At 40.1% G+C, this 72,089-nt stretch overlaps 2 protein-coding genes across 2 annotated transcripts; both read right to left on the bottom strand.

The window, feature by feature from the left end:
* Window positions 1–1,396: 1,396 nt before the first annotated feature.
* On the bottom strand, window positions 1,397–4,425 carry LOC112458213 (glycylpeptide N-tetradecanoyltransferase 1). Its single transcript, XM_025021691.1, has 7 exons — window positions 4,291–4,425; window positions 3,495–3,727; window positions 3,093–3,420; window positions 2,852–3,022; window positions 2,592–2,772; window positions 2,251–2,514; window positions 1,397–2,174 (listed from the first exon to the last, which is right to left on the bottom strand). The coding sequence occupies exons 1-7, from the start codon at window positions 4,365–4,367 to the stop codon at window positions 2,016–2,018; spliced, it is 1,413 nt and encodes a 470-aa protein (XP_024877459.1). The 5' UTR covers window positions 4,368–4,425; the 3' UTR covers window positions 1,397–2,015.
* Window positions 4,426–11,496: 7,071 nt separating this feature from the next.
* Window positions 11,497–31,543, bottom strand: LOC112458214. The gene is made up of 6 exons (XM_025021693.1): window positions 30,454–31,543; window positions 15,508–15,669; window positions 14,804–14,844; window positions 14,271–14,369; window positions 12,191–12,265; window positions 11,497–12,026 (listed from the first exon to the last, which is right to left on the bottom strand). The coding sequence occupies exons 2-6, from the start codon at window positions 15,656–15,658 to the stop codon at window positions 11,817–11,819; spliced, it is 576 nt and encodes a 191-aa protein (XP_024877461.1). The 5' UTR covers window positions 15,659–15,669; window positions 30,454–31,543; the 3' UTR covers window positions 11,497–11,816.
* Window positions 31,544–72,089: the final 40,546 nt, after the last annotated feature.

Here is a 72,089-nt window from a genome sequence, read left to right on the forward strand (position 1 = left end):
ATTATTTAGCATTTTGATATTATTTATGCAACACTCGGCTAAAAAAAATATTGACGTAGATATGACAATTTTGTCAGACCATGTATCTTGTTATTATTGGTTTCCTCGTAAGAAAACCACGTCACGTTTGCAGGTATTACAGCAAGCCCTCATTTATTGTATCCCTGACTCAGTTTTTCTGGCCATCGTTTAGCCCCGTTGCATTAACTAAGGGCCGTCGTTTATATCAGTTAATTAGTTTCACTAGGAATTTGAATATATTTAGATGCAAATTTTTCGCTGCTAGAAAACACGGCTGTAAACAAGCAATAGTTATATTCGGCCCATATCTACCGATCGCTAGCGATATCGTTCGATCGACCGTGTTTGTAGAATATGTTCGTTCAAGGTGGAACGGCATCGCTCGGTGTCCTCCTGCCTGCTCAACGTCATTGATCGATCGTTTGAACATACGACGGGTCTACAAATTTATCGAAGGTCCGTCATTATTCGGACGTCGCCTTCCTATCTAAAAGCGAAATGTAAATTTTAACCGGTTAATCGCTACGGGTACATCACTAGGTTTTCTCTCTTATCTTCAGAAAGACCTTGCGCGCCGGCCGTGAGTTAGGCTGTAACACGATGGTTTACTCACGATGCTCACGATAATATAATAAAAAGGATACTGTTGCGCAATCTTTGTGTCTTGAGACATATAAAATGTAAAAATAAATCTTTTATCGATTATTCTACTATAGCTATTTTTCTACTAAAAACAGAAAATTTATAACGTGTGACGTAATTATTCTACGAATGTAACTTCGCGAGATAAAACTTTATTCTTTTATTGGGATCGACTGGTGTAATTTTCTGAGGAAAAAGAACTTATATACATACATACATACATTTATATACATATATGTATGTATACAATGTACAGATAGTATATATTCCCTGTTCTTTTTATCAGAACTATTAATTTCTTAAAACGAGGTTAAAGAAGTACATATATTTGATACCTGCAATCAAATGGGTGTTTTTCTTTTTGATATTGCTCGAAACTGGTTTTTTTTACATGTGTGTTTCATGTCTCACATATCTAATCGAGACTAGGAAAAAGAATCCTGGGTTATATAACTCTGAAGTGAGTTCTACAGCCGCTATATATAGGGAGCTTTCCAGCAAGTGACACAAGCCGACACAAACGTCGTTCTATCTTTCTTTTTTGGCAATGTGAGTAACAAAGACAAAACGATACCTGTGTCGACTTGTGTCGCTTGCTGGAAAGCTCCCATAGGTTGCTAATAATAAAATTAACAGCGTGAAAAATCCTGAATACATATAACCAATTTTTTATGGATATGGATGCGTGAACGTAATCGGGACAAGATAAGACATTAAAAATTCATCAATATTCATCATTTTCAATAAATGTCATTTTATTTTTAACTTGTCTGTCACTCACACTCCGGCATACGTTGTCGTCTAATTAGCCGAAAAGGTGTAAAGGAAAAACGGATAAAGAGTTATCTGGCGTCTAAAGGCTTACATGATTGAAAATCGAAAATCCTCAGATGATTACGGAATGGCTTCCCGTATAATTGCTATTAATTATGCATAATGCTTATCTACATTTGTTCGAGTTACGCAGATACGTATATACACGTGCGCTGTACAATGCACAATTTATCCCGATCGTGTATAATCCAATCTAGAATCTTCAGAGGCGCCAATGACAAAAACAAGAGCGATTTTCGAGGGATTATCCATTCTGAATTATCCATCTCGTAGGATCGGTTGCCGATCCTTCAAGAAAACTCAGAATCCTTTCGACCGCTATAAATATGTTTACGTAGTCCTATTGGTAAGAAAGATTACGGTTGCCCTTATCTCCATCTAACAACGCTGACTTTATTGCGTTGCTATATGTCCCCTGTTTGCTCATACTTAATCGCTATTTCTCAATCTCTTGCGAGATCATACATGCAAAAGATCTTCTTTCTTTTTTTTATACAGCGATTCTCTGAGCTAGAAGTCTACTGAAGCACAAGACCGATTTTGCCGGGTGTCATACTGGGACAACGCCAATTGTATAGATAATATTGAAGATTGCCATCGCCAATCCCGAATTTGAGGGGCTCTAAAAACTCCTTGTTGTCCATGAGATCCAAGGCATTAAACACATCAAAACCCAACTACAAATAAAGACCATTCTGTGTCACATTCGGTTCTTGTTCGAGAAGGCTGTACATATAGGAAATAAAAACTTACGTCACGCGCTGATATTAAGGCATCCATCATTAGTTCGAGCCACGGAGTTGTGGTGGATACATTGTAGAAACTATACGCGGCCTTGAGGGTTTTGTGTGTCTGATGATGCATAATGGAGCTCGGCAATGTATAATAACTCACCATATCGGTGATTTTCCCTTCCTTCTCCACAACGAAGCTATTAATAATGCCAGTTTGCGGCAGAAACCAATGTTCAAACTCTTCGACTGAGAATACCGGAGCGAGATCAAACTTCTCTAGATACTGTAAGACAAATATGAATATATAGAAGATGGATGTTAAAATGATCAAATGTGTCAAAAAGTTCTGTTTACACTTACTTCCGTCAATATCTTATGCGCTTGTGGTATATCCGTGTAAACCAGCTTTCTGAAACCTGGTACTTTTGTTGTCTCTGGCAGTTTATATAGCTTTAAAGTCCTCTGCATCGTCATGTTGCGAGTAAGATGAGAGAACTTGATGTCAATTAATTTCTTTGGATTTAATGATCGATGCCAGTACCTAATACGTACATATCGATTAATTTACAGTTAATCAAGCGCAATAGATTCTCGCAATAGATATATTTTTCTATATTGACCTGCATGTCGCGATAGGTTTTGGTAAAACGACTCCGGCAGTGTACACAGCTTGAAAGATACCCTTCAGATTTACTCTCCTCGTAATTTCGCGTATCAATACAGGTGCTACTCTCTTTGATCTTAGCTTCTTATGCACGCACAGAAAATTGATTTCCACCATCTTTTGAGAGCTGAAAATATTTTTAAAACATATTACGAAATGGAGCACGTACGCAAGCACACTTTGTGCAAGATACTTACTGACTGTAGACACGTAGAGTAGCTGGAATAGCAGAAATAAAACCGACTAGACGTCCGCTCTTGCTTACTCGCACCCCACAATGCCATTCTTTGCACCAGCCAGGAGGTTGCAGCGCCCATTTCAAAAAGTTAGGAGGATAATCAAATCTGAACATTGCGTCATCGTCTTCGACGTAGTTCTCTGAGAGTAATGTGTACAGTTCCGATAAGACCAGAGGATCATCTAAGTTCAAAGTATCCCACTGAAAATCTGCAGGTAGCGAATACGGCTCCGCCCTAATAGATGTCTTATCGGGTTCGATTGGCTCGTTACGTACAATTTTCTCATCTGGAAACCAGTAACATGAGTTTAGAGAAAAAATAACAATAACGTAAAATTTTCTATATGCCTTGATAGTTTACCCATTTTTGGTACAGGCTGCGTACTCCAAAATTGATAAGGCTTTTGCATCGCTTCCTCCTGAGTTTTGGCAGGTTTCTGTTGCATATTAAAGACCTCCATTGCCATCTGGATATCTTTTATAGAGATATTGCACGCGCTAGGCATCTCCTGTTCTTCTTTATTGTTGTTATGATTTTCACTAGCTGCGTGTGCCGCCTCTTTCTTTTTTTTCCGAGCTTCTCTCTTCTTGGAGCTGTGATAAAATAACAAGTTTCTTAATGCAAAGCAAATAACTTTCATAGTTAAAAAATACGTTTAATAACATTAGACATTCAAAATTCAATTAATTGTATATAATCAATATATCAAAACCTACATATATAATAAGCAATGAAAGATATGTGTATAAAACAGAGGAAAATACATAAAATTCGTTTATTTGCACGTGTACAAAAGAAGCGACAATTAAAAAGCGCAAGGCTACGGCTCTCTGTTGTATTGATTAGATATCTGTCGACAAATTACATCAGAATGATGATTACAAGCCACTGACGGGAGCGAGCAGCGAGATGCGGAGAGATCGCTCCGAACTGAATCCAAATCATAATCAACTCGGGACGACCGCGTTTTGTCGTGAATCGCGATCGGAAAATCGTCTGGAAATATTCGCTGAGAATTACGTGGCACGATTCAATAATTCGTAAAACGAATATAGGTTAAGATGGGGCGGCGAAATGCGAGGCGAGCTTCGTTACGATCGCGCCGCAAACGGAGTCGCGAGTCCCGAGCGGAACGAGGCGTTCGTCCGTGGCGTACCTCTTGTTCCGTGCATCCTTCTCGTGGGCCTCATCCTTCTTGGTTTCTCGCTCCGCGGCCTGACTCTTCTCCTCCATTTTAATATAGATTTTCGTCGCGACTCGCGCGTACACTGCGTACAGTGACGCTGCTGGAAAATATAGCCAGATGGAGGGACCATTTCCACGATTTACGCACGCGCGATGATGCACGTATTAGCAGACAGCAGACACTGTGTCGCTGAGACGCATTGCACATGTGTTGGGCGTTATCTGTATCAGAGAGAAGAATTCTTATTCTTTCTGTCTGTATATACCCTGAGACCCTGAGAAAGGCCAATTTCGGCCTTTTTCGCACCTACCGCCAGTACATCCATTTTCGAAATTGCATATTAGATATTTAACATATAATATAAATATATAAAATAATAAATAAGTATCTATATATAATATCTATATGTTTAATTCATATCAGGATCATAAAGGAAAAATTGACTGCTGTGTGAGGCAAGCGTATGGCATTTATTGTTAAAATGAGAAAAATGCATAAACGCGAAAGTAAAAACGAGACGTGTAGTGACGCCGCGGCGCTTTTGAAGTTGCCGCGCGGCGCGCGGAAACGCGGGAAGCGCCTCCGCCATATTGATGACGTATAACCTTCTCCTTCCATGTCCATTTCCAGAAGGCGGCTGACACGGAACGGATCGGCTCCGGAACGAGCGACGTCGCGACTCATTTAATTGGTAAGTATAACACATATTAATCTTGCATGCATTATATTCACTGCGGTATCTATCGCGTAACATAGATTTAGCGCTCGGGTATTGATATTTCTTAAAAATACGTATTCCGCGATACTTGTCCGGCCGAAGGTGCGTCGCACGAGCAATCGCGAAAGTGACGATCGTATTTTCGAGTGTCGTGCCGCAAATATCGCGGATATTTGCCAATAATATTAATACGCTATTCGCTAGAATGCAAAAGAACAATTGGAGTAATAAGCGAGTTAGTAAATATTTGATTTCTCAAAGTTCGGAAAAATCATGATCGCGAACTTAAGTTGGCTACGGAACGCGTAGCGACGCCGCGGCGCTTTTGACGCGTGAAGTTGCCGCGCGGAAACGAAGCGCCTCCGCCATATTGATGACGTACTCCCTTCCCTTTCATTTCCGAGAGGTCAATTTTATCATGATTTAAAATTTTATAAAAGTTTAGCCTTGTAAATATCTTTTTTGGAAAATGTATAATTATTTAAATAAATATTTAATTAAATGATAAATAAGAAGTTTGATATGCGTAACAATTATTTAATATTAAATCATATATTTATATTTTATATGCTTCAGAAGAAAACGACGCAGAAAGTGTCGCATCGAGAGAGCTGACAACCCGAGAGGATAGCTTGAGAGGAAGAGAAGGCCTGGGAGAGGCATCGGGCACCAGCGGAACAACTTTGCGGTAAATATTGTTTTTTATTTTGTATAAAAATAATGTTTTTTTGTTTATTCTCGAGTCGTTTCATTGCCGTGATTTAGAAATAATAGAAGAAAAGTAGTAATTTAATATTTTATAAAAATTGATTTTTGTAAAGACTGTTTTCAGAAAATGTATAAATATTTTAAATAAATATTTAATTGAATAATGACAAAACTTTCAATGCGCATGAGAATTATGTTTTAAAACATTAGATTTTTTGAACACTGTTTTAATATGAATTTTGTATTTGTTTGTTACAGAATCAACGTAGCTAGGTGGCAGATATAATTTCGCTGTTGCGCATCGGATCGGTGAGTCAGTGAGAAACTTTTTTATTGAGGTAGCGAATCTACGAATAAATCAAATATAGAGCAAAAATATATCTCGATACATGTCGAATTACAATAATTTATAATATGAAATTATTACATTTCGTAGATCCGTTGCCTTAAAATGGATGGGCTAAAACTGATTAGGGCAGATATTTAATCTTGGTAATATTATTTGTTTATTGATTATTATGCGATTGTGCTTGAGGAAATACTCGCACATTTCGCACGCACCGAGCTCGCAAAGAGCTCATTAATTATCGACCGTTTATTGAATTATGTTGACGAACCGCGCCGCGTTCAATTTAAATAATCTATATAAATAATTTTTAAATAAATGTTAAATTTTAAATAAAATATATAACGACATATTTTATTGAATTAGAATTTTATTTTGCGGAAAAATGGCAGGAACTAGTTATACTCCTAATAAATTAAATTTTCGAAATTTTGTTTCCACATATGTAAAAAACAGCACAGAACTTTTTTAATTTTTTCTTTCACAGTATAATTGCAACGCTCCAAATCTTCGTTTTTATTATTGAAAATGAAAATCAATCAGACATGTAATTTTTTATCAAGTGCACAGTTACACCTATATGCTATGGTACTTTTACGCGTAGATCAATTCTATAACTCACAATTAGAATAATAAATAGAGAGAGAAATACAAAGAAACAAAAAGTAAAATAATACTATTGCAAATAAAGTAATTATTTCAAAAATGTAACATTTTTATTCAGATTTTTTAATAAAATTATTTTTATATATTATTCTTCTTGAACAAAAAGATAAAAATAAATAAGTTGTGTTAAGTGTTACAAAAATAAAAAAATATCCATATCAATAGATAGGGAAAAATTTTGAATTAGTTAGGATATGTGTATTTATACCCAACTATTCCTTTTCATTTATTTTTCCAAGATTAAATATTATATAAATCGATGCAAGAAAGTAATATATAAATATGTAATGAGTTAAAAGGGTAAAAAATATTTTGATTTTGTTATGTAATTTATTTTATTGAAAACGTGATAATGGTTATTAATTACTAAAATTTATTTCAACAAAGCATCGATTTCACCCTAATTTTTTGTAGCCTATCCATCTATTTTTGATTGAGACGCGCACCAAATTGATGTTTTATCGGTATGAAATATCGGCGAAAATAAATGTGGCTACATAGTACCAATTATGAAAATGGATGTATACTGGCGCTAGTGTACAGGGGTTTTCGACGGTCCCATGAAAAAGACCGGGATGGCCTCGATCTCAGGCTTCTCTCTGTCTGAACCCTCGTATATAAAGTTAGTTATCTGACTTTCGATCAAAAGCATTTAAGAATTATAGTTAACATATTTTGCATGTGAAGGAACATGAAGATTTATTGTGCTCTCTGCCTTTCACTCTTCTCGTAAGAAAAACTGTCAGATTCACGTATTATTTCCCAAAAGTTGTATTGATCATGAAGGAATATCTCATATCTAATCTTTATTTATCTGATTAAAATGCAATTTAGTGAATATCGATCGTATTGAAATTGTCAGCTTTCGAATCCTGTAATAGTTGTTAATGGTTGGTAATGTAGTGTCCGCCATATCGCGCGTCGGTTACGACGTACGCCGAACGCGAGTAGCGACTTATTGCGCTGCTTGCGCATGCGCGTCATACTTCATACTTCGCGAGGTTCGCGCCGGGACAAGTCGTTGTGAAATGTGAGGTAGTAAATATCGCATTATTCGCGATTTTTGCTCGGCGAAAATGCATCTCGCGTGCTAATCGGCATCGAGAGCGTTGCGCACGACGCCGGGCGTCATTGTGACGTGTACGCCGGCTCGGGCGATCTTGATCAACCGCGTTTTCGCGATCGCAAGTCCGTCGTTCGTTCGCTCCTGATTCTCGTCGGCTACGCCATATTGCCATCTCTTTCTATCACAAGGCGATCGGAGCAAGATCGATTACGCGATGATCACGGATCACGGCATGCCAGCAAAGTGCGTTGAATACAGCGAGTGGAAACGGCTGATCGCGTCGTGGCGACTTATTAAGGTAATTCAGAGGATATTTGGGCTTCTACGAAACCGAGGCCTTAGGAGCAGGTCTATCCACGTGTACGAGCATTGGCTCGCAAGTCCGGCTCGGCTCGGTTTCTACTCCGTTCGTGGGTGGGATGTCACGACTGTCACGAGCCGGATTCGGCTTGGGTCAGACGACCCAAGTTCGCACATTTTCCTTTCGTGTGTGGTGGAAAAACGTGTTCGAGTCCGGCTCGCGAATCAAGCTCGCCGAGCTGGACTTGCGACCCAAACTCGTATGTGGACAGACCCCCTTGGACTCGCCGAATAAATCTACCGGATAAAAATCGTATGCATAAATATTACATCGATAATATGTGACAGTTCCATTAAATGACTTTCGTGCAATCGTAGGGTTTAGTCATCAACTCTTTACAGATTAATTATGTGAATGAGTTAATCGAAATGTGTAATAATTGGCAGTGAGCGCGATATTCCAGTTTATTGCGATCACTGCTTAATTGATTTGATTAGAAACGCGAATTAGTATAATGTTTTTATAAAACTATGTGCATCAGTCAATCGAAACGTGTGCTAGAAATTGATATGAAGATTTAATATACAGCATGTATGTAGTTAACAGCTCTAATTAGTACGTGAGCATCACGTTTATAAAATTATATGTGCATATATTAATCGAGATACGCGGTAGTAATTGGCAGTGATTTGCAATATTCCGCGTTAGCCACGATCACTGTTTAATTGTTCTGTCACTAAAAGTACGAAATAACTGTAGCTGAACGAAATAACCATAGTCATTATGTTTAATAAATAATATATGCACAAGTTAATTCGCAATACCTACCACAGTAATAATTAATAATGATCGTGATATTCTGTATGTATTTTTTGTAGGTCAATGCAAAAAGCAGTTAATGTTGCAATCGTTACTCTGTGATATTACATGCATGAATTAATTGAGAGACGCAGTAGTGATTGATAACTTTAATATTGTGTAGTGCTGATACATACATACATACTACGTATGCAGTCGTGCAATTAATGTTGCAGTCATTATTTCTATAACATTACATGCATGAATTAATTCACAGATGCAGTAGTAATTGGTAATCTTAATAATACGTGTTAATACAATATATGTGTATAGTCAACAGCTAATGCTGTGGTTGTTACGTCTATATATGCATGAATTAATCGAAATGCACAGAGGTAATTGGAAGTGATCGAGATATTCCGTATTAGCCACGATCACTGTTTAATTGTTCTATAGATTAGAAATACAAAATAGTCAGAGTTGTAATAGTAAAAGTTGTAATTATATAGACTTGTAACATTTATAAGAGGATGCATGAATTAATTTAAATGTTTGATAATAATTAGTAATAATACTATGCAGTTAATGCAATAATTGCAACGTCTATCACATATTATATTTCAATTTTAATTAGATTTTAAATTAATTAGAATAAAAATGCATATAACCGATAGATATTTACTGCGCCTGAATGAAAAATTTGCCACTGAGATAAATAATATTAATCAACTTTATATGTTTATGACTTTTTATTTACTCAAGATTTCATGCTAAGTGAACTTGCCATAAAGTTCCAATCTATACATACATATCGTATCGCGCGATTTCGCGGAAAACGGTCACCGCAAAATTTTTTCACGCTGTTTACACTATAAAAATATATTTTGCGTGCAAATTGGTTTTTCGGAAGTAACGCATTCTCATTGCGATTTGCAGTGTTCCCGCATAATTCACCCTTGCGAGGCATGCCGGATAACAGTGAGTGGATAAACGACCAATCCGCCATGGCGAATCAATTAAGGTGAGTAGTAACGCTAATTAGCCGTTACCCTGCGACATTCGAGTAAATTTGTGAAATTCAGTTATATCGATCCAAAATCAAACCGTCCAACGTTATTAGTCGAAAATGAACAACGGTGTAATAACGGGCGATCGTTATGGCGTGTTAATTGGCACGCGCATAATTAACCGCATTTTCTCGGTCGGATAATGATATAGTTCAATTCCGGTTTGTGTCGAGGTCAGCGATGTCAATGGGGGTAATGTTTGTATAATGCTTGCTGTATTGATCATGCGCGCGCGCATTTTTTATTAATAATATATAATTATTAATTTTTACGTAATATAGTTTATGCATAATTCATTATAAGTAACACAATATTAAAATATTTGTATGATGTAGAAAATTATGTGTAAAAGTAAAGAGATAATTTTGTTGGTTTTATTCAAACAGATATGTATAGTCTCCGAATAATTACTAATATACAGGATATTATTACAGTTCACCAACCTCGAACATATCGAAGATGATACGCCGATACGAAAGGGTTCGTCAGTGCTGCGCGATTTCAATTAAATGCGATTTCCACTCATATCCATGTGACTTGATGGACTTGAGGCTAAAACGGTTCAAACAGAAATTAACACTGATGGAACAGCTGATGGTGGGAGTTGTTGCGGCAGAGCTACGTTCGGTGAATATTCATATCTTGATATACCATTTATATTTTATTATTATACTCTCTAAATTAATTACTTTTAATTATATAGTTTATTTAGTTTTTGATTTTGTGAAAGAGCGTTTTTTATAAGTAAGGAGGATATAGATCGTCGTGATCAAATACATGTTCGTGTGATTAGTAGTCGACTTTATTGCATAGTGTCTACATTGTCGTCTTGCCGGAAACGAATTCGGATCTATCGATTTTCTTTAAGTTTCTTTCGCATACTCTTTGTACCTTAAGTTCCTTCTATTTCGAGGCATAGCAACTACCGATACTACGACGAGAAAACAATTCCTTTTGCCATCACGAGGGACCCGATTAGTTCGGAGTCCCCAATTAATAACGTTTTTGGACAGCGCGGAAAGGCGCCAAGTTTTTCGACCGCTCTTTCTACGGATCTCGTTCCTCTGAATCCCTTCTGGAACTACTCCCAAACAATTCCTTACGGACGCTTTATTCCCGAAACGAACATCTCGTTTCTCTGACGTGCTCGTAGCACAAGTTTAATCGACGTATACGACGTATGTCAAAAATTTGCGATTTCTATTAAAGATAATGGTGACAAAGATGTCAAACGAGAGTACGAAAAATAGAAGAATAGCGTTTTCTTCCCAAATAATTGGACGATAATCGTCACCGAGGTTAGCCCGGCGAGCGTGAAAAATCGGAGAACACACTGGAAAAAAAATTAGATCTAAGAAAATATTTATTTAGATGTTGCTAATAACTTATTTACTTAATATAATACATATTTATTTAGAATTAGATATTTTTACTTAAATTAAGTAAATAAATATGTATTATATTAAGTAAATAAGTTATTGGCAACATCTAAATAAATATGTTTATTAAATATATTAAGTAAATAAGTTATTGGCAGCATCTAAATAAATATTTTCTTGGATCTAAATTTTTTTTCTTTTCAGTGCATAGAATAGTTTTCCCGTGATTCCGCGAAAGTTCATCAGAAAGCTTGGTCGGAATTAGACGGCGGCGTCGATTATTTAGGCGAGTATGATACTACAGAAGAAAAAAAGATCACAGAAAAGAACGTTCGATCAAGAGAAATCGGCGAATCACGCTGTTTGGCGCGACGATACCGCGGCGTGCGATCCGCGTGCGATTTCCGCGCTGTCCGCTTCGTATGCGCAATTAGTGTTACTGCTTTCTTAGCAATGATATGCATAGAAGAGCGAGGCGGGAAGCCAGAGCAAGCTGGATCCGTAGAGTTGCGTCGCCGCATCGACCCCGTTTCTGCCGGGCCGAAGCTTGCGCTTCGATTTCGACTTGGCGCGTCGTTTGCGAGAATAGATCGCATTGGTGGCATTGGTGGGCGACTCGATATTGCAGTAGCTCAGGTCGCAGCAACTTATGCAAATCTGAAACGAAATAACCGAATTTATTTCACCCGGTTTCGTCGGTATTTCTCTTATGTTTCTATTGTTTTGCGTTTTTTTGTTTCTTTGGTTTTTTGTATTTTGCCTCGTTTGAATTGTTCGAGAAACCTCCCTCCGGGTACACGACAAAATTCGCTATTTCGCACCTGCTGCGTGTCCACGGGAATGCAACCGACCGACGCTGGCCCGCATTCCTCGCTGCTGGCGCAACTCTTGCTTACCTGGAACGGAAGGAAGCGGAGATAACGCGTGAATGAACGTGACGACAAAGATTCTTAAGATATTGAAATTTTTCGACTTTGCGATCGGAAGCAGTGACCAACCCAGTCTGCATCGTGAAAAATATAACGCACAAATTTTTGAAGTAGTTAACAACATAAAAGTTTTTTATTTATATTGTTAGTGCTCTCATAATATTAATTTTTAATTGGAAAGTTGGAAATAACTTATTAACTAGATAGTTAGTTTTGTCGTCGGTAATGCGCGATATTAGATTATCGCGCATTATCGTCGTCAAGCGTCGGAGCGTGGAAAGTTCCATCAAAGTTCATCCGCTGGTACATCGACTGGACTGGAGAAGCGCTTAAGCTCGAGAGGGCTATCCATCTCGACGTCCAGGCTCGAATCCGTTCTCGTAACTTCATTCATTAATAGCCAGAAAATCGATTATCCCCCTAATGTAAGTCAATTAGCCACATACGATAACCTTTAATTGATTTTATTTGACCGTGCGTGTACTATGGGTGGGCGATAATGAAATTTACTTCGATAGCGAGAGTCGATTTGTTATTGTCTCTTCGTGTTTTTTCCCCTAATGTTTTTTTTACGATCTCGTTTTGTTTCGAAAGTACGATTGTCTCTCTGACAAGACAGCATTCGCAACTGACACTTTCCGATATTCACTAATTGCAAGGTATATTGTGAATAGCAAAATGTTTTATACATTATATACATTAAAAAATATGTATTAAACAATTTTTTTGTATGGTGCAATGGAATTTACAAACAATTCTAACAATAAGTATTAAAAAATATGCTATACATAAAAAATCTTTTAACATATAATTTTATATAAAACAATTTTCATGTATTTGATAGTTTCTGCGATATTCAGTTTAAGGTAGTTCTCCGGTCCTTGTACTAGAGAAAATCGATTTTCTATAGATTTTTTTGAATCTGTGAATATACGTTAATTTAGGTGTGCTTTATGCGTGGTATAAACTTCAGTACCTCTTGCCGTATAAAAAATCAAGATACTGAGCCTCAAAGTTTCAACTTTTACTAAATTTTGGTAAAAATTGAAACTTTGGAGGCTCAGTATCTCGATTTTTATACCGCAAGAGGTACTGAAGTTTATACCACGCATAAAGCACATCTAAATTAACGTATATTCACAGTTTCAAGAAAATCTATAGAAAATCGATTTTCTCTAGTACAAGGACCGGAGAACTACCTTAAGCATAATATACGTCGAGTTAAGGGCGAGAGGTATTTACCCCTTAGTTCTTGATAAGAATAATATATATATGAAAATATAGATATTTTTTATATTTATACATACAATAGGAATAAAAAATAAGTAATCAGTACTAAAATGTTATGAATTAAAAATTCATTTAATAAAGTAACACAATGGTAGTAATGTAACGCATATGTTTCAAAAATAACATAAAATAGATAAATAATGTACTTCATATTAACAAAAAAAATTGCATTGTATCTTATTGCAGTTTGATTATATAATTTGATCACTTTTCATAAATAAGTGGTCATGTGACGAAACAACTTTCAAAAATTATACAACAAATAATTTATAGTTAGTAGTGTGTTGGACCTCCCTTTGCTTTTATCACAACCTCTAAACGCTGTGGCATAAAATCAACTAATGTTTCGTCACATGACTACTTATTTATGAAAAGTGATCAAATTATATAATCAAACCGCACTAAGATAAAATGCAATTTTTTTTGTTAGTATAAAGTATATTATTTATCTTTTATTTTATTTTTCAAATATATGCGTTACATTACTATCATAGTGTTACTTCATTAAATAAATTTTTAATTTATAACATTTTAGTACTGACTACTTATTTTTTATTCCTACTGTATATGTATAATATATGTAAACTACTCGATAATATACTCAAAATTTATGCACTTTATCCCTCTCCTAGAAAGGGATAAAGTTTTATAAGCGGAATAAATGAAAAAAGATATTACTTACCAAGACACTGTTCCCCCGACTGTCCAGAATGTGCAGCGATCGACAAAAATCACGGCCGCCCACCGGACACGGTGTGTCTATCGCCCATTCGTTGCACATCTGCAAGAATAGAAATAGCAGCATTCACTATGAGAGAGCTTTATATAAAAATCTTTATATTGCCAATATCGATCACATATTTCTTGATATATGAGAAATCTGAAGAAAAAACACAAAGTACGAGAATTTTATTTTCGTGACATTCCATAAATGTAAAGAATAAATACAAAGATATTCTGCGAAAATTTGCAAATTAATGGATGATACGGTAAACTGCTGCACATTTCTGTAAACAAAAAGACCAAAAACTAAAGGGAATTGGAGATAAGACTGTTACTGTAAAAGGAATGAAGCAAAATGCAATAAGGGTAGTTTAGAATAAACCGAAATCGATAGCGGAACGATCTACAGAGTTCTACAAAATTGCGGTTGGACCAGGCACGATAGAGTCATTACGGGACTCTTAAGGGGACGTTTAATGGAGTCGTCGATACCTGGTTATCGCTGACGTTGACGCAAGTGTAGCACGTTAGACCTGCAACAGAAAGAGCGTTGAGCTGAGTAAGTTACTGGGACAATCGAGATGGGACGGGGCGAAGACGCGAGCGTTAACTTTTAATTGTACTGTTCTGCCGTAGAGATACGGAAATTCTATTTGGGGAGAAAGAAAATTAAAGGAAACATACAGTCAAGAATTAAACGAGTTTATTCTAGATCTAAACGTTCAAAAGTTAACAACAAGCCAAACCACTAAGTTTAAACAGTCGACTCTGCCAGAAAAGGACTTTGCGATGACTTTGCTGGAATGGTATTCTGGAACAATGCGTCTTATGGCAGAAGCTAAATTCGTTAATGTGAAGTTACGGCGATGATTTTACTGTAGCGAGAGGAAGAGCTTTCGTGATGGCGAATACGCGTTGTACACGATGAGTAGGGAGGTGTCATTGACAGGAAAGGTTGCGATACATGTGCGAAGAGAGAGTTGGTAGAAAGGATAAGCGGTAGTTCGGAGATTAGTGGCGTTCGATTGCAGGATCGGCGAGTTGGGATAAACTCGAGTTGGCCGAGTAAATCATGGATTTCGTTTGACTTCTGTCTCTCTCTTTCCTTCTCGTACTATTCTCTTTGTACTAGCTTTCTATCTATTTTCTAGTGAACGATTCTGTTCATTTTTCGACGGTCCAGCGCCGATACCCACGATAGATGTCTTCCTCGTCCGCGCTGACGTTCTTCAGATCCTCCCGCCGCTTCGTCTCCTCCTTTCCGTTTCCGTTTCCGTTTCCGGAGAGGACGTTTCTGCCGCAAGTTTCCGCAGCCAGAAGCAGCCCGACCATCATCCACGTGATCATTCCTCACATCTCTGGAACGACAGAAATGGGGTCACGCGTTACTTACATAAGTGACCTCGACAGGACATTAGAGAACGCCAATTACTCGGAGGGCGAGAAGCATTAGGGCGATAGTCGAGAAAGGCGACTGGACGCGAATTTTAATTCTGATCGATCGTGCCACGACGCGGGTATCGCGTCCCTCGGGAGAGAGGTGGCAAAATGGATTTACAGTTACGAATATTCGCATTCTCGTCGCGCATTTGACGTGAAATGTGGCTATCTGATTCTTTTTTTTCCCTCTCACGCTGACATTGGACATGATCTTTATAACGGAAGAGCAAAGCTGGGAATTAAATGATTTAAAGGCGAGAAATGTGGAATTTATTGCTGTTTTCGGCAATAGGTGTACATTTTGCACTTTTTGAAGTGCGGTAGACCCCTCGGGATACTTTTACTTCAAGTGTAAGGAACAAAAGTTAATTTCGACTTACACACACTATCAAACTTGAGAAGTTCATCATGGCTTCTGTTTACGGTACAGTAAAGTTTTGTGGATCTTTGTAAAGACTTAATTGCAAATTTTAGTTTCTCTTATTTTATTGAATTTTATTGAACGCCAAGTACACAATTATACATAATCAAGGAAATTAATTTAATTAAAATTGTTGTACACCGTTGTATTAACGTTATATTTTAACAAAAAATATTTTTGCCCAGATATAGTGTTAGCAAGCAAGCAGGTTAGACTGCAGCGATGTGCACGTATTTTTCACAAATAAATCGACTGCATTTCCGGCATTTTAGACCTGAATTGCTGTTCACACACAATTTACAGCGCTCCATTTCCCAGCTCGCAAGCCGTGATCGCATCGTGCAATCAGCACGCGCGTTCCGTGCGCTCCGCTTTCGAATTCTTGAACGATTGTTTAGAATAGATTCGCAAAAGAATGAGCATCCTGCGTTCTTGGAATGCCCGAAGGCAATTCGCGTAATGAAGGAATACAAAAAGATCTCGAAACGTCCGCCTAACGATACAACGGTTTTCTTCGTCAAGAACCAATACTCGCGTGCTACATGTACACGAGCGTATCGGAAGCTTGAGAAACGGGGGACTAAAATTCGGGAGGGTAAAATTCTTCTTGTTACGAGATTCAATTGAATTCCCGGTCACCGTCCGTAACAATATAGTCAGAAAATTCGATATAACGAAAATCAGGTATGACAAATTTAATTTTAAGGTTCGACGGAGAGTTCACGTTGTAAAGTGATTTTGCTGTAGTTACTCGAGCGGTTACTCGGAAAGCGGTTCTTTCGAAACTATCGCGGGCTTCGGCAAGAATCGAAGGGACGGCATGGGAGGAGCAAGAGAGACGGTAGCTTTATCATCGACCCGTTCCGGACGTCCTCGTCCCCGTCATCCCTCGAGCCACCATCGTCGAGCACTTACGGAGATGAGTGGCCGTGTAAGAAACACGATAAAACCGTGGGAGGCAACGTACAAATTTCTCCACCGTGCGAATTACGGGATTCGGAAGGAAGGAAGGATACGTTCCGTCACGTTTCACCCTCGCTACTCTTCCTCGCGTACATGAACACGCACATATATGTATACGGGCGGGCGGACGCACACGTGCGAAGAGCCCAGGGTAACCTGCACGGGTCGTGAGCGTCCATATTTAATAAAGCAACGCGTCCTCACCCGCCAACCGCATACTTTCCCGCTCCCGAGTAATGCCTTTTTCCATCTAGTATGAGCGTTTCCACGTTACCAGCGCGACCTCGCACTTTCGGCATTTACTTTAAACCTTGCCATCCGCGCTCTATTCGTCCGCTCTACCTTCACGCCTTCACTTTCGCACGTTTTCAGACCGGATTAAAAGAGAAGCGTGGTTGCCTGGTTACCTAGCATCGTACGATCATTTGTGGAATCTTCTAAATCCAACATTTTACAAGAAAGAATCTCGTTAAGTTAATCGTTAGGTTTTTAACGTTCGTTACGTTTTTATAACAGCCAATTACTAGATAGATATGAATTTATTGTTCCCTTCGGGGTTACAATCTACAAATCAGGGACCCAGACCGGACGAAAATATCGGTTTGGTTACGGTTTCGGTTTTCTAGCTAACAAAAGTACTGGTATTTTGTAAATTACAGTTTTTTTTTATTCCGGTTTATTAAAATTCTCTTATTAAAATTTTTATTAAATTAAATTATTTATATGCATACTGCGTTTGTGGATATGTACTTATAAGTTATAAATTTTAATTTTTGATACATATGTTTTTATTTTACATTACATACATGAAAGAAGATACGTTGATTTTTAAGAGAGAAATTTTACTGGATGGAACTGCAAATGGAAAAATTCGTTTCCCCTTCATAAGAGGCGATGTTATACAATTCGTATGTTTTCGCGCAGTAAGCATATTTCTCCAGTATGTATCTCTCACGGTCGGAAATATATTATGTTTATCGTACGGTTACCACCGTATCGTAGCGTTCGTTGGTCTGAGTCCCTTTCCCGCACTTTAACCCTCGTTCCACCCTCATTCTGCCCTCCCGAATCTTCGTGGCACGATACAGCTAGGATTACCACGAAACTCGGTGAAACGTCTCCAACTCTCATCGAATAAATAACAGGAGAAATCCGGTCGACTCTCGACCCGGAACGTCGTATTCTCTCGAAAAGAGAACGTCGCAATGTCAGTCGTTTTCGCAGAAAGATAGAAAAGCCGCACGCGGTCGGACGCGCGGATAAACAATAGATGTTGAAGCGCTTTGACGAATTCGTGGTGATGCGCTTGCTGCTGCGAAATTCGCCAGTACTAACATGCCAACATACTTTGTGACTTACCCCCCTTCCCCTTTGTTTTCTGCTGGTCCGCAAGCGCGGACCAGTTAGGGTTGCCATCCTAAACAGATATATAACGATAAAGATAAATTAACATTGGCAAAAGGCAAATTGTACAGTGACGCGTATGTATAATAAAGTCACACTATCTGCTGTTGGATTTATATATTGTATAGATTGCATCTATGCACGCGAAAAAAAATTTAAAAAAATTTGACTTACACCACTATGACTTTTACCCCTTCATATATAGTACATTGTATATGTGTATAAAATGTGTCAAGGACTACGCTCGCCATCGAAACTACGTATGGAAATTCACTCGGCGGTTTTGTGACGCTTTTGGATTAAAGAGGACCTGTCGGATATCACTTATGTTAGTGCTCGCACTGTTTGGCACAAAACGCACGTACACCTAAGGTAATATTATCATAACATGTTAAAAGGGTACAAAATTTAACACTGGATTACTATCGATCTGTTTTTCTTCAATTTGCGGCGTGTTTGCGCGGTGCTGCGTAAATCTATTCATTCGTTGAGCCTATACGCTCACATCCGAAACTGCAACATGAATTTGGAGGCGGCATGAGTTTACAATTATCCAGATCCGCTACGCGAATGTTTAGAAAACATATCGAAAATGCGCGCCGGCTATTATCCTCTGTTAATAGAGAAAACGCGGATATAACTTTAGTCGGTCTGGTAATCTGAAAATCCGATCGTATCCAAACGGCTTTGCTTGTCGCGCTTAAATCGGTGAATAATTTAAATACCGTTCTTGTGCGCATATATATTATCGACGCGGTAATTACGTTTTCGCTCGGTTCCGTCCTTTCGTGTTTCTTGCACGCAAAACTTTATCCACATTACATTTATTCAGCGATAATTGAAACCGCCCATTTGTTTCTCGCATATTACGCTATTACACTAGAAATGTTCATTTTATATGAAAAAGTATATCTACATATTTTCAATAGAAATTAAGTACATTTCACTATATATAAAATAATTTTAGCTACATTCTATATATTTTTGTAAAATAGAAAGCTTTGCATAAACCCATTTCGATATTAATTAGGTATCTAAAAATTTTAACATGGAAATTATTAAAAATTATAATTCTAAATGTACATAACACTTTCAACCATTAATTATCGGTAGTTTACGCCATTTGTTTGATCGCGCGCGTTTTATCGCTTGAATTTAAATTCATTCTTGTAAAAGGGCTTATGTCTCACGCTCTCTTGGCCTGCTGATGTTCCCATATCCTTGCTACTTCCACTTTTGAATACTCTCGAGTTTGAACTCTCTTAACGGAGTTGTTAATTATACACTTACTAACTTTGCTTTTATCCATGCTCCACTTATTCGTGAAGTTTGGTGCTCGGCGATGTATATAATGCACTGTATTTTTCTTCCTTCTTCGTTTCGCGACATCGCGAAGGAACATAACTTTGTGGCAAAATGGCGTTTTTATGTGTATCGTTCCGTAAGAGCCCGCCGGAGTTTATCTTTTCGACGTTGCTTCGCTTCGTTTTAATTAGTTCGAGCACCTGATGGAAAATTGTGCAAAGTGTACGTTAGGTAGACTTCGTGCAATATGCAATACACTTGATTCATTTAAGCGGTACACTTTAATTAGGAATCATAAACTGTCCAACATCTCGTTTGCTGAAAGTAATGCCGTTGAAATAATGAGAGATTTATGTTTGCTTTAAACGGTGCATTTCAAACTCGTTGCTCGATCTTCTACTGCTCAAATCTCCAAGTTTTAATTATTCAGAATAGACGCGGAAGTGAGTGATTTTACGGAATCCTTTGACGCTATAATTTGAATTAACAGCTTTGTAAATATGTACGGATTTCTCGGTTGATGTGTTTCCGCGCATCGCTTAGAATCCTTGCATAAGTTTTCTTCGTTTATGCAAAATAACCATGCATCAAGATAAGAAAACCATTTTATGTAAAATGGCTCGCGTGGAAATACACGTCACGAAACACCTGTCGCGCGTAAAACTTTTTCGCGAGTTTGGCACAGCACCGGGTGACAAAGCCCTGCCATTTATTGGCCACGTCTGACAATGCGAATACCTTTTCTCTCTTATATCGACACACAATGGTATTATACCGTCTGATATATATCAGCCATATTTTCACGGCTGTGATTCACGCTTTATATATAAATAATGTTTTATATATATATATATATATATATATATAAAACAAGATATTATTTAGGATTGGAGTAATTAGCTCTCTATACGAAATGAATTGCCTATAGAGTTTCTATCGGTCAAATTGCTGATTATCGTGCGTTAATAATTTCAGTTAGGCCCGTAAATGGGACGTTGATGGAGTAGTTATATTGCCGTGCGATATGCGTGTCTGGCTTTTGATCGAGTATAAACGCATTTGGCGTATCGGATTACGAAGGAAGCCCTATCAATTCTAGAAAGCGCAGCTTCCATTCTACATGAACAGAGTTCTAAACGGCTTAAAACTCATAATACCGCACATTATAATCCAACAAATTATTGGAGAATAAATAAATCGGAAGCAGAAATAAATAAAAGCGATTGTGTTAATCCCCGTTACATGGTTACGTCCATTGACTTTCAAGCTGTCGGGCAAATCCTCATCAAACAATCATCACGTGTATTTAATTACCAGTGAAACCAATTAAAATAGATCAATCGGCGAAATGACGTTTTATCTCATCTCGCGCAAAAGCTATCGGCGGGGAATACTTTTTTTTCGTAAAAACAAATGCCAATTTAATTCCGCATCAATCATAGTGGCTCTCACGTCCTCGAACTCCGATTAGCTTAAAGGGGAACTATTTCCCAAGAGACAATTTTTGAAAGATGTTTTTTTGAAAAGCACTCGAAAATTATGTTCTATGAATAAACAGTTAAAAAGTCCGAATAAAGTTAATTTACAATTTTAATAATAATTAATATTCGAAAAGCAATTTGTAACACAAATTTATATATGTATATCATATATCAACAGAAGTTTTAAGAATTGTGACACGTAATTACTATCATTCTTAAACAGTTTCTATTAACCTAAAGTCTGCTCATTAATTATGTTATTCAAATTTGTATTCAAGCTATTCAAATTACAGTCTTTTATATTATTATTATATATATATTTTGCTATATACGTAATATACATATATAAAAAAGAATTTAGGATATGGTAAACCACATTATAGCAATAAACAAGAGCTTCGTTATAGAAACCTAATTTGATAGTTCATAGCAAGGGTTATAGTAAGCAAAAAATAATAATGGTTTCGCGAAGTCCGCTGATTGAAATTGGAAAGTAGTTGTCAGACCCTGATCATGCAGTTCAGAATTAATTACTTCGATTAGAGGGTGTCTGTCATCGCGAGAGCATTTCTTGCGGCGGGCTCGCCCCCGGGAGGAAAGCCACGACACGACCTTATCTACCCCGAAAGGTCCAACGTTCGATCCATTGACTCGTCGAGACCCTAATACGACGCACGGAACTGACGTCGGCCGATAGGTCGCCCGTGTCCTAGAATTGGGCTCTGATCAACATCCCGGTATGTACATCTACCCGAGACAGACTATCTCTGTTGGTAGACGGCACATACGCAAACGGCAGGCACCCGCTGTCGACGAGACGACGCTTTAAATCGGCCACATTCGTTTTCGACGTTATGTCCCACAATTCCTCTCACAATTCCTAATCCGAATATCGAGCTCACTGTCAGGCTTTCTCGTTGAAGGGCGTTTTTCATGATTTTCACATACCTACATTTATTCAGACCGAGTTTAAATTAAAAATTAGAGCACAATTGTTTAAAAATTAATATGACAATAGTTTTAAAAAAATAAAAATTTATTATTTATTAGTATGGCTTTCCCTGTGTTCATATTTTTTACCTTTAGCACTCTGTCTGATGACAGTCTTTTTTAATATGTTCTAGACAAAGTTCTACAGGTTTTACTGAGTTATCTGAATTTTTTTCCTGTTTGCATCGATTGAGTTTGTTTGTCTGTTTATATCAGGGTTTATTGAGCTCATTTGTTGAACAGTTTGATGTATCTAAGGATGTATTCGCCAAAGTAACTTTTTTTTGTATGGTTTTCTCACTCTTTTACTCTTTGCTACGATTTGTCAATGCTTCCAACAACACTGTGTCCCATTAAAATTTTAAAAATATCTGAATTACTGGCATAAATTATATAAAACAATTCTTTCTGATCTTAATATGAATAAGTTTTATCAAATCTGATTTTGCAAAGGTTTTCAATTGGTTCACTTTGCCTCAAAATCAAAGGATAGTGAAGCTAATGAAATTAAATTGTCATAACAAGCAGCATTTAACAAATTTATTAAATCACTTTTTCTCTCCATCAAAGTATCGGTCTTTATAATTCTATAAATTTAGCTGTCATGAAAGTACAAATCTTGATTAATAAAAGGGATCTTTCTATCCACGCAATATGGTCAGGCTTTCGAAAAAAAATCCGCCGAAGGGAAAGCAAATTTGTAACAGCTTCGTAATTAAATTACGAAATGGATTGCCGACGATCCCCTCGGTTGGTGGCGTTACGGCCGTTTTGTGCTTCGTTCATCTCCCTGTTCGAGCTTTTACATTCGCGTTACATGAGTCCCGCGATATCCGGAGGGCATGGGCACGAGAGCGCCAGAAGATCTCCATTATATTCTCGATAACCGCGCGAGTAGCGTAGCCAGTGTTACCGTTTATCCAATTTTTAGGATTAAGCGGGTTGGAAAACAGGACAGGATTGACGTTAAAACCGATTCTTTTTAGATCGGCTCTTAAAATCGGTGGGACGACGCAGTTCGGTTACGCGCCTCGTTTAGAGCGAACTATCAGGATCGTTTTTCTTGTTTTGTGTTCCCTGTTCCCGTAGTCTGGTAGCGCGTATCGGCCAAGTGCTGCAATAAAGGGAATTTGCGGGTGTGTGCCAAGCATTAACGATAGAGAGACGCGGCCCGACGCGAATTCGCGCAGTCGCCGCCACCGCGGTTGCCTGACGCCGTGACCGTTTCCACGGCTGTTTCGCGGCGGTCCACCAGAATCTGTGACCGGGGCAGCTATAATTTCGTAAGTTAAGGTCCCGAGGATCGAGGTTTGGGATCGTGCCGGGCACGACAACTTTGGCCGATGTCGCCGAGGTTAGGCGAGGAGGACACTTTCGGCGGTAAACTTCGCTCGTATATTACGCGAACTCCGCGGTAATTGATTTTGCACAATCGCGTTAAACTGAAAGTGGGTTTTAGGTACCACCACCGCGCGATATCCTCTCAGCAACCGTGGATGGCTGCGACGTTACGCTCATTACTACTCGTCCTTTTTTCGCCAAATCCAGACGATACCAACTTTTTCCGATAATTATCGTCGTTTCGCTTCGTGCAAACTGCAGCACTATGTCGTGCGTTGATACTGTCATAAGCATCGCGTTTACGATGATAGTTACTACGGCCGAATACCGTGCAACTAACTATGGGCGAGTAATGGCAAACCTGTGCACTCTGTAAATTACTTTTGGCGTAACAGATACCTGCCCCGTCGACGTTCGGCTTTTTGTTTAATTTACAGTGCCCCCCAAGTTCATAATTGCGAGCATTAATCTTTCATCGCCGATATCGCGCTTTTTGCAGATTGCTCCGACCTAACAAAGGGCACAAAACGGGCGCAAGTTTTGCCTTCCCTCGGTTCACGTCGCTCTTTATTCTTTCAGTCAGCGTGAGATAGCGCGAGTAGATCGATAATTACCGTCGTTAGTGATGCGATGACACTTAACCGTTATTTCCATAAAAATACAAAGACCGAGTTGAAAAGCTACACTCGAAATACTCGTTGGTAGTAAATTAATCGGTGTGCGCGACGTACATCTTTATTCATTATATTTGACTAGCCATAAAATATAATTTATTGCCTCGTTCTTTCGGAGCCATCGCAGACTCGGTCGAGAATCGATTTGGAATTTTATTACGGACTCGATGTACATAACTATTCGTTGTATAACTTATATAACTAAGTGAGATTATTCGAAGCACGCTCTTATTAAGATGCGTAAACATATTATAGAATTTATATTTTGTGTTATAGTGCTTTCTATCCTCTATTTTCCGAGAGAAACCATTTATTTTACCGTAAATTTTCTTATTCTTCGGACGAAGGCAGCCTCGATCGATCGAAGCAAGGAGCACTTTAGCATTTTGATTCTTCCGCCTTTTGTGCGGTCCTGTTCAAAGGAGTGACAGCATTGAGAATCGATACGACGTCTCGTTTGTAGCTCTTAGCGTGTTTAGTTCTTTGCTTCTCGCGTTTGTAAAAAGAAAGTGATAAAAAAAATAAAAACAATAGAAAGAAAGCAACAAAGAAGAAATAGACAAACAATCTCTCCACATTTATTTCAATTCGCAAACTGATTTACGTGATTTCGATCGATCGAAGGCGAAGAGAGTATTCTTCCTAAAGGGATACTTCGAGGGGTTTACCGCACTCGGCAATAGGTATACAATTATATATATATATATATAATTTTTTGAAGATTTTTTTAAAAATTGAAGATAAAATAACAGAAATTCTTGATAAACTCTTTGCAAGTTTTCCACAAATACTTTCACATTGGAATAAAATCCTCTTTTTGTCGAACAAACGTTCGCAATTGTACCTATCTCAATTTTAAACTTTCTGGAGCTTATAAAAAGATTGGAGATGTGCTATGCCAGAGGAGTGGACCGTAATCCACTTCGGCTTTTCATTACAAGCCTGTTAAAACCTCGCTTTCGCACTCACCCTCGGGATTCTTTTGTAAGGTGCCGTATATTATATGACATACCGCATTTAAATGTAAAATTTAAATTTTTTTGTACTTAACAACGGTTTTTAATTTACGGTAATTAACGATGATTGTAAAAAAAAAAAAATACAATTTCTTCGTCAATTTCGTCTTTGTTGTTAAATGAAGGTGTTTTTAGTTTATTGAACACGATCACGTTGAGTTGTTATTCTCGAACTCTATATTTCTTTTTGCTAGACTCGGATTGTCGTTTTATCGCCAATTAAATGTCCGGTATTCGATTTTAAAATTTAATTATGGATCTGGTGCGAGTTGGCATTTATTCGCATTCGTTCTCGCATGTTTTTTTCTTTCTTTGAAAGGCCGATATATTGAACAATAGGACCGATCTATTTTTGTAAACAAAGTGTTTGCTTTTCCAAGCGACGAATTTATGTAAAGATAATAACTGTACTGGTGAGAAGTAATTAACGTATCAATATCGTCATTGTTTCGTCGACGTAAAATCATTTGTTTATTCAACATTCGATACTAAATCGTTGTCATTCTCGCATTTCGGATTGTCTTTTCCTCATAAAAGATTGGAAATGTCATTTTGCCTCGGTGGAATGCAATCTATTTTGAAATTTAATTACGAATCTGTTACAACTTCGCTTTCGCTGCCACGAGCATTTTCCGAAAGTCCGGTATATTGCAGCTATTTTTACAGACACCATATGTGAATTTTTACAGCTGGTCGCAAATCAATACGTGTAACAACAATATACGAAGAAATAAGGTTTTAATATCAATAATAATAATTGTCAACATAAAATCGAAATTTTTTTTTCGCTAGACAAACGCGTTGGATTTATATCATTTTTAATATTAAATTTTTCATTGTTTATAGAAGATTGAAAATATTGTTTTGTACCGGAGTTGGTTGGCGATCCATTACGTAATTTAATTATGAGTTACTGGCTCGCTTTAAAAGGCTTTTGTTACCCCTGTAATAGAACCTGTAAATAAATGAGTTAAGTTTCTCATACTATTTCGTTATACGCGCGACTTCTTATTTTTGTCGACCAAAATCTTTCATCGCTCGTCGTCTAGCAGCGTCGTTGTTGAATTATCACTATTCTTTTTTTGTCACCTTTCTGTTACTTGTATAAAGGATTGAAAATACCGTTCTGCGGCAGCGCGCAGCACCGTTAAAGCCGAGGAAAATTTATCGCAACTACAAGTCGCAGGTCGCAGTACAGCCATCTCAGCCGGTGTGCCAGGAGTGTTACTTTATTTTACGTAGGTGCGCGTGTAGGTAGGTTCCTTGCGCACGTATAAGACGCGTGTAGACGCCAACAGCGAATGTCGCGGCCACGGAGTCCCCATAAATTCGGCCGTGGGATTTCGCCAGACCTGGGGAAAAGGGATCGCTCCTCTTACCGATGGTAGCCTTAGCGAAATTATGTTATTTGATTTAGAGGACTGATAGTCGGCTGGGGAGATCGGCTGCGCCGCCGCTGGCCGGAAGTCGATGAAGTAAATTAAACGGGCGGCAAGAAGAGAGAGAGTAAATGCGCGATAACCGTGGTTGTTTCGGAGAGTTCCCTCCCTCTCTTACCCCACCCCACCCTCTCTCTTGCCTCAATAATTCCGTCGGGGGAAATGGGAAAGAAAAAGGACGAGTTCTCCGAGCCGATAATTCGAGCACGGTAGTAGATCTCAGGAAAGAGGGAACCGAGGATTCAGGAGAGGAGACCATAGGAGAAGGCGCTGATATCATCTCGAGAACGTCTCACCGACGCTTTTAATTGTTTGCGGAAATGAAGGTCCGCCTTCTGTATTCCTCGCACTTGTATTTATATATAGAACCGAAGGAGGCAGAGTACAGATTGCTTTTTCAGTTTTAGAAGTTTATTGACCGCGCGATATAATTTTTTTTCAAGCATCTTTCTTCTTTTGCAACTTTTATAATTATCGAGAACTTCGTTTACACGCGCCAGGTCACGCGACTAAAATAAAGAGAGGAAAAGAGGGATGAGGAATAGGGGGAGGGGAGGGGGAGAGGGAATACGGATTTGTCTTTTGCGATTTATTCTCGAAGGATAAAACTTGCCGGACGAACTTTCGAATAACTTACGGTCGTCCTCGATAAAATATGCTTTCTGGAGATGAAATATGCGCTGGAAATTTCGCTGCTTACTCCCCCCCTCTCCCTCTCTCTCTCAGCAACGAAACGTCTGAAACTTTTATTTCCTTACGAGCTTTTTATGAATGCTACAACATTGACCAGATCGGCGACGTCGTTGACCCACGTCTGATCAGAGGAAAAAGAGCGTGCGGAATAACGGAGAAGCGTCTCGCGGAAACTGACGCTTTACGAGCGTGTCAGCAATTTCACTATCGACGTGAAACCGCGAAAATGCATTTGTGGTGCTATACACGCTACAAACGCCCGCGTGACGTGTTCGCGATCGTCAAAGTACCGCGTTAGGAAAACGGAGTTGAGCATAGGAAGAGGGTATGAGGGGGCAGATTGCCTTTGACGCGAGCAATAAAGTAACACTGTATGCCTCGCGGCGCGGTGAACTCCCCTTTCTACAACTTGTGTCTGGATCTCGTCACCACTTACACGTGAGGGTGGATGAAACAGAGCTAACCGCGTCTATGTGCACACGTTAATATAATGCACCGTACAGGGTGCAACTTATCGCGCCTAAAACACACGTACGTATCCTCGCTCCTTCCTCGTTCCGTTCTCTTGTTCACTGCGCACCGAACTAGTGAGCCAACCACCCCGACTATTATCTCGGGGATAACTTAAGAGGTAATCGGATGTAGCTGTAATTTTAGGAACGCTTTTTGGAAACTGATAATTAGCCGATAATCTCTTTCCGAGAAAACTTTGGTCACGGTCTGGCGACCACTTAATTGTGTACTCTGCTATTTGTAATCCGCGTTTCCAACCTTTTACAACCCTGTAACTCGCTCGTTCTCCTCACATTCCCCATCGTCTCTTTTCACCCTAACGCGCTCTATTCACGATCAACCTTTGTTTCTACTCGCCGACCAAGTTGGTATATAATCCATGGAGTTATTGTTCTACCGTTACTTGAATAAATATTCCTAATTTCGCATTTGTAAACCCAGAGTAAAGTCTTGTGTAAAATATTTTCAACTTTATATATCTTTCGTTGAGCGTTAAGAACGTTGTGTAACTGTGATCCTAGTTTGTTTAATTTTCTGAGTCTGCGAAACGCTTCGGTGCGGATCGCGCAAGCCGTAGGAGGCGGAGCACTTATCGTGCGGCGTGGATTTTTCCCTTGTTCTTTTTTGCTCCGAGCACGTAGAGGTCCGTAGAAGAGCGTAGTTACTTTACCCTTATATAAATGCTAATATAAATGTTGTATATCGCCTCCCTTCCGGACGCAGACGATGTATCTTTGGTAAAATTACAATCCCGCTACGGTCTCTTCGTTCGCAGGAACTCATATAGAAAAATTTCCGCGGAGGATTTGCGTGCGAGGAATTTGTTACTCTGCGTCTGTGATGATAAGTCGATGATATACCGGATAAAATCAAATTTTCATGCAACCTCCCGGTACGTGCTTTGAAAAATGTCGGCATCGCTCCCCTACGTTTTAAGCTCGATATGCCTCGTGTCGCCACGACGACGCCGCGACGCCGACGTTGATTCCAGAATGACGCTGAAAAATATGTTGACTCGTCCCCCTAGCTATGTGGAATTTGCCTTCGCCGCGTTTACCCCCGTCTTTTTACCCCGTTCGCTTCTGCTCGCGACACCTCTCTCTTCCGTCGGATCTCGCTCCGTTCGGATTTCGCTTCCGAGCCACTCGCGCGCGTGGAATCTTGCCGGCGCGCCCATATAAATGCTAATGTTATACATCGACGTGGTATACGACCTGACTCGAAGAAGTTCTACAAATTTTGAGTCGGATGTAATCCATCTCACGGTATTGCGCGCGGTAATATGATCTGTGAAGATTGATCGGTCCCCCCGACCTTCCGGGATGGTTCCATCTGGCTTTAATTAACGGAAAGGATAGAAGAATGCGATCTCGGAACTCTGATTCAGCTTAAATGAGGATATTTAAACGAGCGAAACATTAGAAATCAAGATATATTGCGCAATTTTACTGGAATTATTAAGAGAAGAAAACAGACAGTTAAAAATGCCTCGTCAATGTGCTATTAAAATTAAAGACTTAAAAATAAATGCTCTGTATTTTTTATACAACGCAGAAGTGGTCGCTTTGGAAAATCCTGAAAAATGGGTCGGACGAATCTCGAAGTCATATACCCTTCAAGTACATCGACAGCGCTGCCAACGTCGCCGCCAAACGCAATTTCAAAGTAAAATAGAAAAACTTTTTTCGAATTATACGGAACAATTGGCGCACGTCGAGCAATCAAACGCGTTTAAATTAATGAAATACATTAAATCAGATTTAGTTTCTCAAGCGTTAATATATCGTAATATATATTGGTCTAGGATTTTTGCTTTTCTTTGCTTCTTTTATCACGGTTGGTTGAACTTTTTCCGAGCGTTTTAGCGTGAAAGCTATCGTTAAGCATGATCCGCGACGTATACCCGATGCCGCACGATCGGTCGATTCTATGCCAACCGCGTGTTGGATTTCGCACCAAATGCGCTGGCTTAGGCGGTACGCATGCATCCATTACCAGCCTCCATGATCCCCATCGATGGTCCAGGCTTGAAAAATGACCGGCGATAAAATTTCCCGAGCGTAAAGCGATAGTGCAAAAAAAGAAGGAAAGAGAAAAAGGAAAAAGAAGAAAGAAACGTGCATCACAAGTAGTCGTAGTGATGGTTCAGTTAAAAATCTCGTTCGAAAAATTTCTTCTCGAAAGTTTTCTTCTACCAACTTTCCTCGGCATGTTTGGTATGCTAGATAGACGAGACGTATCGATCTCTCTATTTTTGATTCGGTTGAAGAGATTTGTCGAGGTCGAGCCTCGAATCCTCACGCCTCACGTAGCCCCATTTTCTTTACTTTATATAGCATCGTTTGTTGCCACGGAGAAACTAATTTTGTTCTCCGAAATAATAGTACTTAAAACTACACCTATATATTAAAGCCAGCGTTTCCGCAGCATAATACGACTCAGCGTTGCGCATTGCTACTTACTTGGAATATCCCAAACGCTGTGCCGAGGTGTTCATTTGTCCGCACGACCGTCTTCACGATCATTACTCTCTCTAGCTCCTCTCTGTCTGCCCCTCTCTCTCTCTCTCTCTCCTTCTCTTTTGCTCCCTCTCTCTCTCTCTCTTTTCCTTCCACTTCTCTCACGAGCAATTTCTCTCCCCGTCTTTCCTTTTTTTATCTTCGTTGATCCGTTTTCTTGGCACTCTCTCCCTTTTCCGCAGTCTCGAGTCCACTTTTCGCCACAAATACCGTATATTACCCGCTTTTAGCTATCGGGAGCAAAGAACCGCGTCATACCGTAGTGGTTTGCGCTATGCTATGTCATAGACACGCATGTACAAGTGCACGCGTACGACACACGCGCGCGCGCGCGCACCTATGCTTGGCTCGCCGCAAATCTCCCGCGGATCTCATCCACGGCGAAATGGTACAGCTCTCCTCTCTCCGCAGAGTAAGCGTGTCGCAGGTTCGACCCACTTTGGAAGGCGCAATTCCTCGCGGTTCGACCTCGTTACCTTGCCTGCTCGGTCAATCGATAATTCCGATCTCGTTGACCGGTAGCGCACCGATATCGTTAACACATTCTGCTACGATTTCGCTGAGGATGTCACACGTGCCGATCGTCGCGACTTCGGGTTTTCTCTGGTACCACTACTGTTTCTGGACGTCATGCTCGATCTTGGAATAGGCTTCAGTCAGCTAATAACGACGTGGCGCACGTAGTCCTCGAGGCCGATCATGACAGTCCCTTCTCCGCACTTCCAGACTGCGCTGTTGCGTGCCGCGCTCGTGCCACGCTCGTGCTACTGATCGAATTACCCCGAGCGAAGGCACGACCTCATGCGTGATCGGGGATGCTGGTCGGGACACGAGAGGACCATGTGTCGCGCGCGCTGATGATGCAGATGCTGTGTGTGCGTTCCAAAACACGCAGAAGGGTATACGTTCGTGCGAACGAGCGTGTTTTCGTATGCGTTCTCGAATGCACGCAAGCACCGCGTCGACGCGTTCCGTACGCCGTCGATGGAGGCTGCAGGCCGCCCGCGGTCCAGGCTGCCACGCAGTATACTGAGCGGTGGTGCCGAGAGCCCGGGAGAACCCGCGGGAGCCTGTTCGTGGGTGAACGAAGCTCTCCGAAAATCTGCGAAGATCCTCGATTCGATACACTCGGGGTCGCGCCACCAGCGCACTGAAGGACACGGATGGACCACCGGGACTACCTGTCGGACCAACAGCATCACCACCACCGAGAGAAAAGCGCGAAATCTCTCGCTTCTCTTGAATGGACTCGTTCGCGCCTCACGTCGATAAGATTGGCGCAATCGCTTTTTTTTCCCTTTGCCCTCGTTTCTTTCCTTTTTTATCTTTTTCCCTTATCTTTGCTCATCGTAACAAGGTTACGTGTTTCCATTTCTAAAGAAATAGAAAATTAAAGGCAGATCGACTCGATCGCTGTTCGAATATATATACGAGCGAGAACGTACCAAATTGACGATCCCTCTAAATTCGAAATCACGAGGATTATGCTGTCCGATGTCGTCGTAACACCACGGTCACGGGGCATTAAACTCGCATTGAAACAGCGGTGCATCGATTTTGGATTATGGATGTTGCACTGTGAATACTTTGCAATGGGCGACACGCCGCGGAAAAACTCTCGTAGAAAGGAGAGCATCGTCCGTAAATAAAATATTTCATAAGCCGCGCTTATCAACTGCATACGTGCGAACAATTCGCGAAACATTCTCACTGGACAAACGTTATTGTATTTATTCTACGATAGGGAAGGATGATCCTTATATATATGGAGTATTATCCGTAACATTGCGTCCCAAATTATTCTACATCTTCTCGATATTCCGTATTTGGTATGTCTAGCATCAACATCAGATTATCAATGTCTTACATAAATATATAGTTAACATTGCTTATAAAATTTGCTTGCTTATATTACTCGCGCAATTGCATTAAAATATTCTATAAATATTTTTTCCTTACATTTTTCGTACGGAAAATCAAACATTTTTACACCCATCCCGTTTCTTTTGTTCCGTTATTTTTTAATATTACAAAGGGGGTATACCATATTTCTAGACGGGTCGAGTTGGGATTAAATTCGGCGGATATGGTCATATTTGTAATCTACGATCCCTTTACTTTTATGATTTCGATTTCGTGTCACTATCGTGAACCAGATCTTTTCGTCGATCGGCGTGACTTCCAGCAATTTCAGTAGCAATCGGGAGAAGCGTCGTTGTTACGGAATACAATCTGGAAATATGGATTCGGGATGCTGACTCGCATATCCGCTCTCCGAGATGGGAAACATTATCCAGAACGAGGTGAATCGATCAGAAAATTGGATGAAATTGTTGCCCGATAAATGTTAAGAATTATTCTATGCTTACTCAATTGGAAATGTATTGATTTGCTCCAATGTACCGAAGAGCCTTCAATTCTTTTGTTTTACTGATATTAGCATTAATTCTAGAAGACGTTACTGATTTTGCAATGTCATTTCTCTATTGTCTATGGAATAGAGATTTTTTTGTATTACTGCCTGCGTATTTTAAGAGTTTAATCGTATGAATCGCGAATATTGAATAATATAATTGTATAATGTATACCATTAAATTTAATGGTATAAGACGTTAGGATAAAATCGATGAAAAGTTAGTTCCAATAAAATTCATAGTAATAAAATTCTTTTCGCTTACGCCCTGACAGTTTGTACTCAATAAGGAAGAATTCTTCGCGCAACCCGTGTAAATCTTCCTTGGAATTCGTTGAATGCGAAGATATCTGAGATTTGTACAAGAGGTTGACGGGAATTAAACGTTACCCATTTTGATTAGATTCTCTTCGGATATTCATCGTGGTATAGTTTTTTTAGTTGTTTTTTCAAGTTTCGCAAGAATGGAACAGAGTGGTCGATTCCAACTATTTTGGTTCCGCGATGAACCTCCAGTCTTTTACTTCGCATAATGAACCTTATTCCAGGGATGGAGATTGTTAAAGATGCTTTATCTTTTTTATTTTTTTACCGGTGGTACGGGTACTTGTCATCCGCGAGCGTTTTCTTAGCATAATTGCCGAGATGAGGTAGAATTTTTAATGATAAGAAGGAAGAACTTTATAAAGAAAAATTTATTCTTCTGAAAAATGCATTTTAAGGATAAAAAAGTTATAAAGAAGTGCAGAGAGAGGAGAAATAATATTTATATATAGATATCAAGAAAATGGAATAATATATTTGTATTACATGTCTTTGGCGGTGGTAACACGCGGAGGAGATGCAGTATTGATCGAAGGATCCAAATTTTTTGGTAGACGTAACCCTCGCGCATCTCTGACCGCGTTTATATGCGGAAGAGTCCATCTGTGAAAGGGAGAGTGAAAGAAGGGGAGAAGAAGGAGCTTCGTGGTGTTTATCGCACGAGATGGGCGATGTGGTTACTTTGCGAATCGAACAGTTTTGAATCGCCGATGCGAGCCGAATTAGCCCGAGCACCCTCGAGCGTGCCTGGCGATCGATTCGAAATAAACCAGAGGTTTCGCACTGTCGACCTTCCGCCAACCTTCTCCTCCCCCCCCTCTCTCTCTCTCTTTCTCCTGAAAGATCCGTAGTTTCCTCCCATGAGATTGGTGTATCGTCCCATATTTAATCAAGAGCATCGCGCCAACCTGATACAAAGTCCAAGCTCGCGTCTAATTCGGAAACTGACATTACGCGTGGACTGCTCCGGGATTTCTGAAATTGGCCACGTGAGAGCCAAGATAGAGATACAAATTCAAGCCGGAGATTATGCATAAAGAGAGTTTTGCGAACTGTCTGCTTGCTAGTCTCTCTCTCTCACGATTAGAAGAATTATTTTCATTGTAAGTTTTCAAGCAACTTTTCATTAACTTTTAGAACCGTCTTTATTCTGTTTAAGATGTGATTAAGAGCTACTCTTTTTATTAAGATTCTCTGTCCACTTTTCTGCGCGGGTTTCATGTCCAATAAACTTTTGATGACTTCCTGATTGTTGAAAAAGAGTTCACGTGGAGAACCTTGATTCATCTTTTAGAGAAACTGGTAAAGAGATCGACTATTTTTGTTTTTCTCCTTTTTACTTCTTTGTACAACCTCTCGTCGAGAGAGTAGATGTACCTCTTTGACCTCTCGGAGGTTGTGAGTCGTCTCGTTTGTTCAAGGGCTGCTTCTTATCCTCGCCTCACCGCACCGGGGCAAACTTTCCCTCGGGATGTCGAAACCGCTGTATGAATTGTGTCGACTATAATTACGGTGCTGAAAGTATTGGTTGGATTCTTTCGACGAAGTTCCTCGAACAATAGACATGTTGCTCTCTCCCACGGGACTATAAGTGCAAACGGTGTATGTATAAAGCTAGCGTCTCATTTTGCGGAAACTCACAAACTATTGAGAATTCTGGGTTTCTTTTCAATAATTCTAGAGTTCCTGATAGGTTAAACAAATAGTTTTGGCCATTAAAGCAAAAAAAAAAAAAAAAAAAACGCGTCAGTACAAACTGAGACGCTAGGTTCACGCAGCGTCTCACTTTGTCCTAGGACACGAGTTTTGTTATAATTTGTCAGATTTTGCGAAATCATACTTTTATAACAATTCTATAAAGAGCGTTTTACTCATTGATATTATTTACGATAATTTTATCGTTGCATTTTTAATACGCGTATATATCGATGCTATAGATTTATATTAATATTACTCGTATAACGAACTTTCTCCGTGAATATTCGAATCTTCGATTTTAATATATTTCCGATATATCTTCAATTTATTTATTTCGGAATGAGCTACTTAGACCTATTCTGACTTAAAATCATACTTTTCCAATATTTTTGTTTTTTGGGGGAAAAAAAAAAATTATCAGGAACTAGTAAGTGCGCACCTCGAAAATTTTTTAACATAAGTCCCGAGGGTTAAATTTTTTTCCGGAAATCGGCAGTGCCACCCCAAAAATTAAAAAAATTTTTTTGAGAGTTTTGACGGGAGTTCTGAAATCATACAACATTGTTAATGCCAAAAACTCTTTAGAAGATGCTTCAATATGCTCAGAACTATATACGAAAAATATTGTATATAAGCTGGAACTCCGAGATTTCAACTGGTGTCTCAACTCGGTATGCTTATTACATTGTATAATTTTGTCTTGAGTGTCTTATAATTAATTTTTTGTTTTTATATGACAGAACTTTTTATAGAACTGTTATAGAACTAGAAGCAAAAGATATAGTGGTGGAACTCGTGTAGGAAAAAGTGAGATGCGTAAACCTAGCATCTCAGTTTGTACTGACGCGTTTTTTGGCTTTAATGGCCAGAACTATTTGTTTAAACTTAAACTAAAAGGAAGGAAGTTAAATTGAAAAGGAAGTCAGAACCCTCAATAGTTTGTGAGTTTCCGTAAAATAAGACGCTAGCTTCACACACGTGCAAAAACGTTTGTTTCCATCTCACGATCTACCAGATATACGTTGCAGAAACAATAGCAGCATATTGCGCTACTTTATAACGTCTGTTATATGCTACTTTTCTGCAGCAAAAATTTCCAGACTAGACAAGAGAGTGGTGATCATTCTTACTTGACATTTTCAAGGCGTGCAGTAAAATAGCTTGACAGATCGTTGCAATAAAAATGGAAATTATAACAAAACTGAAGATAAAATTAATAGAGTTGAAATTATTCTTAATTTATATGTATATGTATATATAGATTTATCAATTTATGGCAGATTTGTCAACTTTATCGTCGCATATGTGATAACTGGTATTATCGTGATATGGTTGAGACGAACCAAAGGATGAGTTATCTTTCGTCGATATTTCTTTAATAAATGTACGGCTGATTCCTTGTAATAATTAGAACAATTTAGGCTATATCGAAATTTTCTAATTACATATCTTTATTTGTAACAACTGCGTAGTAGACAGTTGTAATTAAAATAAAGTTTTAATTCCTACCAATTGCTGCGTGGCAAGCTATTTCTGCAGTGTGCCGTTAACGTGGCGCTCTACTCGAAGGTAAGAGGTAGAGCTGTACCGGATGCTGGTAGTCTCAGATCTTCAATAAAACCCTATAAACGCGAACGATTATAGACCTATCCAAGTAGTGGTCGCAGGATTATAATTGACAATTTACTAGATGGCGTTCCTATTCTTTTTATAGCTCTTTGATCGTGCGAAGTGAGATATGAAAGTATGTGTTATCGCGACCAGTTTGTCAAACGGAATTCCATATTGAGATTAGGAACTCGACGCGACACTTGAAAGGATTATGTACACGCGTGCGTAATCTGTCGATGAGGCATCACCTTTTCATCGTTTAAAAAAGTTTATAAGCTTATTTTGTAAAAAAAAAACATGATTAGTATTCGATGAGCCGAACAAAAGTAGCCGCAACCGTTGGGTGCTAAGAAATTTTTTTAACATTTGCTCAAATATTACGCGATGTAAATCCGGTATATATACATAGCAAAAATTTCTGATCACGGTGGAAACGATCAATCATTGTGCGGTGATTGTATATAATGATAAACTAAGAATATTCAATACTTTTAAAGTTGGCGTTTCCATTTAATGTAAAACTTTTCGTTGCAATAAATAACGTTTCGTGCTCCCTATAATTACGCTATAATATAATCTAACAGATAGAATTTTCGTGCAACGTATTAAATTAATTATTCTGATATATTCAAAAATTTCAAATACGTTAACAGAATAAAAAATGTTACCTTGAAATTAAAAAAAAAATCTTTAGGTAAATCAAGAAATACAATTGTTTCTTTTCTAACATAGCTTTATTTTTATTGATCTTAAACTTAAAAGCCAAACAAACGGAATCAATGACGGCGTGCATTTGCCTTCGCAGTGGTCAGTTGTTATCCGACATCCATAAATCAATTAATTTCAGCTAGTTTGATATGTGTTGGGACTAATTTAAATTCTTTTGGGAGCCTTTGGAATCGTCGCGACAGGCCGGTAGAAGGTTGAAAGCTCGTCCACCCGATGTCGAGCGGCGTTTAATCGATTGGTGGGGACCGATCGGTGACTTACGGGAGCCTTGGGTGAAGCGTGCGGTGCCGCGAAAGAGACGGACGACGGACGAGGCGGGTGGTGGTGGGCAGGGGATGGAGGAAAGCAGCAGACGCCAACTTAAGTATTTTTGATCGAATTCCAAATGGCCGGTTCGTCGTCCGGTCGATCGGTCGGGAAGAATTCAAACCATGACGAGCAAATGGAATCGCTTGTTGGTCGATTGCAAAAGAAAGGAGGAGGATGAAGAGAAGGAGGAGGAACAGAATAGGATAGAAGGCGAAATAAGCGTAAATGAAAACCGCGACGCAAAAAGCCGACCGCGACTCACATTGGTGCTAGAGCTAAGCGTCCCGGGGCTAATCGGTCCGCGGGGTCGATCGATGAACTCTTTAGATTCAAATTGTCATTTTTCTTTCTTTCGGTAACATTCATGACCGAATGATTCGCGTGCTGCGTGCAGACTTAGCAGAGAGAGAGAGAGAGAGAGAGAGAGAGAGAGAGAGAGAGAAACACGATTTTTATTCTTTCTTTATAACAATAAAATGCTTTGCAAGATCATTAATTTAGTCTCACTGTGATTCAAGCGGGTATGTTTGATGTCTCGTTATAGAGGTCGCATTTCTGGTGTATTTCTTCGCCTTATCATTTGATTCATATATTAAACATTTCATCGTTGTTTGAACTTGACGTAAATATTCGTTCTCGTTTTACGGTCCGTATCGTGTTACATTTGACAATTCGTTTATCATCGCGGCTGCGAACGATATTATTTAAATCCAATATAAATACAGATCCACAAGCTGTTGATACTTCTAATTGCATATGTAGTAATTGAAATATGTAATAATCGCAATGATTTTCAAAGAAAATATAGAGACAATTACGCTCTATTCACTGACAATTCGCGTCGCAAATTTCTATTTGTTGATTTAAAATAATTTTTTACATACTTGCATTTGCTATTGAAATGTAAATATGCAGAACTAGCATATTTTTATTTTTTTTCTGATATTCTATTTTATGGCATTTTTATATACATATTTAATATAAAATGTTTATGTATATGTATATGTGTATATTAAGTTGTATGATGAGAAACAATACCTATATATATGATTTCGCGCTTTATAAGAAAAATCTTACTATATTACTTATTTTACATATCAATATCAGATATTTTGCATATAAACATTTTGCGTTTTCTCTTCCATCGCGTTTAAAAAATCTTAAGTCACAGTTCTACGCCTCCACGACGGTCCCCCGCCCAAAACGTGACTCGCGTGAAATTCTTAAGATCTTACGACGCGCGACAAAAAAATCCTGTTTCGGGGATCGTCGATCGGCTTAGCGTCGTCTATGGAGCGAGCGAGCGTGAAAGGAACTGCTTTCAAAGGAGGAGTCATCGTAAAAATAGATTCAGATAATAGAAAGTACCGAATGCGTACGCGTGTCAGACTGAAAGGGGAATAAAGTACGAATCACGTAAGAATTCATAAGCGATACGAGTCGTACGAAAGTATACCATCAGGCGGGCTGAGATTACATCAGTGTAGCTTCTGCATTAAAGATGGCCTTTTGAAAGAAAAAATGGGTTAAAAAAGTTTGTTGAAAAATAGTTAAGATTGTCTTTTGTAGTATTATAAATGTATTGATTCTGACGCAGTTTTACATATTTCATTTTGCTACGTGTGTTAATCTTGAATTTTTTACTTTACTTTTTCGATGATGAAGTCATTCTCAGGCAGAACGTGATTTTGTCATTGTATCAGTGCAAGCAGTGCCAGGGTATGCTAAAAACACTTTTATCCTCGTAATTCCCGGAGGCTTTTGGAGAGCAAAACCCGCTCGATGAGATAGCGTCTCCTTGAGAAACAGCAGACTTCGAAGATCCCGTGCCCTCTATTAGATCTCTTCGACCATTCTCAAGAAACAAACGCACATGGCCCCTCATTCGGGAGATTCGGCCCAACTTATCGAGCGTCTCGTAATTTTAGAATTACAAATATGTTGATTACAGTTTATTGAACCCAAAGTTCTTGCTTTCTAGAAAGAAATTTTGCAGGAAAGCATGGGGGTATATTTTCTTATGTTCGCTATTTATTGTACGCTAAATAATAAAATAACGGCAATTTTTAGAATAATTTTAAAACAATATTTAATAAGAAATCTTTTAAAGCAATTTACAATATTTCTTTTTGAGTTGATAATTACTTTTATGTATAGATATATCTTCTATGATTATATTGTTTATCTTACAATTAGTAATTACTGATCGTTAAGTTTCATAAATCAAGAAGAATTGTCGAAAGTTAGACAAATTAATTTAAACGTGGAGACACATAATTTTCTCGACTTTCACACGAACTGACAAACCTAAGGGTGTCTTTTCTTGTCGACTTTTTTCGTGCGTTGTCTCTCGCACCCTTGGAAACATGCGATCTAGCGCGTTACAGGTTGTGGGAAGTAGGGTAATTTTGGAGAGTGGGTTTGAAGGCGACGACCCTCGTAATTTAATGCACAAGTTGCACTCGGAACACTCAAGTAAATCTCGCTTCCGCTCGTCAAGCAAGGAGATTCGGTTTCAGTAATTTGCGCCGGAACTTCCGCGATCGGGGCAAATGTGACCCCCCAGAATGATCGTCAAGAAAAAAGGGAAAAAAATGCCGAGGGTAAATCCTCGACTTCAGTAAATCTCAGGACGCCTAACGATCTATACGACGATTAATCATCCTCGCCTTTATACACTACCGTGCACTGATCAACCGATTTTTCTGTCAAGATTTCTCCGTTTTTCGTATTCCTTGATGATTTTTTTCTTTCCTCCTCACACCCTCTTACCCTCCAATGCATTTGCCAGCCAGCATCGGGAAGGGGTTTCTCTCGGTTAAATCCATCGATCAGACGATGTTAGTAAAAGAGTTCCACGACGGCGTGAAAATTTTAATGATCGAACGGTACGAGAATCTTTTTAATAGTTTCTTTTTTTCATGCGTTCCTTCGTTCCGAAAGGTAGTACGGACCTATAAACTTCTCCCAAAGCAACAGACGTTAGAGCAGGTGCTATGCGAGAAGTCAGTTGTTCGACAAGAAAGGTTTCTAATCTTGGAATTAATTATTATTACACGGAGAAAATTTTATAGTAAATATTACTATGGTGTCGCACTAGCTGCGGACCATCGAGGAATTTTAAGTTAAATTACTATGTTTATGGTAAAAATTACGTTATTTTATCGTTTTTAAAACAATAATTATAGTATTTTAACTTGAAATTCCTCGATGGTCCGCAGCTAGTGCGACACCATAGTAATATTTACTATAAAATTTTCTCCGTGTATAAATCATTTAAAAAAGTTCTTTGCAAATTACATCATTATCGCAATTTCTATCTCGCGTGGTAGTCTTATAACTTACAAAAGCGTCAATTTTTGCCCTAATTATTATAGAGATTAATATTTTTTATTTCTAAAAATTATTTAATAAAAACTTAACCATCGTGCACTGATAAGAAGATAAAAATTAATGTATCAAAACGAAGAAGGAGAATGGCCATTTTGTGTCTTATCGGCTTGTAATGACCGCTACAAAGCGCATCGCGTGCAAGCTAATGAGAGTAATCACTTAATAAAGGCGGTCCGGCATCGCGTGACGCTCTACGCGTATAACCGAGAATCAATATTTGATTTTGAGGTTTCTCCGGCACACGTTTCTCTTTTTATCCTTTATTTTTTCTTTGCGCATTATTGGACGAACGAGGAGAAAAGAAACTTCTACTTATACAAATTGACGGCATTTTATAGGAATAACGATTATTTTACTGTTCTAGTAATCATGCGTTTTCCTTTTCTCTGAAACGCGTGCAATCACACGAGTGTACAAATCGCGAAGAAAGAATTGTCAACAATCGTTTTTATAAACTGGAACAAAAATGACTCATATAAATTATATCAAATTTTAATAATTATAATTTTTATCGTACGTGTTTAATAGTTGATATCGTGATCTTCAGTCAAGCTTGATGAGTTTATTATACTTCTCTGTTTAGTTTTACTTTGACACGTAACATAAACGTTGAATATCAATGCTATCCATTAATATATGACAGTGTCGCTGAAACGTTTGACAACCCGTTGTTCCTGTAGTTCCAAGAATTCGGACGCGCATCGTTGCCCCGACTTTTTCCAATTCTGTTTCCTGGCGGTCGACTCTCTTATTCGTACGCGGTTTTTATTATTCCACGGCGATGAGATCTGGTAACGATCAGTTCCCACATGGTAGAATTAGCATCGTGGCGTCATCAGTCACTCGTTTTGACACACCGAAAATAAATAGTCCGGCCGATCCGGCATGCGGAGCAAGAGAGATAGGGGAAAAAAAAGAGGTAACAGGACTCGCAATTTTCTCGTCCCGTCGATCTCTCATCACAATCGTGAATTTTTGCTGGCTCTACGATTACGACGAATGCTCGTGAAAGCCCAAACGGTGTGATGCGCGCATCGCGCGGTGCGAATTTTCCACGCGTGATCGCGCCTCCATCGATCAAATTCGGCGACGCTCAAGGAAACGGCGCGGCGAGAGTAGCGTTGGCCGAGTTGGTTTCGAGTGGTTGCGATCGAGTCCAGAAATCCATTTGTCATTTCGTGCGTCAGGGGTCCGAGACACGATCATTCGCTTCCGAGAGAAGACGGGTCTTTTTTTTTACGGTAAGGTCGCGACCCTCGCTGCGACGAATTTTACGTTTCTCTTCGGAAACGGGTTTTAATCGATGATTTTTTCCACCGTAGAATCGATGAGAACAGGGAAACGATAGGGTGTTCGATCGACGACTTGTCAAGGTGTTTCAGCACTTTTTGAAAACGGTAGGAAACCCAACATTCAAATAAAATTTCTCAAGAACCATTGTGGAATTGAATGTACATATGATATAATAGCTATCAGTTTCAGATTTTTTATTTTTACTTTAACGATATATATTTCGTCGTGTAAAAAAAAGAAATTATGTAATATTAACGAAAATATGTGTATCGTTGCGCGGTTGCTAAGGTTGCTAAGGTTGCTAAGAAAAAAGGCATAAACGTGGCCACAAACAATAGTAAGAAAGGGGTAGTATAGGAAAAAAGGGATTTGAAGGGGGAATGGGTTCCAGGTGAAAATCAAATTTTCATCCAACCGGTCCGTACAAAATTCTAATTTGACGTCTGAAACTGACGACTGAAGGGGTAAAAGTGCGAGAAGGGGTGATTATTTCACCCCTTGGGAAAAGATTTTTACGTATAATACGCGTACCCGAGGCAACGTGCGTCGCGGGCGAAAGGGTGAGGCCTTTACCGCGGCACAGAGGGGTGAAATCGTAGAAAATGATAAACAGGATGAATCTTATTCAAATAGAGACAAGATCCTGGATTTAAGCGGGGAACCCCCTGGGTATCCACCGGGTGCCTACCTAGAACCGTATATATACCGGGTATATACCTGAGTCCTGGGAAAAAGGTACGGGACTTTCAACTTTTCTAGCGTTTTTTTACGAAGCATCAAGGTCTCAAATAAAGTGGCGGGATTTAAATAAAGAAGAGAATTCTATCGCCGCACTAAAAGGCCCACTCGTTGTCTCTCTCGCGTCACAAAAAACTACATAAGTAAAACGCGAAGAATATAACAAAGCAGAAGAATTTTCGTTATTCTTTAAGTTCCAAATTTTTCGTAATATGTCATTATAATTTGTAGGAAAATTAAATAATGCAAACGTAAATTCTTTAAATACTGTAGTTAAACGAAAGCAAAATCTCCATTTTATTTCTTCTATGTATTCGCTACTTTTTGTAAGCGTTTTAAATTAAACATTTAACATATAACATTGTTATAATAAAATCGAAATATTTTAAACAATTGCATTAGTATTTGGCATAATCGTCAAAATCTCGGTATTCTTTGCCATTGGTATATGTATATAATGTATATGTATATAAACTCGATCAACAATACGAGCGCGAAACCGACACCGATGCAGGATCAGCGACTGCTCGCAGACAGTATCAAGATCTAGCGTCAAACTCGATCAAAAGCCGTGAGCTCGTAAACCAGACTCTGGCCCGAGATAGCGTTCACTGAAAGTTAGAGAAAGAGAGAAGAAATTTAGTTAAAGAAAGAGAGAGAGAGAGAGGATGAGCATCACGTCAGCCGTGAAGGAGGGAGAAACGGGGAACGGTGACGCGATCCGAAAATCTCTAGAGAAAATACAGCTGGTATTTTTTGGTAGTCAGGTAACGACGGGGTTCCATCATTCTGGAAGAAGTTGGCGTCGCGGGAGGAAGAAAGGAGAATAGGCAAACGGAGGGTGGGGAATAAAAATGGGGGGGGGGGAGAGCACGAGATGTCATCTTGCACAATTTTTTTTGTCGTAATCGCAGAGATCGCTCGCCATTCAAGGGTTGCATGCTGCTTCAAAGGGTTTTCGCTCTGGAAGGGTACGACATCCCTTCCCTCTCGCCGTTGGCTCGCTCGTTTTCGTTCCTCTTCGACGCTACCTGCCCAACTGTTTTCAGTTCTCGGGTTACTAAAGACGCGGAAATCCAGAAATCGCGAAGGGCCCAGGACCAGAAGAGCGAGACGAGAGACCCTTTTCGTGGGGTTGCGTAGGGACCGTGAATGGTCCCGCGGAGAGAACCACCTCCTTGTCCTTCCTCGCGACGCGACGGTCCTTCTCCGTCAAGATCCCTTCCTCCGCGTGTTGCAGCTCCTCTCTTCTCTTCCACGGATGTACCGGGGTCCTTAACCCCTTTCTTCTGTCAGCTGCCGCGCGTAACAGCTGTATACCCTGCCGCGGTCTTAAAACCTGTGTTTCTAAGCACGATTGTGCGTGGGTATGTAACCGTTGTCGTCCTCGTAGCATATCGCGTCATTGATACCGGTATTTACATCGATATTCTTTTCAAAACACATTTTACATGGCAATCTTGATCTTTGTAGAAATGCATATGAGAAACGTTTGTTAACATCGTCACTTTATTTAACACATTCACCGTCAAGCGTATTTTACGTGACTTTTTGCGTTCACGCCAATTGAATTATTTTCTATTAAAAAGAACAATGAAACATTTAATTTGTAGTAGTCAGTAAATTTATAGTATTGAATTTTGCACAAAAATATAATACGTTTATTTGATTTACCCCATATGACGGTCACCGATGATCGACAAGGCGTAAACGAAAAGCTCGGTATTATTAGTTTTACGTATTTCATATAATATCAATTATTTGTATTTTACGTCTTTTACCAATTTAATAACGCTTAATTCTGATTAATATTCTGATTTGACATTTTACTAAATTGTTTAATACCATTTATTTGTTGGATGGTTTCATTTTTAGTATAGGCTTCTTTTAGCGAGTGCAACCGCGTTCCGTGATATCTTTCTCGTATTATAATACCTATCGCGTTTTTTTTTGTCCCGCTATATCCTATGCAAAAGGCTGTCCTCAGGTGATACGACAGAAGTTTAAAACACAGATTAATTATAAAATTTAGCACTCATTATTTCGCGACGTCCCTCGATGTTCACCGAGATTGCACCTTTCACAGCAATTATACCCACAACAGCACTCGGAAATGGTTCAGGAACCTCCCTGCGTCGTCCCAGGTCGATAAAGTCTTTGTATTTACTTCACATAATGCACTCGCGACGCGAAATTCAAAAATTGCAAATTTAACAAATTTACTCTCTAGTTGAATAACTTATAAACTTTGCTTACTAATAATTAACGAGCATTTACCATAAAATAAAATTTGTAAGCTTGTTTTTAAAAAGTTCCATATAATGTTCGTTTTTCTCACATTATATTATTTTCTTCACACACAATATTTTCTTGTAATTTCTTAATATTTTATTTTTTTTACTCCAAAATAAACTTATTAGACGTTAAAATCTTGAACATTGTTTTCTCGCGCTCTTTTCTGAATTGTCCAGAACTATTAGAAGTACTCGGCAAAGAAGTACTCAGAGTCTCAAATTTTAGAAGGTATTCTTTCTGTTGTCTGCCGAGCGTGGTGTGATCACCAAAATTTGCACATTTTTTCAAAAGAATTAATCACCGCTTTCGTTTCAAACGAGTGTCAACAAAAATTCTTCCGGCATGATTCTGAAGCCGATATATATGAATGTTTCTGCCAAATTTCGTCGAGCTGCGATGAGTTTCGCATTTGGGTCTACTTTTTGTATAGATATTCTTTTAGGAAAATATAATTGTATTTCTCTTGAGAATGTATTATATTGTTTTACTTTTATTGAGATATCTCAATTAGGTCAATTGATCTTATCGGTAGATTTATTATAATTTTTTTTTCCAAATATACGTACATACGACGCTAATCGACTCGCTATAAAACGTTACCTGATGTCACGCTAAATGACACGTCTGTCTCATATTTCTCCTACGCGTACACCCTCCGAAAAGCGGCGGAAAAAGTACCGGGGTTAGAGACGCGACTAGGAAAGAACTTTTTATCGCGCCGGAAGTCCTCCTGATCCAACTAACTCCCGAAGGACGACAATCCGTCCGTAACCCTTCTTAGATCTTTTTTCTTTTCTCAAATACGTCCCACATTGTCGTGGGAACATTGGGGAAAGACGCGAGTGCGAGCATTTTAGGCGAGGGGCTCAACGGCAAACCGCTATATTTAAATTTCATCTCTGACGAGGAAAGCTAAAAATGATAAAAGTAGATGCCTTATGGTACAAGATGGAAGCAGGACTCCACATCGCCGCTTCACTTCGTAGTCGCTCTTGGGATAAAAAAATATTATAGTCTTAATTCGGATAAATTGAACAATAGTAATCAGTCAATAAATTCAAGACTGATAACACAAATATGTTACAGACAAAACGAAGTAACGGCGATTTTTATCAAGTAGATATTTACTTAATTGAACGCAAATTAGATGATCGCACTTTTTTGAGAACGGATTCTAAACGAGAGAGGAGAGGGATATTTACGCCGATCGCATAGAACGATAAAGAAACGCTTGTATTTTTGTAGGCAGATTTCGTGATTAGAGAAAGCTTGGAATCCGATAAGATAAAAAAAATCTGTAAAAAGTAACAGAAACTCCGGTATTTCGTGTTGTTACCGGTCTTCAGACGGTCGAGAATCGTTATTTTTGCATTTTGTCGAACAACCGATTTGTCGATTATGGAGAAGATCTATATTAAAATCGTCTCTTTCTATTTCATATATCCAGTTAACGGATAGAAAAATGTAAGTGAAGAATATTTTAAATTGTGATACGGAATAACGATAAAGATCCCGCAAAAGAAATCGATCGCTCGATGGCGCGACGAGGATAATCGAAGTACCGATCTATTCGTCCGCGTTGTCCGCGTGTATCCTGCGCGAGAATCTTGGGAAAAGCCACAGCTGCATCCTTGCTTGCACCGCCCCGTAGAGAAGGAGGTAAGGGACAAACGTATAATATGATCTAACAGGTCGTACCACCGTGGCTTCGTGCGAATCGCGCAATCTTGATCCACGGATATTCGCATAGTTCTCTTTGCACGTTAGCGAACTGATAAAAGCTTGTCATGTTGCTATTTTATTTTTGAGTTTCTCCTTTCGCATTGTTCCTCTTTCTTCTAGTAGTCTTGTTATATTAAAATGGAAACTTTCTCCAGTTTAATATTACTTAGACTCAGTTTTCAAAAATTTTAATTAGTATATGATTTTTAAGCATAATTTTTAAGCACTTTAAACAAAAATTTGCATTTAATTATTCGCTTATATATTTCACCGCTGATCGCGTATTTTTGCCGGAGAAATGTGCAATGTATAATATTTATTTGAGAGTTAAAGTTAAATAATCGTGCTGAATATAATCGCATCTACTAAAGTAATCAATAATAATGGACTTTATCGGATTTGTGCGTTTTGATCACGTTGTTGCGAATTCACGATCGATCCAGTGAAGGCCGTACAGCCGAGGTTGACCACCACTGCGGGCATTCAGCGATTCAGGGTCTGTTGGGCCCTTCTACGATAATTACACGGTACGAGCTGCGAGTCGGCCCAGGAATATATGTTCGATCGGCCGGTTTTTGAATTATTTGAAAAGAGACAGACCCTGGTATAACCGCGATATTATGGTATCGCGATTCCTCCTCCTCAGACCTTCGATCCCTTTTCTTCTTTCTTCCTTTATTTTTTTTCATTTTAGTGAATCGCTCGCCTCTCCTTTCTTTCTTTCTTTCCTTCTGTTTCGTTGAGCGTTTTAGAAAATCGCAAAATAAATTGCGAATAAATACAATTCACGGAAAAATCAGAAACCTAATAAATGATTATTCTCTTTCGATTAAAAAAATCATCAAAAGACTCTTAGCACGAATCTAATAGTTTCAACGATAAGGTTTTGGTCAAAGTATAAGAGCAAAGGGCCGATCGCATATCCGCACAGTTTACAGATAATTCGCCAATTTTATAGAAAGATGTAATAGATATTAGAAATACACGATTCAGTCATTGATTTATAGAGCGGCCGATTAGATTAGATAGCGAGATACGCGCCAATATCAGATGAAAATAAAATTTTATAAGTGACTCTTCTAGGCTGATGCTTCGTAATATTTATTACGCGAAAATGGCAGAAAATGATAACGAGATTATGATGTACGAATTAGTTACGTGTAAGCGCGCATGATGTTATCACAGTCGTTACCAGTTTTTCATTTCTGCTATCGTTTTAAGACTTTACCGTGAAATGATAATGATTTCATGACAATATTCTATTTAAAGATATAGTGATTATCTGATTATGCCATAACGATATCATATTTTAAGATTTTACGTTACTTATACGTTTTTTTTAACATGTACGCAGAATAATACTAAAATAATTTTTCATTTTTATGCCGGCGTTGGCAAAAAGTAGCCACACCGTAATTCTTGTCGTTATAATCCGATATAATTCGAAATAAACGTATAGTCGTTCGGTTTGCAATTAGCTAATCTCCGATCTCGATCACGAAGAAGACTGAAATGCGATTTCGGGCCGCGATCGATTTTAACCCGCCGTGCATTATTACGTGCCCCAGAAAAACAATAGCGAAACAAAACTACATCCGTTCGCGGTTGCGGATGTTATAATTTTGAATTGGCATAATTTTCTGCTGTTAAAGGAAGGCCGGGTCTCAGCTTTTCGGATGCGTATTTTGAAATATATATGTAGGATATACGAAGAAGGTATAAAGGGATGGTCGGTAGATACATATCTAAAGTCGTGTAGAGAATGCTAAATGAATCTAATATATATAAAATTGTATTAAAATATTATTTGGTAACTTGTCAGACTTATGACTATAATTCTTTTTTAACGTTAGGTTTTTATGTTCTTTAGTTTCCAGATTTTTCTATGATATCGTATTTTTCTACTAATTTCCCGTACAGAAAATCCATATAGTTAATTACATAGTTAATTAGACAATGAAATTCTTAGCATTCCTTTCGAGGAAAGACAAGAAAATACGCATGAATATATTAATCAAATTGCTTGCTCGTTTTGCAAATTCTTTATCGAAACGTGGGCGCGTTCGTGCTTTCATTGTGTTGCAGAAAAAAAAATCCTCGAAGTATAGACGCGCGCATACGGATAATGAAACGAAAGAAGGGAGGTAATAAACGAGTGATAGAATAAGAGAGAAAGACAAGGGACAGGGAGAGAAAGAAAGATCCGCGAGAGGGAAGGGACAAGATATCGGCATTGGCAAAAGGCATAGGCGCTGGGGCGGCGGAGATCGCAACAAATGACTGTGTTTAAACTTGAACGTGACAAAATTTAAAAATCTCGCCTGCGAGGTGCGGGGTAAGGCCCGGCATGCCTCCAGGATCGGATTTACAGGAGACGGAAGGGGAGAAAGCGGAAAGGGGACATCGGCCGGGGTGGCGGAGGATAAAGGTCCGTCTTGATCTCGCTCTTTCTCTCTCTCGCTCTTCCTCTCCCGCCTGTGTTCCTGCGCTCGCGTTTTACTCCGCTCTCTGGGTTTCCTCGTCTCTTTCGCTCTCGTTCCGGCGCACGTGTTTGCACCGCGATACGAATTGTTTTGCTCTCGTTTACGCGAAATTGGCTGTAATTGCGTGCGCGCGAGAGGCGGCCGGCGCGACGGGACGGAGGGGACCGGGCCCAAAGCGCATTTTACAAATGTCGAGGCGGTGTTTAAGCTATCCTCTTCCATTTCTGGTCCCGTGTTCACGGTCGTGTTGCGCGGATGAACCTCCGGGAGTATTTCGACCGTGTCGATGCATGGCTAATGTCTCGCTGCGACGTACAAATCGCTCTCTCGCTATAATCAAGAGCGAAACTGTAAGAGAACGTATGTCTCCTTCCTTGACACTTTAAATGCTAAAATTTATGTCAACCAATCTGCTCACACGCGTCGCATTTTATTAAAAATAATTTACAATAAATTTCAATTTCTACTACTTTCAAAATAAGTTCTTGCTCATTTAAGTATTAGAAATTTTCTTCTCTTGTGTTCATGTGACACAGGCATGTGAAGCAATGAAAATCAGAAAATCAGTTTTCCCGAGTCGCGAGACACATACCGCAAAGACTTATAACAGCAGAAAAATATCCATAGTTCGTTTAGAAGCCTCTGCGCCGACGAAATGCCACGGTCGGGCAATTAATCATATTTCGAAAATCATTCCGGCCGCGCGGGGCCAGAGATCTGGCCGGAAAGATAGAGTCTCGAGAGCGCCTCGAAACTCCAGAGTCATAGGGAGCCACTATACAACCGTGGGGTGCTTGACCGAACCAAACTCTTTCTCTTCGACAACTTTTTTTTCCGTCAATACATTCCGCTCCTACGGCGCGGGGGGGAAGAAAAATTCGATTCAAACCCTTTCGTTAAAGTTGACGGACCATCGGCTCGCAGTTGTAAATTTTATATTGTCCAAACGAGATAAATTTCTTTGTCAGAGAGGGATAAGATACGAGAGCAGGATTTATACCACATTCCTATAAATATCTAATCACATTTTCAATTATTTCAAAGAAATAATGTTGATTGATATAGTTAGAGTAAAACTTCTTCTTTATGTATCAATAATAATAAATATTTGAAAGATAATAAATATACGACAGTTGGATATCTCTGGTAGTATTCAGATATTCCATAATCCGCGAATGAAGTCTATTACTTTTAGTGCGGACCGGACGCGAAACTCGAGAAGATGATACGAGTAATAAGAACAACGATCGGAAGAGAGAAAAGGGGAGCATTGGAAAGAAGAAGCGCAGGAAGGGGGGACGGGAGGCAGAAAGAAAGAGGGACTTTCTGTTGTGCGTGATGTATTAGTTTTAAGGCATATGGAGAGCCCCGTGCGCTCGGCCTCGTGGCCATTACAATGCGTCGAGCTCTCGAGTTCGAGATATCTCGAATCGGAACGCGTTCGATTCATTTAAGAGATAACATCTTTCGTTCGAAATATGAATATTATATTATAAGCGCGGTCGATGCTGGTTTCTCTCCTTTCCTCCTCCCTCCCTGTGCCTCACCGCGAGTCTCCATTCCCCTTCTTCCTCTCCCTCGCGAGTCTTTATAAGTCTTTTGCTCCAGTCTGCTTCAGCCGCTGCCATCTTCATCTTACTTTTTCTTTCTTTTCATCTTTCACGCTGCCAAAGCGAATGCCTGCATTATAAGAAGAACTGAGCTTCTCGCTGTTCCCTCCGAATCTAACGATCTTCGCGAACGGTCGAGTAATCGATCGACAGAAGAAAAGAGTGCGGGAGCAATCCGACGTTTAACCCTCTCATTCCTTCGTAAGCATGATTGTGTATTGCGAAATAAGACCGTTCTGATATTTGTTGAGTTTTTTTGTTTTGATATTAGTTTCTCTTGCTGATAAGAGAAAACATATGCGTGTACATACAGCATATAAGTTCTTAATTTATTGCTGCATATTATATAGCAATAAATTAAAAACTTATAAAAAAAACGAACGAATAGTAATTTAGGAGTAAGATTCCATTGGCAGCGTTTAATAATTGTCGTGAAAAATTTGTCGACGTCCACCACTCGGCGACGGTTGTCGAAGAAAATTATGACAAGGATAAACGTTATGATATAACGAGATAATGGATACAAGTTTGCGTGTATCAGCGTGTATCGGTGCGCACGGCGAAAAACAGCGCAAGAAGCGCATCGCGCTCAAGGCGCAAAGTGCCTAGAGAGAGAATCGCAGGATGTAGACGAGATAATAATAATAGACGATCCTGTATTACAAACTATAAACGTCAGGCCGAGTGCGTCTCGATATTTTATTTTCCGCGGGGGTCGCGCGTGTGCGAGCGCAAGAAGAGCCCGACTCACGGTCCTGACTTTATTTTAAACGTAATGACTTTACCGCAGGCCTTTAAACGACATTCTGATCGTGCGCGTATTCCTTCTTATTGTTGCAAGAAGAGGCAGAAAGAGGGAGGGAGAAAGAGAGACAGAGGGAATGTTCCGCCGTAACTTCAGCAGTCGAGTCGCGCCGCGCCGCGATGGGGCACGGAGGGGGAACTGAAAGTAGGCGGACGAGTTATTAGAATTTAGATTGAAAATTAGAGATTCTATATTTTCGAACACCCGCTTCATACCGTGCCCGATGCGCGATTGTAACGTACAAACATTCCGCATTAAGCGTTCTAAATGTCACCGACGAATTTTCGTTGAAACTGTTTTTCTGATTTTCAAGTCACAAGTTTTGCGTCTATAAGTTATGCAATATATTCATCGTAATATAGAAAAAAAAGTTGAAGTGATTTTAGCCAACGATCAAGTTTTTTAATTAAATACATTTTATGCAGTTTTTTCCTGATTGCCAATATAATTTAAAGATCGCTTAAATCTGAGTCTCGATAAATTCGCATTTATTTATTTATTATTAATGCGTTCTGGAGGTACGATAATTACTTTCCCTTCACATCCTAGAAATATATGTTGCCTCGAGCAGATCTCGGACGACTCGCTCTCGATCTTCCCGCGTGCGAGTCGGAATAGTCGAGGGATCGGCATATACGCGCGGATAAATTACTCTCGGGGTAAATTCTACGGTCGAGAAAATTTCGCTGGCCAAATCAAATACGCGGGCCCGGTAATCATTGGAGCTTTATGGTGGTGTGGGCTTGATCGGGTTGTGCGCGCGATTCTCGTGTACGTTCTTTCTCTCTTTCCTTCTCGCCGGGCTATTACACGGAAAAAAAGGATTAGCTATACTATAGCAAATCTAGTTGTAAAATATGGATAACATTTTTTGCAGCGAGAGCTACATTTTTTGCTACTATCGCTAAATTATAGCTCTCGCTGCAAAAAATATAGCTCTCGCTGCAAAAAATGTTAGTTATTCATATTTTACATCTAAATTTGCTATAGTAGCTAATCTTTTTCCGTGTAGTAGGAATGGGACCCAGGGCCCTACGATCTTTCGCATAGTATGGTTTCACGTGTCCGTACAAAGCGCGCGATCGCGATCGCACGTGTGTCAGTGGGACTAAGCCCGATTCTCGTATGCATTATTTAGCACACGCACGAGCACGCATACGCATGCAGAAGCGCGTGTACTCGTGTGCACGATGGCAGGATTCGTATTGTCCTCATACGCGTGAGCATCGTGTATTGGTCGAGCGAGGGGGATGGAGTGATGGAGGGAAACGGGACCGAAAAAGGGTCCGCACCAAGACGAGAGATCGGGCCCTCTCTCACTCTGTCTCCTCCTTCCCCTCTTGCACCCGCGGCACTCGTTCATTTTTTACTTTCAAAAATCATGACGATGCTCATTTTTCTGACTCGTGAAGAATTCTTCAAACTGACGTGTAACCAAACGTAGCTTTGGGTTTTAGGTGGGCGGGAGCGGGGTTACAGGGAAGCGTGAGGTGGAAGAGGGAACGCGGGGCCCTTCGGGGCCGGAGGCTCGAAATCCTCCACCTATGAGCACGATTACGAGATGTTACTTTTCTCATCTCTTTCAGTATCCCTCTTCGCTTCATTCCTTGAAATGACGAGCTTTTGTAGAGTTCTGCATCCTCATATCTTTTATATACATCACTATTACATATTTATATATTTTATAAAATTATATTAACGAATCTATTAATTGAAATTATTAGCAATTAGTTAATTAATAGTATTGGAAGATTTAAAGAATTAGATCAGGATTCTTATTTCATCATAAACTCTATTTTGTCTTATTAGTTCTAGTGATGGGAATCTTTGTAAAACAGATGGTTCTTTCATCATCTCTCTCTCTCTCGTAATTCTTGTGCTATTACCGTAGTTATGATTATTTAGATTTGTTCCTTTTGTTGCGACTGTAGAATTGAGAGCGGCACAGGGCCCATTGTCCGATTATTTGAATATCGAACGTACGCGGACGGATGGGAATCGATTCGTGGGGCCTAATGGGGATTACACGGGCAATCTGCCTTTGGGAAGGCTGAGGCCCTTCGTCTCTCTTTCTCCACAGGTATCTTTCTCCCTGCCTATCGTTTCTTTGAATCCCTGCGAGACACCCCGCTTATCTGATGACGCGAGTGAAAGTTAACAAGCAATTTATGAAATTATCTTTCTATTCGTCGTCGCTATAAGTGTCGTTAAATATTAATTTATGTAATCTAATTATAATGTCATCTATTTTGGATAAACAATACTATGAATATTATTTAAACTTTAGTTGTCCATTACTCTTCTCTGATCTCTACTGAAGAATCGTTAAGTTACTTGGTGAAATTTCTCATACAAGATGCTTGGATGTCGACAGCAAGTACGAAATATCACTGTAATGTGATTAATATAAATTCGCGAGTTAACCTTGGATTTCGGGCACGACGAGATTCCGTCCGTTCGCGAGTATGAGAAATCACCCTTCGCATTCTCTCCTTTAGAAAAAGCAAGCCTCGTCGAAGCCACCTGACCGTGATGAATCACTTACGTCTCCGGTCTCTGTCCGTGCCTCTTCCTCTAAGCGCCTGCTTGCTCGCGCGCGATATTAAGCGGCGCTATATTTTGCGACGGTTTCCATCGCAAACTTCTTGTTCACATATAAATAAAATATCTCCCATAACTTTTGCATATGCTCGAAGATTAATTATTCCGTGGAAACCTGGCGGACCGGCGAACGCGGATCGCGGCTGATAAATAAATAAAAACCGGTACGCGTTGAATGCCTCGTTATCGCGTTTAAACAATGCTTGCCGAGATGATAAATAACCTGGAACAATGCTGGCCGCGCAGAAGTAGCTCGCAATTACGAGTCAATCAATGCATATTCATATTCGAACGAGCGTTCCTGGAATAGAAAAAATCCTCCCTCGCCTTTTTCTTCATCTTCAGCATTCTCTCTCGTATTCTCCCTGTTCGTGCCGCCGAGTCTGCTGCCCACGCACACTTACGTATGTTGGGGGAAACACGTGGTGGAAGAAGGTGGAATGGGCCAGTCGGTGGCCCCGGCAGTAGAAGAAAAAGAGAAAGAGAGAGAGAAAGAAAGAAGGGGATGGAAGGATTGGAAAGATTGGAAGGATTGAGAATCGACGAGCGATTCGAGAAACGCAGCAGAAAGATTCCATAACGTCTCACAAAGAGAGCAAGCCATCAGGAGAAATTAATAAGCGGTCACCACTGCTAGCCATGAATGCGCAGAAGAGGAAGAGAGAAAAGACAGACGAAGAAGAGAACGAACAACTCCGGCGAAGAGGAGGAGGAGAAAGCGAAAGAAAACAAGTTCCGCGATGACTTGTGTAATTGAAATTCCGAGTGTTCGCTCTATTTTATGAAGCATGTTGACAAACATCTTCGGTTTTTTTCTCTCTTGATTTTTAAAAATTTATTTTACATGAATATGATGAGATAAGCATGCTTGATTTACATATATAATGTTGCTTTGAAAAAACTATTCTCTTTCTATTGAAATGTAGAGTAATGCGTTGCTCGGAGAGATAAAAGAAATAACCAAATAACAGAGAACGACGAGTTGCGTCGATAAGCCCGTCAATCGTCATATTTGGAATTTAAGTGGACGAGTATCGGACGGATGAGCGGGATGTGTGCGCTGGCGAGGGAGATCGGAGGCCGAAGGGGGTGCCAAGATGGAAGCGAGAGATCCATCGGAACGGACTCGACCGAGCAGTCCGAGGCCTGCAGGGTCCGAGGCATCCTTTAAAATTGGAATAATAATGTTCTTTCATCTCTCTGAACTCGAAACGATGACTCGACGGCTTTCAATATTGTGGGAACAAAAATCGGTTAGGAAGACGTCGGCCAGTTTCTCCTCCCTATTCGTCTTCTTCGTTTTCTTCTTCTTCTTCTTTATCTTCTTCCTCTTCTTCATCCTCACCTCTCGACGAATAACGAAGCGACAGATAGAGTAGGAAGAATCTCATCGCGCGAAGGACGACGTCGCGGGGACCGCGTCAAAGCTGAAAGATAACCGGATAAAAGTCGCTTTTGTTCGAGTTTACAAAGATCGGTTACACGCTTGTATACGTGTGCGAGACGAAGATGAGAAAAAAAAAAAACAAGAAAACAGACTGCGCAGGGTTGAATAAACCGAGATTCTTCGGACGAGAAATGAACTTATACCTATATGTAGCTGAAATCGGAGAACTGAATCTGAATTGATCTGTTTATTTTGAAAACGGTGTAAGTTCAGTTTTGAAACACAAATAGAGTTTCGTGAGCTGCGTTATTCTCGGGTAATTTTCAATTTTTAATCCTGAACATATCCTAAGAACATTTTAAAAAACGCGCTTTGTCCTTCACCGTCATAAAGTTAGTGTCATAGTTGGAATAATCTGTATTAGAATCTAATTTGAACTTAATGAGCTGAATTACGATGATGTCCCGATAAACTCGCGATATGATAAATTATAATAAAGACAAACTATATGATTCATTATCGGCTCGTCGTTCGTTCAGCACTGCATAACAGTAATTACACCAGCGAGCATGAGACACAATTAAAAAACAAAACGCGATGGAGTCGCGGATCGGCAGAGGAAAGACGCGATTTATAATTAATAGGAGTGTATGGTTGAGCGATGAAGTAAGAGACAGAGAGGGAATCAACCTCCACACACATACGCACGCAGAAGTGTGCGTCAGATGAGGGGAAAAGAACGGAGGAAAAAATGACGCGAGTCATCCTACGGAGCATTAGATTGAGCTTGATTACGAGTAATTATTCCTGCGGTTCAGTTTCGTACGTCCTTATAACGTTCCGTAACGAGGCCGGCGATCTTTGATCACCGCCAAGATCGAGATGTATATCGTCGGTACGCGACTGCGTGCCGACCTTAAAGATCGATTATCGTGTCCGCGCGTCCCGATCTTCGCTCCTTTTGGGAAAGGTCACTATCGATCGCATGCGCGATCATCACGAGTGTCTCGATCGAAACCGCCCCTTCTCGCCTCTTTTTCATGATTGATTCTTATTTCTGATTATTGCTCCTTCGCCAGATCAATTATCGTATCGCCATCGACCGAATCGTGCGAAGCAGCCTTTCTTTTGGCTACTGACATTTAGTATATATATATATATATATCTGATGGCGGATTTGCAAGAAGTGAACGTTTGCGGAAAAAAGATCGGCAATCGCCTTCGGTGATTTCGACATTCTCTTCCCCTCCTCTCCGCCTAGTCCTCTCCTCGTTCGCATATCCCGGGGCGACGCGCGATGAATAACGAACTTCTTTTCCACGCCTCCGAAATGCTGGTGATTAGCCATGAAATATCGATTTTCGGATACGAAGAAATTACCAGGCTACATCCTCGGCGGCAGAAATGGAGCGCGAAGCGATTGTGCTCGATACATGCATCTCAGAAACGCGACGAAACATTGACTCGAGTATTAATTATATATTGTGTAAATGGTAGTTATCAAAGATACCGTAATGAGAAGCGTTTGCTGACGTTACGTTCCGTGAACGTACCTCCGTTAGTTTGAACCGTCATTCGACTCCTCTCAAAGTATTCAACAGACGGGAGACACCGTAACACGCGTTCATTCCTCTGCATTCGAAAAAGCGATTATATCTGCGAGATGAATTCATACGAACAGAGAACCTATTCGCCAATCTGATAAATCCACTTAGCATGCTTGAAAAAATGTGACATGTCGAACTACTTGACGTTAGTAAATTGGGCGATACAGTAAATTTTTTGTATATATATATATATATATATATATTTGGAGTAATTTTAAAATACCAGTGGTATATAATAAGTAGATACAGTCGTTCAGTCAGACATCCGCGTACGATCATCGAAGTTAAAGAAGATCTATGTAAAATACCGTACTAATCTAATCATACTGTGCGCTTGAAATAGAAGAAAATAACGACGTTATAGGAACGACGTTAGGACGTTTAAAACCAAGGGCCGACGATTTCTCGAGCCGTCGTCACTCATCGGTAGATCGATTCGCCGAGATTTCAGCGAGTCGTTCATAGAATACGACAGATCTCGGTTATACACACAGGGCAAATAAACACTTCCAACAAACGTGCGTGACGTCACTTCCGTTTCCTGGTACGGACGCGAAACGCGTATTCGAGCTGCTCGCTGTGCCTCTTTCTCGCGATGGATAACGTCGCCCGTTTTAATCGGTCGTCGTGTGTGAAGAAACAAGAAAATCGATGATGATTCGACGAGGAGGGTGCGATAAATATCACTCGGCTCTTTTATGGCCGAGAGTCGATCGCGCAATTATTTCGCTGCTGCAATTTCGAATTAAAAATTAAACGTACGTTGTACGTTGTACCCAAAGTATATTTAACGTTATTTACTCGTTATCGATGCCTACCGCAACGCCTCGGCGATCGTAATGATTTAATTTATATACCGTCATGCGCGTTAACTCCGTCGCATGGCTATGTATTATACCTAATTAATCTCTTAATTTTATTGCTATACGTACTTTCAAAATTCGATTGGAATTTGTGCGAAGCAAGTTCTTGTGGAAAATTTCTGATCTACAAAATTATCTGATACAGCGAAATTATATAGCAATGGACTCTAAATGAATTCTATCTAAATATATTCCCTTAGATATTTAAATATTTAAATTTATTTATATTTACGATAAAGAAGTTAGGAATAAAAATTTCAAGAAACGATATGTATCTCGCATGCATTTCACGAAGGAGTGAATTCTCGTTTCAAGATATCCAGCAACGATCCTCGTGATTGCGTTCAGGAACCGCTCAAGGTCGTGGCTGAAAAACCTCCCTGGATATTACACGGGTTAACCAAGATATACAGATATACGTCCGTAGGATATTCAAAAACCGCCTCGCACGCGTGGATCGGCATGACGGATCGGTGGCCTCTTGTGATGAATCGCTCCGTTATAATTCCCGACTTGGACCGATGATGAATTCGCCCCTTCTTTTCGTACCATCGTCCGTACTCCTACTTTGGCTCAACAGCGCGACCCCCTCCTTCGATTTTAAGATCTTTCATGGATTAACGTAATTTCTGACATGACCGTCATGACCAGAAATTGCGTATCACGAATACTCAACTATGAAGAACGATAAAAGACGGCATTTCTCACAGTGGGATACCTGAGATTTTTACGCAATATATGCTGGAACACATTAGTGCTACCATATAGAGCGCCCTGCTTCTCGGGAATCATTCATTCTGAGCAAGAAACAGCATGCATTTACAGTTTTAGAGATGTATCGATAATTAGAACGTAAAATTAAAAGAATACATACGAGATAAATTATAACAGAAACTAATCAACATTAATGAAACTGACCATTACAGACATAAAAATTTTTTGTGATCGATTCTATGACCGATTCTATCAAACGGTAGGTAGTTCTCGCGATCGTTAAGCAGAAACCTATATGAGCAAGGCAACTACTCATTTTCCTCGTTGTTTTCGTGGCCGCATGCTTCACGGCCTTGATCCCAGTCTCTCCGACATTCTCTCCGGCATTACCGTCGTAATTCGCGATACGACACAATAACTACCGTACGAAAGTATAATCTCATTTCAGAAGTACACAAAGAGAGAAACCAGAACCAGTTTCGATCGACGCGACCGAGCGAGCGCGCGCGTATCGTCGACGGACCTAATCAATTAGTCACTTCGCTTGGCTGCGCGAGTCATTTCGATCGTAATTTGCTTGCTAGCATAATAAACCTCTGCGTACCCCCTTCATCCTCCGTCAATCTCCGGAGCTGTCTCCTCGCCTCGTCTCGCCGCGTCTCGTCTCGCCCCTCGCCCTCGCCCCGTTTCGTCTCCCCCCGGTTTGCCACAACTCTGCCTTCTGCTTATAAAGAGAAACGGCGGTATTTACAAGCGGTCCTGCCAGGCCTGGAATTCGATTTGTTTAAAAATCTATCCGGCACGTAGAACGACGCCCGCGAGTAACAATTCAAGAGACGATCCTCAAACACGAGGGACGCCGCGCCACGTCTCTCTCTTCTTTGTCGATATGTTAAGACGGACCGCGTCTTCGCTGGCACTGACGACGATCGACGGACCCCAGACGTGCCACGCGAACGTCATTCCGTATCTACTCATCGCGGACGCAGAAATTATAAGTATCGCATTCCACGACGACGACATACACAAATAATATGGAGACGCACAGTCGAGTGTGCGATCGGAAATCGCTTCATATAATAAATAAGAGGTAAAAAATAAGATAATAAAATAACATGAGAAAAAATATATTAAATGTGCACATAAGAAAGTAAAATTATGTTGACTTGATAGAAGTCTTTATATGTTGTTTCGTTTTTTTGACTTTACTACACGAACATAACCATAACGTGACAATGCAGATTTTGTTTTTTTACAACCTTTAGAAAAAATGCATAAATTACAAGTGCTACCGAGTGCGTTCGAAATTACGGTACGCGTGAGTCTGACCGGCTCGAGACGAGAGAAAGGGCACGAAAGAAGGATCGCGGGGGGAGGCAAATTCGTAACGAATTCTTTTGTTTCGAGCACCCCGCAAAACGAGCAACTCGAGAGAAAACGATTTCAGACTGCTACCCGACGGTGGTGAGCCGCGGAGAGCCACAGTGAGCCGCGGAGAGACGAGGAAAGAGAGCAAAGAGGCCGTTCGCGTCTGCGAAACCTTTTCTGCAGCCATGTATGCAGCCTCCGCGAGAGTCGCAAACCTGGTACACCTATGCAAGCGGGCCCACATGCGTGTAAAATTCGCGATAGTGTGAGCACCGACGAAACGCACGCGCGCGCGCGCGCGCACGCGGGAATATAAGGTTTTATTTTCGAAATTTATGATTGTCAATAAATTTTAAAAGCGTTCCGTCTGGAGCCCTAAGGGCTGGCAAGGCTGGCCAAACCGAAAGCAGTCGTCGGGAGAGGGCCAGATTCCCTCTTTCTCTTTTTCGCCTTCTCTTCCTTTCTTTCTTTCTCTTCGTCCATCTCGCTTCCTTCTTTCTTTTCCGTTTCTCTTCTTTCCTCGTTTCTTTCTTCCTCATCCACATTTCTTTCCTCTATCCTCCTCCCGCTACCTCGTTCCCTTCTTCAAGTTCTCTACCTATATACGCCATCCCGGGCTCCTATGGGGATTCGGGTTTAGCGGTTAATTGCGTTTGGTGCAACCCGCGTGGATTTTACAACCGCGATTTTCATCCTTTTTTTCTCCCTCCCGAACTTTCGACTGGCCGCTCTTCGACTCCTTTCTCTCTCCCTTCTGCACTCGACTCTTCTTTCTCCTCTACTTCTCCTACAAAACGCGGCTCCTCTCTACCCACCTTCCACTCCTTCTCTTCCTCTTCCTTCTCCTGTTCTTTACTCCCGTTTTGCTCCTTTCGCGACGTTTAATTGTTCGCGACTGGTTCTCAAATCGGTTTCTCACCGCGCCGTTTTTCGCCGACTAACCGCCGACCCCGTCAGTAGATCGCATGTAGATTTCAAGATCTCTCTTCGATTGTTTGATGATTAAAGACGACACAGTAGAACTAACGGTTACTTAAAAGAAAATCGTATAATCTTGTACATAAGAAAATAATTATAGGTATTTAATCATTAATCACTGAAAAAATTAAATGGTTCCTTCGTTTTCTCATATTTCTCAATAAATTCTATATGACCTCAATTATTTGCAGTAACTGATATACTATAAGTACTTAGTAATCGTTTCTTTTCCATTTGTACTTTTTATATATTTCTATTTTGCATATATTTATTAATTTTTATTTTAAACTATTTTCCCTAACTAATTTTTTTACAGTGTACTATCTATAACAAAATGAGGCATAATGACATAAGAATGTCATGTATCTATCTGTCTGTATATCTATATACAGATCTATCTATATACAGATAATAAAAATACATATTTGATTTTCCTGTTAAAGTTTTATATCAAATAATTTCATTGGTGGTCGAGAATTTTAAAGAATTCCTATTGAATGACATAAACATTAAACTATTTGTGAACATTGTTATGAAATATAACAGTAGACGGTATTAAGTGAGTAGATCAACGTGAAATTGAGTATGCACTGAAACAGTTTAGCAAAACTTTTGAAAGTTACATGTCACTGAATCCGTAATATAGGTACGGTAAATATCCTTTATCACGCTCTTTCTCGGTATTACTGTCGATAAACGTTGCGTTGGATGATCTAATATTGTGCAGTGATTTATTAATAGAGCGTAGCAATAACAGATCGTTGAATTTCCTTTTCCGAGAAGGCAGAGGTCAGCGTGACGAAAGAAGGATCTGATATTCTATCGTCTCATTTCAAGCTAAACTAATTTAATTAGCTTGTCAGTTTTTTTCAATTAGGTACCAAAATTGTATTGCGCTTTTTTTCGTGCATTAGCGTTTTATAACATTTATAATTTGCGATCTTTAACAATTTATAGAAAATACAGCTTTTTTCTTGATGTATACTTGCTGTATGCGTGCTCCTAATGTCACGATACATTTTCTTCTTTTCCTCATCTTCCCTAGAATGGTCGATGGCTTTCGTATCACCGACTTCTTCCACCCTTTCTAATTGACCACGATTCGCGATCTCACACGGGGTGAAGAAGATCGTGGGACGAAAGGGGGAGACGGAAGGGAGCGGTCTTTAGGCAGGGCGGGCGCGATTTTTGAAATTTCAAATCCGGATTTGCGTTGCAGATGCGAAGGGCCCGGGCAATGTCGCGGTCGCGGAGTATAATGTTTTCCTCTCAATTAAGCCTTAATTAAGTTAAAATTAACATCGTGGAGCTCTCCCGCCTTTCCCCACGTGCTCTCCGAGAGCACCCACCTCGCGTCTTCTCTCCAGCTTTGGGTGGCCTGAACGGCGGTACAGACACCGCCAAAACCCTCCGATCTTGTTGAGCTGTGATTCTTTAAAGTTTAAGATAATCGTGAATCTAACTACAATATAAATAATTTAAATATATGTATATTTATTATATTCTTATAAAAGTAGAGTTGTTTGTATGGATAAATACTATTTATTTGTAGGATAAATCTCTGTCATATTTGGAAAAATTAATCCATTATTACATCTCGCGATATCATCGATTAAATTTATAGTTAATAGCTTTAATGTTATGAATATTTTTATTCGTTTATTTCAATAGTATCATTTTTTAAATTTATCACTATACTACATTAGTATATTATCATTTAGTTGGGACAAAAATAGAAGACATTTTCTTTTCTCTTTCGGTTTCTCTTACCCTCTCTATTGCTATTCGCGAAGCTGGAACTCTTGTACAAGGATGTACGAGCCGGTGGCTAGCACCACCGCGAAGGTGTCCACCATCACCGACGCGTACGTGTGGTATGGGTTATACTGGGAATCGAAAGCCTTTCAGATAAACCAGCCTTCATTAGGGCGAGGATGATCGGACAACCCGATGCCCAGGCGTTGCTGCTGTTGGTACTTCTGCCGTTGCTGATGCTTGCAGGGTCTGCCTATCGGTGGTGTGACCACGACGACGTAGACGAGGATTGACCGTGGCATGAGGCTGCCGGAGGGAGCGAGAGAGCGACGATGAGACTCACGTGTCCCCGTGTGTGTCTCGATTCTGTGTCGTAAATGCCCCCGTGCGTTGGTTCCTACCGTAGGCCCCGTGTCGCCGGGGGATTATGCTAAAGGGATACACGTACAACTACGGGGAAACCCTACGTTTCGCGTCGAGAAGAGTCGTATCGCTGTATCGCCGAGAAACCGTCAGGTGCCACGAATCGTCAAATCAGATATATCGAAATTTTGAAAACCATAGGATCTAAATGGATTATTGATAAAGTAGCGTAGTAACTCGTATAATACAACGGTATGAAATCGATATTATCGCGGCAAGTATGCAATATGCATGCAGCAGCTGCCGATGCCCGTATGCAAAATCATATAGATGACGGATCACTCATCATCCATCATTTGAGCAATGCGGAATGTAATACCTGTTAAACCTAATTTACTCTAATGAAATACAAATCGGAGATATATTACAATGTAGTTTACACATCAGAAGGCGTATTATTTGCATTGAGCAACCCTAAACTGTATTTAATATCGAACTTAGAATAATCGGTCGAAGTATATTTTGATATCGAGCCTCATTAGGCCATATAATCCGTACGCGACGTATTTCGACATGGAGAGCGACGCGTCCTGTTTTGACAACTCGTTGATATTTTCCACGATGTGCACATGTATCGGAACAAGGAGAGGCCGGGGCTCCGGTCACGTGCGGTTGGACGTAGTACGGTGAGTAATGGCGCGTACAACGAAAGGTAGTGGAGGAGAGGTCGAAGAAGGGCAAGTCGGAGACTAGGGCAAACGATTTTCCCGCGAACGTCTCCGTTCTTCTTAACTGACGGGAGCGAGATAGATTTCCAGAACGATTATACAGGGTATGGCGTACTGCGCGAGGCAATTTCCTCCCGCGCCACTGTCCTCGTCCTCATCGTCATCGTTGTCGTCGTCGCAAAAAGGCAGCTTCGCCTCTCCGATTTTTATTCGATCCGCGCGCGTAATTCTATTGTTTTCACGGACTATTAAGTTTCCGGTAATGGCCTGCTTCCGGTTAAGCGAGGAGGCGAACAGTCCTCGTGGGCAAGCGAAGAACGGTCTCCTCGAATGCAGGAAAGGGCGCGCCCGAGCCTAATTCGGGCTTTAAAAGATTAAGGCGAGGCGCATGCCCCCGGTACGACTTCTTCAACCTCCATTTCTATCGCGACCTCCCGTTCCACCTTTACCCTCGTGCTCCTTGCCGACCGCGTGACTCTTTCTCTCCCTCTGTGGTCGACTCGTTTATTCGGTAACGAACGCTTATTTCGCTTCCTTTCTCACGTCGTTTGTCGTGTTTTTCGTACGCGGTCACATGAACGTCCTTCTCCCGATAGATATACGTTTCCTTTTTCCGGATGGTTAATATTTTTAATTTGCGTTTCTTTATTCCCGATAGAATGGGGGCATCAGTGAATGACCAGTCATCAGACAGTAACCAGCGAATTTACAATTATTTCTATTATAGTATTTGAAAAATCGTATTAATTATATATTAAATACATAGTTATAAATTAAAGTAAATGTTTATTAAAATTACTCATCCGTTGTCACCAATTTAATATTCTTTCGTTATTGATTCTTTACTTATAAATTAGTGAATCACATATAAAATATTACTTTCCAATTGTGTATATTAGAATATTAGTAAAATAAAATTAAGTAACAGTTTGCATCAATGATATTATCGGTACGTGCAATGATACTTCATTATATTATTTGTCAGCGACATTGCTGAGAATTTATTGAAACCATTCTTCATAACGCGCTTCTTGTTGAAGGACATCGATCTACACGTTAGTTAATATCATATACAATTTTCCGACGAGCGTGTAATCCGATTTGTATTATCTTCTTATTGGCTTTGAGCACGTTTAATTTAACTATGAAATTGCGTCATTTGCATAATCAACCGTTTTACTTTTTGTTGAGTTTTTAGTTTTTTGTTAGCTGATTATCGTTTTATGCAGAGTGGCGCACAGTTATTAATTTAACGATTGCAAACTTACTTCTAATCATTTAATTTCGTAAAAAATATCAAACAAGAAAAAATTACGTATTAGTTAGCATTGATCTTGTATCGATTATGAGGAGGTTGATAATGCAAAATTAGATTTTTCGCAATACTGAGATTACTAATGCATTACATGCGAAATAACATCAAATCCTCAAGGTAGAGGAATGAGAGCGTGCTTTAACGCACCGTTGTCTTCGCATCGAAGCGTGCACGTCGCGTTTTGTATACGTAAAAGCACGAGCCGCAGTGAAGCGGGGGAGAGAGAAACAGAGAAAGAGAAGAAATACCGAGACAGTGAGCGAGAAGGAGAAATTTGGTGGAGGAGAGGCACGCGGGAGAAGGAAAGGAGAGGTCCAGAGAGGGAGCGAGCGTCCTCGTGAGGCCCTCGAGGTTGGTCGGAGGTGACTCCGCCTCGTGTCCGCCTCCCGTGCCCGATTGGATGGCAAATTCTCCCGCCTCGAGGCTCATTTGTTTATTAATGTTGTAATCACCCGCGTGATCCTCTTTTGTCCCGCCGTTCCTCCGTCTCCGCCGTCCGCGCCGTCTCTTGTCCCGCGGAATGCGACCAGTTTCGTCTCGCTTCTTGCAAAGCTCCTCGTCCTTCGGGCGCGCCTCTTTCTCCCCGCATATATGCGCGAGAGAGAATAAGAGAAAAAGAGAGAGAAAGAGAGAGAAAAGTGTTCTCTCACGAGAGAGCTCGTTCTTCTCGTCCTCTCGCCCTTCGCGTTTCTTCCACCCTTTCTTTCTTTCTCCTCCTTTCTCTCTTTCTTTTATCGAGAGAGTCCCCTTCGTTCCTCATGCAACTGTCTCTTTTTCTTTCTTTCTTTCTTTCTCGATCTCTTCCTCTTGCGTTCTCCGCAATGTTATCGCTCACGAGTCTCTCCTCGGTCTCGCTCATTTTCTTCCTCTCCCTTGGTTAGAGGAGCTTCTTCTTTCTCGGTGATTCTTGTATTCTGCGTTATCCTTTTTCTTTTCTCCCGTCCTCTTATTCTCCCGCGGGTGCCTCTTTTTCCATCCGAGTTCACACCAGAGAGAGTATTTCTCCCCCTCAGCCGCCGCCGCCGCCGCCGCCTCCACCTACTGTACCCCCTTCTCCCTTTTCCACGTTCTTTTTTGTCCCTGTCGATCGCGGTGTTCTGCACTCTTCGAATTTAAACGCGGGTCGCACCGGTGTCTTGTATCGCCTTCGTAAATGAACGAGAGGCATGCCTTCGTTTTATTGCGGCGCGGCGATTGCTATTAAAAGCCTTGTTTTATTCACTTTCGTTAGTACGCGCGCGCTTTTGCCTGCCGTGTTTTTGTCACGGGGATTAATAGCCCTGGTGTGACGTTGTGTCGCTCGCGGGTGCAAAGTGCGTACTATGCATCTCGATCAAAGATCAGTATTCTTCGAGGCAGAGATTAGGGGGGAAAAAGAGCGACAGAGACGCGTCGACTAAAATCGTCAGTGGGTCAGAGCTAAGCTTCTTCAATTTTCTTTTCATTTTTTTTAAGCTTTCCACCGCGAACGTGCGCGCGCTTTCCGAAATGCGACGCGCTGTTTGTTTGAACTGTCGCGGTGCGTGACGAGGCAGGAAATGTTTCGGAAATCGACGTTCGTCCGCATTTACTCGCCAGCCTGACATTTGAAATCCAAGACACATCGTCGTCCAGGACGATATCTCGCGTCTCGCAACATGAGCCCAACCTTACCCCATACAGCGTAGATATCCAGTGGATATTCTTGGATTGGATGTCCATCGGAATGTTAAATGTTTCGTGATATTCAGATTGCTGATTACCTATTTATTTATTTACTTATTACCAAAAATATTAATTTTAAAATTATTTTCTTTGGCATCTACAACATGTAAAGAGAAAATGTATGATTTCTTAAAATGCCACTTCTCGTGTGAGCTTCTTTTTCATGTGTCATTAATGCGAATTAATTTGCAAGATTAGTAGATTGTAAGATTAAAAAAAGAGTTGCGTTTTTCGTTTTTTGATTAGAATACGTCAGATTTTCACGACACACTCTTTTCAGCTTTGATCAATTAGCCAATCGGAGATTAATGGACGTGCGTGAAATCGGATTTCACGTGAAGATGCCTCGTCTTTGGATCAAAGGAAACGACAAAATAGACATCTTGCCGTGACGATGCGGAAAATGATGCAGGAAACGTGCTCAAATTCGAGTGTTTCTAATTTGCTGAAATTCGAGACGTAAAAGTATCTCAGCGCGTCGCGATCGGTCGTTTTTTGCCGAGTGTTCTTCGTTGCATCGATCGGCGATTGATTTTTGCGATTTGAAGATGCGATTAATGTCGTTGTCCGCGAATTCATAGTCGTCCGAGCTCTGAGCGCCTATTATCGCCGTGTCAGCGCGGCGAGATCGTCGAGTCGACGGCATTCTTCGGGTCGTGCCGCCGGTTATTACCCGGCGTGTAACCCATTGTGCTCTTTCTTTTTCATCGAAAGTAATGAGCCACCGAGACACGTGGTCATTAACACATTGGAATCATAATTAACTGAAGCGCGAGCGGCTGTTCGGATTATTTTGTGATTTCCTACCGAGTTAATGAATCTACGACCTTATTCAAATGAACTACGTGCCCCTTTGACATCGGGAATAAAATCAGAAACATCGCTTGTCTTTAGTTTCTGGAAATGTAAACACAGGAAGAATTTTAGCACTTTTAAAAGAAGTTGTTTGAAAATAGACAGCTGAGATTACTCCTCATCAGTAGATGGATAGCTTGTTTTCATGTTTGCTAATCAATTTTTAAACGGCATTTATGACAAATTAGTGAGGTATTATTATTATTATTAATGATGTACAGTAATGATGATCATCGACCGATATAATTACATTCTTGACAAGTTTGTATTCTATTACACGTTCCCTAAACGCGCGGACATTACATGAATGTTACAGCTACTGCATATTACAGAAACGCATATTCGTTGGTGAAGTTTCCGTCTCTTTGCGCAGCGACGACGTGTCCCAAATGTAGAATTCCATGGCGCGAAGGAAGGCGTGGCTGCGCCGCGCTTCGTTGTTATTCCGAAATGACGAATCATAATGTATAATGCCCGTGCCTTTTTCACCGTGGACGTGTTGGTGCACGTAGGTGCACCTGTCCGTGAAGTCGCGCTTCATGGTAAGCGATATACGCTCCCTGCCTCCCCCCCTGCGAACCTTTCCTGCGTGCATTTCCATCCTCGGTCGTCTTCTCCTGCTTCTCTTTCTCCTGCTTCTCGTCACTCTCCGTTCCTTCCGCCCGCACGGACCTTCGCCATCGGACCCTGGTATCGGCCGACTAGTACGTACACGGCTTATTCAAATGAACCTAAGGATTGTCTGATGTATCTCAGGAGACTAACTGGATTCTCAAAATTAAAAAGAGGAGACCGGGGAGCCCGCATTGCGGACTCACCGAAATCCACGGATCCTCGTTCTCGTCCTCGGACAAACGATCGCGCTTCACGAGCTTTGGATGCTCTTGTTTCTTTTCTGCGTGCTCACTCCAAACTATCCTCACTCGCGCGTCTTCTTCGTCTTCGTTAATGCTCGCTTCGTCATCGTATCCGTTCGCGCTCGTATCTCTAGCTTCGGTCCCGCTTCGATGGCTCGCCTCGGTCTCGTTTCTCGCCGACTACATCACAAAATTGTAAAGGTGCGGCACATTGAGAAGCATGTGAAAGACGGTTGATCATAATTTGCCTATAATCGAATAAAATATTAATCTTCAATTATTATGTCATGCTTAAATAATTATAAAAATATATTTATTTTTTATATTTCTTTATAATTATGATATTTTATATCTTTTACATCATCCGAAACGTATTTAATCTTGTCTAATACATAAAGGCAAAGTCAGGAGAAATTGCGTAACCGCAGGCTACCAAAGGATGCAGCCGCGACATTAAGGGCGTATTTAGTGAGCCTTTGCCCCTATGATCTACGTTGGTGAGGGTCGAGCGTGGAAATCTCGTTCTTTCCGCACCCCGAGGATCCCGCTCGATACCACTCGCAAAAAGGGGCATTCTTCCTCTTTCATTCGTGGCGCCCGTTGTATATCCGTTTGCACCCGTTACAAATTTCGATGTCACCTGACACTTGCCGTTGACTCGTGCACGCTTCGTCCCCGATCCTAGAAATTCGGGAGAAAACGTAGGTCAGATCCTTTTACGCGAGGCGGTCGTCTCAAACTGAGTTCGTTTTTTTCATTCTCATCACTATTGTGCCTTCTGTAGATTTTCGAAAATCGATCACAATGGTGACGGTAGGTGACGACAAATTGCGTGACTCGTCGTACGTCAGTTCAGCTGCTCCGATTTTTATGTGAAGCAAATAGATATAAATTAGTTGTACGACAGTTAAAGATTTGCAATTTTTTTTATATTTGTCTATAATTTAGTTTTGAAAAATTTATATACATGATCGATATCTCCTGATCTGATTGTGAAATAGTTAGTAATGTATAAGTAAAAATCTTATTTAATCAGAGTTTTTATTGTTTTTTGACATATATTAGCAGCACTAATTGAAGCGGTGTTTGGAGTTTTATCGAAAAATTGGATCTGTAGTTGGAGAACGAAAAGCTGGGCTGACGCTTGTAAAGGATGCGAGATTATGGATTACTATTGAGAACGAGATATGTGTGAGTAGGGGAGGCTACGCGATTCCAATCGAGTAGAAATATCGCGCGATGAGGTAACGATCGGATGACTTGTAAATTCGCGAAACTGATCGCAATTTAAATTCGAAAGTCTCGTCCGCTCCCGGAACTCCTACGTGGTAAATGACATTTCGTATCGATCGATCGGCGGTCGGTCGCCTGATTCGATACATATACAACGTATACCTACGCGCAGCTCGCCGGGGCTTTTCGATGTTAGAACGAAACCCGACGGCCGTGTCGACAATGGAAACGTCCGCGATTCGAGTCGTTAAGCAACACCCATACGACGAAACGATATTGTCGCTGGCATTCGCTTAGGCTTTAAGAGCTGTAAAGATCGTGGCAAAAGCTGCTAGTTCACTATTAAAATTCCTTCAAGTTTAGGCCGATTAAATTAGAAGAAAATGTTGAATATTTTACACATTTATTTTTAACAATATAAAAGGATTTTACATTGGATGAATGTAAAAAATTCAATCTTTCTTATTTAAAATAGTTAATATAAATCTTACATTATAAGCAATAAGATTTTTAAACAAATGTTTGGACAAATGTCGTTGGAAATAATTATCGAGCGAGAGTAAGCAACTTTGATTTCAATCTCCGTATCGAAGAAGAGCTTTGTTCGATTTCTTGGACAATATTCGCTCATTTGACATCTTTGTCGCCGACGGTATCCAGTCTCTGCTGTTGCAGACGCAACAGTTTCTCTTGGTGGGGCACGTTTTACCAAGAAACGACTAAGCATAATATTGATATAGCTGGTGCATGATGGGGCGGTGTTGATATCGTTCATGCGTTGATATCGTCCAACAGGAGAGGAGATCCCTCCCGCGTTCGTTTGATCCCTGGAAACTCGCCAGGGTCAGTCACGCTCCGATATTGCGATTCAAAAGACAGGCTCTTTTTCCCCGGAGGCCGGGATAACCGCACGTGGGTGGCCGTTTCGAATTTCTGCGATTGCATCTTACTGATTCTTATCATAGTTTCTTTGTCCATTTGTTTCCTTCATATTAAAATGTATTGGCCGATAATAATCTTGAATATTCACGCACATTTTAAATCGCAAAAAGATTGATATACATGGCTATTGTAATAATTACTTTGTTAAATGGTTCATGCACTGAAATATGAAAAATATTATAAAGATGAGACAGAATGACTTTACAGATGTGTTTGTTAAACCAACACCATAACAGGAGTTCCTATATGAATGTGGAAATGTTTCCTACCCGAGAGATCATCGTTACGATGTCACGTATGCATCTGGCGACTCAGTAGAATAGATAACAGGTTCTGAGTGTTATGATGACATCACCATTTTACGCTAGTTTAAATTTCTCGCGTTTTAAGATAGTTATGAAACGGAGAATTTACATTCCAGAGATACATTATTTGCTATAAATAGTTTTTATAGGAGTTTTTGTTGTTTTCGATATTTCAAGCGCATCTCTAAAGGTGATGAAGAATAGTTTGATACTCACAGAGTCAGAAGTCTTTAATCATCTATCTCGAGAATTGGCGCTATTTATCTGACTCAATACGCATCTCCATGCTTGCTCGCTTTTTAGTTTTGAGTCTATCGTACTTTTCTTAATACTTGACCATAAAATAGTATCGTATGCAACAAAGGTTATCAATCTCTGTAGTCGTAAATCTAATTTGCTTACCTAAGTTTTCTTTGGAGCATAATAATGAGTTCACGAATCGCCTCGATCGAGCGCTAACTAACTTTACATGTTATCGAGCATCGACCGGTGAATCTAATTGCGATCGAATTAATACAAATCGATTAACGAACTCGATACAATCTTTACTAGGATGCGACTGTATACTATTTGCATTTATA

Source organism: Temnothorax curvispinosus, unplaced genomic scaffold (genome assembly GCF_003070985.1).
Source record: "Temnothorax curvispinosus isolate PA1 unplaced genomic scaffold, ASM307098v1 QBEX01008784.1, whole genome shotgun sequence".
NCBI classification, from domain to species: domain Eukaryota; kingdom Metazoa; phylum Arthropoda; class Insecta; order Hymenoptera; family Formicidae; genus Temnothorax; species Temnothorax curvispinosus.

Excerpts from the sequence above, each read along its gene's own strand:
- LOC112458213 (XM_025021691.1), bottom strand. The coding sequence starts at position 4,367 with ATGGAGGAGAAGAGTCAGGCCGCGGAGCGAGAAACCAAGAAGGATGAG. Across the intron at positions 3,728-4,290 it reads AAGGATGCACGGAACAAGAG|CTCCAAGAAGAGAGAAGCTC; the intron begins GTACGCCACGGA and ends ATTTTATCACAG. Across the intron at positions 2,175-2,250 it reads CCTTAATATCAGCGCGTGAC|TTGGGTTTTGATGTGTTTAA; the intron begins GTAAGTTTTTAT and ends CTTTATTTGTAG.
- LOC112458214 (XM_025021693.1), bottom strand. The coding sequence starts at position 15,658 with ATGATCACGTGGATGATGGTCGGGCTGCTTCTGGCTGCGGAAACTTGC. Across the intron at positions 14,845-15,507 it reads GGACGAGGAAGACATCTATC|GTCTAACGTGCTACACTTGC; the intron begins GTGGGTATCGGC and ends TTTCTGTTGCAG. Across the intron at positions 12,266-14,270 it reads GTCGGGGGAACAGTGTCTTG|GTAAGCAAGAGTTGCGCCAG; the intron begins GTAAGTAATATC and ends CTTCCGTTCCAG.